The following is a 72,089-nucleotide window of genomic DNA, read 5'->3' on the forward strand; positions in this document are numbered from 1 at the left end:
CCCCCTCGCTGCTCAGCGACTGCAGAAGGGGGAATTCACAGATGAGTTGATTTCACTTCTGGTTCTGTTGAAAATGCAGAGGAGGATGTTTCAGTTTCCTTCTGTGTTTTAGGCTGAGGGGTGTTTGTTTTAGTTGCAGTGTAAGTGTAAGTGTGTGTGTGTGTGTGTGTGTGTGTGTGTGTGTGTGTGTGTGTGTGTGTGTGTGTGTGTGTGTGTGTGTGTGTGTGTGTGTGTGTGTGTGTGTGTGTGTGTGTGTGTGGTGTGTGTGGTGAAGGAATGTGTTTTAGTAGCAGTGTGTGTGTGTGTGTGTGTGTGTGTGTGGGAGGTGGAGGAATGTGTTTTAGTAGCAGTGTGTGTGTGTGTGTGTGTGTGTGTGTGTGTGTGTGTGTGTGTGTGTGTGTGTGTGTGTGTGTGGTGTGTGGTGAAGAAATGTGAGGGGGAGAGGCATTAGGCACTACTACAGTCAGTCACTAAACATCTCTCTATAACCCCTACAGTCAGTCACTAAACATCTCTCTATAACCCCTACAGTCAGTCACTAAACATCTCTCTATAACCCCCTACAGTCAGTCACTAAACATCTCTCTATAACCCCTACAGTCAGTCACTAAACATCTCTCTATAACCCTACAGTCAGTCACTAAACATCTCTCTATAACCCTACAGTCAGTCACTAAACATCTCTCTATAACTTCTGAGTCAGTCACTAAACATCTCTCTATCTCCCCTGGTCAATTACACTTCAAACATCTCTCTATCGCCCCCCTACAGTCAGTCACTAAACATCTCTATCTCCCCCTACAGTCAGTCACTAAACATCTCTCTATAGCCCCTACAGTCAGTCACTAAACATCTCTCTATCGCCCTCTACAGTCAGTCACTAGAAAAACATCTCTCTATCGCCCTCCACAGTCAGTCACCTAAACATCTCTATAACCCTACAGTCAGTCACAAACATCTCTCTATAATCCCCTACAGTCAGTCACTAAACATCTCTCTATCTTCCTACAGTCAGTCACTAAACATCTCTCTATAACCCCTCTACAGTCAGTCACTAAACATCTCTCGCCTCTACAGTCAGTCACTGTTCTCTCTATAACCCCCTACAGTCAGTCACTAAACATCTCTATCTCCCCTACAGTCAGTCACTAAACATCTCTCTCTATAACCCCCCCTACAGTCAGTCACTAAACATCTCAGCCCCCTACAGTCAGTGCTAAACATCTCTAACCCCTACAGTCAGTCACTAAACATCTCTCCCCCTACAGTCAGTCACTAAAGCATCTCTCTATAACCCCTACATTCAGTCACTAAACATCTCTATAGCCCCCTACAGTCAGTCACTAAACATCTCTCTATAACCCCTACAGTCAGTCACTAAACATCTCTCTATGCTTCTACAGTCAGTCACTAAACATCTCTCTATCGCCTCTACAGTCAGTCACTAAACATCTCTCTATCGCCCTCTACAGTCAGTCACTAAACATCTCTCTATAACCCCCTACAGTCAGTCACTAAACATCTCTCTATAACCCCCTACAGTCAGTCACTACAGCTTCAGTCACTAAACATCTCTCTATAACCCCTACAGTCAGTCACTAAACATCTCTCTATATAGCCCCCTACAGTCAGTCACTAAACATCTCTCTATCGCCCTCTACAGTCAGTCACTAAACATCTCTCTATAACCCTACAGTCAGTCACTAAACATCTCTCTATAACCCCTACAGTCAGTCACTAAACATCTCTCTATAGCCCCTACAGTCAGTCACTAAACATCTCTCTATCTCCCCTACAGTCAGTCACTAAACATCTCTCTATAACCCCTACAGTCAGTCACTAAACATCTCTATCTACGGTCAGTCATAAACATCTCTCTTTAACCCCCTACAGTCAGTCACTAAACATCTATCTATAACTCCCCCCTACAGTCAGTCACTAAACATCTCTCTCTATAACCCCTACAGTCAGTCACTAAACATCTCTCTATCGCCCCCTACAGTCAGTCACTAAACATCTCTCTATCTCCCCTACAGTCAGTCACTAAACATCTATCTATAACCCCTACAGTCAGTCACTAAACATCTCTCTATAGCCCCTACACTCAGTCACTAAGCATCTCTCTCTATCTCCCCTACAGTCAGTCACTAAACATCTCTCTCTATAACCCCTACAGTCAGTCACTAAACATCTCTCTCTAACCCTACAGTCAGTGCTAAACATCTATCCTACAGTCAGTCACTAAGCATCTCTCTATAACCCCTACAGTCAGTCACTAAACATCTCTATCGCCCCTACAGTCAGTCTCAAGCATCTCTCCTATAGCCCTCTACAGTCAGTCACTAAACATCTCTCTATAACCCCCCTACAGTCAGTCACTAAACATCTCTCTATCGCCCCCTACAGTCAGTCACTAAACATCTCTCTAGCCCCCCTACAGTGAGTCACTAAACATCTCCTATCGCCCCCCTACATTCAGTCACTAAACATCTCTCTATCGCCCCCTACAGTCAGTCACTAAACATCTCTCTATCGGCCCCTACAGTCAGCCACTAAACATCTCTCTATCGCCCCCTACAGTCAGTCACTAAACATCTCTCTATCGCCCCTCCTTATTGAGTAGACTACATGGTCTCCCAAATGGATTCCTATTCCCTATGTAGTGCACTACTTTAGACCCCTATAGAACCATATTTCCTATCATAGTGCACTACTTTAGACCAGAGTCCTATTCCTATATGGTGCACTACTTTAGACCAGAGCCCTATTCCTTATATAGTGCACTACTTTAGACCAGAGCCCTATTCCCTATATGGTGCACTACTTTAGACCTGGGCCCTATTGACCCTATTCCCTATATAAGTGCACATCTAGTGGTCATCAATAGATATGTCACCCCCTGAACCTGTCACATCACGCTGGACCAGTACTCAACCTATTGGTCACCTATCCATAACAGGCAGTGAGAAACGGAGTTTGTAATAACTAATCATTATGCCTTAACTAATCATTATGCACTTAACTAATCATTATTCCCTTAACTAATCATTTATGCCCTTAACTAATCATTATGCCCTTAACTAATCATTATTCCCTTAATAATCGTATGCCCTTAACTAATCATTATGCCCTTAACTAATCATTATTCCCTTAACTAATCATTATTACCCCTTAACTAATCATTATGCCCTTAACTAATCATTATGCCCTTAACTAATCATTATGCCCTTAACCTAATCATTATTCCCTTAACTAATCATTTATACCCTTAACTAATCATTATGCCCTTAACTAATCATTTAGTACCATAACAACATTATGCTTAACCAATCATTATGCCTTAACTTCAAAACATTACCCTTAGCTAATCATTATGCCTTAACTAAATATTATGCCTTGCTAAACATTATTAATTTAACCAATCATTATTCCCTTGACCAATCATTATGCCCTTAATTATGCCCTTAACTAATAATGCCCTTAACTAAACATTATGCCCTTAACTAATCATTATTCCAATAACTAATCATTATGCCCTTAACTAATCATTATGCCCCTTAACTAAACAATTATGCCCTTAACTAATCATTATGCCCATATGCACAAACATGCCCCTTAACTAATCATTATGCCCTTAACTAATCATTATGCCCTTAACTAATCATTATTAATTTAACTAATCATTATTCCCTTAATCTAATCATTATTCCCTTAACTAATCATTATGCCTTTAACTAATCAATTCACATATTATGCCTTAACTAATCTGATATTATTTCCTTAACTAATCTAATCTTATTATTCCCTTAATCTAATAATTATTCTAATCTTCACCAACTAATTCTTAACTAATCATTGACCCTTAACTATCATTATTCCCTTAACTAAACATTATGCCCTTAACTTAATGCCCTAATAATCATTATTCCCTTAATCTAATCATTATTCCCTTAACTAATCATTATGCCCTTAACTAATCATTATGCCCTTAACTAATCATTTATTCCCTTAACTAATCATTATTCCCTTAACTAATCATTATGCCCTTACACATTTTAACTAATCATTATGCCCTTAACTAATCATTATGCCCTTAACTAATCATTATGCCCTTAACTAATCATTATTCCCTTAACTAAATCTGTTACCCTTATTCAATAATTATATATAACTAATCATTATTCCCTTAACTAATCATTATCTTAACTAATCATTATTCCCTTAACTAATCATTATTCCTTAACTAATCATTATGCCTAACTAATCATTATGCCCTTAACTAATTCATTATTCCCTTAACTTAATTCATAACTAATCATTATTCCTTACTAATCTAATCATTATTCCCTTAACTAATCATTATTCCCTTAACTAAACATTAGTGCCTCTTAACTAATCATTATGCCCTTAACTAATCATTATTCCACCCAACTAATCATTATTCCCTTAACTAATATTATGCCCTTAACTAATTATGCCCTTAACTAATCATTATTCCCTTAATCTAATCATTATTCCCTTAACTAATCATTATTCCTTATGCCCTTAACTGTAGACACTATGAAGAACCTGTCCTAGACTGTAGACACTATGGAGAAACTGTCCTAGACTGTAGACAACTAATAGAAGAACCTGTCCTAGACTGTAGACACTATGGAGAACCTGTCCTAGACTGTAGACACTATAGAGAACCTGTCCTAGACTGTAGACACTATGGAGAACCTGTCCTAGACTGTAGATACAAATGGAGAAACTGTCCTAGACTGAACCTAGACTGTAGACACTATGGAGAACCTGTCCTAGACTGTAGACACTATGGAGAACCTGTCCTAGACTGTAGACACTATGGAGAACCTGTCCTAGACTGTAGACACTATGGAGAACCTGTCCTAGACTGTAGACACTGAGACTGTAGACACTATAGAGAACCTGTCCTAGACTGTCACTATGGAGAACTGTAGAGACACTATGGAGAACCTGTCCTAGACTGTAGACACTATGGAGAACCTGTCCTAGACTGTAGACACTATAGAGAACCTGTCCTAGACTGTAGACACTATGGATAACCTGTCCTAGACTGTAGACACTATGGAGAACCTGTCCTAGACTGTAGACACTATGGAGAACCTGTCCTAGACTGTAGACACTATGGAGAACCTGTCCTAGACTGTAGAATACTATACACTATAGAGAACCTGTCCTAGACTACTAGACACTATGGAGAACCTGTCCTAGACTGTAGACACTATGGAGAACCTGTCCTAGACTGTAGACACTATGGAGAACCTGTCCTAGACTGTAGACACTATGGAGAACCTGTCCTAGACTGTAGACACTATGGAGAACCTGTCCTAGACTGTAGACACTATGGAGAACCTGTCCTAGACTGTAGACACTATGGAGAACCTGTCCTAGACTGTAGACACTATAGAGAACCTGTCCTAGACTGTAGACACTATGGAGAACCTGTCCTAGACTGTAGACACTATGGAGAACCTGTCCTAGACTGTAGACACTATGGAGAACCTGTCCTAGACTGTAGACACTATGGAGAACCTGTCCTAGACTGTAGACACTATGGAGAACCTGTCCTAGACTGTAGACACTATGGAGAACTGTCCTAGACTGTAGACACTAGAGAACTGTAGACACTATGGAGAACCTGTCCTAGACTGTAGACACTATAGAGAACCTGTCCTAGACTGTAGATATATGGAGAACTACTGTAGAGAACCTGTCCTATGGAGACTGTAGACACTATGGAGAACCTGTCCTAGACTGTAGACACTATGGAGAACCTGTCCTAGACTGTAGACACTATGGAGAACCTGTCCTAGACTGTAGACACTATGGAGAAACTGTCCTAGACTGTAGACACTATACACTATGGAGAACCTGTCCTAGACTGTAGACACTTATAGATACTATACACTAGAAACTGTCCTAGACTGTAGACACTATGGAGAAACTCTGATACTATGGAGAACCTCTAGACTCCATCTTCTCTGTAGACACTCTCTAGACTTTCTACACAATGGAGCCCTAGACCCTTTTCCACCAGGAGGTGAAGTTCTACCACTATCTGTCCTCTGGTTGGCTGGGACTGTAGAGACTCTGCTGAGTGGAACGTTAGACTAGACACTTGGTCTGTAGACACTAGAGAAACTGTCCTAGATTGTAGGAGGCTAGACAGTGGTCTTTCACCTAGAAGCACATAACTAGACTGTAGACACTATGGAGAACCTGCTACTTGTATCTCAGACACACACACAAAGAACCTGCACTGTAGACACAGCATGTATTTCTATAAACTCTCCTAGACTGTCCTCTATGGAGAACCTCTCTCTCCCTCTCCTCTCCCTCACCTCTCCTCCACCTCTCCCTCCCCCTGGCTCCTCCCGTTCTCCTCCCCTCCCCCCTCTCCCCCTCCTCTCTCTCCTCTCCTCTCCTCTCCTCTCCTCTCCTCTCCTCTCCTCTCCTCTCCTCTCCTCTCCTCTCCTCTCCCCTCTCCTCCTCCTCTCCTCTCCCCTCCTCCCCTCCTCTGGAGAACCTCTCCTCTCCTCTCCTCTCCTCCACCTCTCCTCTCCCCCTCCTCCTCTCCCCTCTCCTCTCCTCTCCTCCTCCCTCTCCTCCTCTCCCTCTCCTCCCCCCTCCCTCCTCCTCCCTCCTCTCCTCCTCTCCCCTCTCCTCTCCTCTCCTCTCCCCTCCCACCTCTCCCTATCCCCTCCTCCTCTCCTCTCCTCTCACTCCCCTCCTCCTCTAGACTGTAGATCCTCTCCTCTCCTCTCCCTCTCCTCTGTAGATACTCTCCTCTCTCCCCTCCCCACATCTCCTCTCCTCCTCCTCTTCTCTCCTCTCCTCCCCTCCTCCTCTCCTCTCCCTCTCCTCTCCTCTCCTCTCCTCTCCTCTAGATCTCCTCACCTCCTCTCCTCCTCCTCTCCTCTCTCTCCTCTCCTCTATGGAGAACCTCTCCCTCCTCCCCTCCCTCCTCTCATCTCCTCTCCTCTCCTCTCCTCCTCTCCTACTCTCCTCTCTATCTGTTCCTCCATAGAAATTAATTGAATTGAGAGAGACCTCTCCTAGAGAGAGACACAGAGAAGACAGAGAGAGACACAGAGACAGAGAGAGAGACAGAGACACAGAGACACAGAGACCAGAGAGAGACAGAGAAGCCAGACACAGAGAGACAGAGAGAGACACAGAGAGACAGAGAGTCCCTAGAGAGAGACAGATGGAGAGACAGAGACTGAGACACTAGAGAGAGACAGAGACCAGAGAGACAGAGAGAGAGGAGAACCTGTCCAGAGAGAGAGACAGAGAGCGAGACAGAGACAGAGAGACAGAGAGAGAGACACAGAGACAGAGAGAGAGACCTGAGAGACAGAGACAGAGACAGAGAAAGAGACAGAGACACAGAGAGACAGAGAGAGAACACAGAGAGAGAGAGACAGAGAGAGAGACAGAGACACAGAGAGACATGGAGAGAGAGACACAGAGAGACACAGAGAGACAGAAGAGAGACAGAGACTGTAGACACTATGGAGAACAGTCTAGAGACACAGAGACACTAGAGAGAGACACAGAGAGACAGAGAGAGACACAGAGAGACAGAGAGAGAGAGACAGAGAGACACAGAGAGACACAGAGATAAGACAGAGGAGAGACACAGAGAGACAGAGAGAGAGACAGAGACACAGAGAGACAGAGAGAGAGACAGAGACACAGAGAGACATACACACAGAGAGACAGAGAGAGAGACACAGAGAGACAGAGAGAGAGACAGAGACACAGAGACACAGAGACAGAGAGACTATGGAGAACCTGAGACAGAGAGAGAGACAGAGACACAGAGACAGAGAGAGAGAGACAGAGAGACAGAGAGAGAGACAGAGACACAGAGACACAGAGACACAGAGACAGAGAGAGAGAGACACAGAGACAGAGAGAGAGACAGAGACCTAGACAGAGACAGAGACAGAGAGAGAGACAGAGAAGGGCAACCAGTGAAGAACACACACCATTGTAAATACAACCCATCTTTATGCTTATTTATTTTATATTGTGTCCTTTAACCATTTGTACATTGTTAAAACACTGTATATATATAATATGACATTTGTAATGTCTTTATTGTTTTGAAACTTCTGTATGTGTGATGTTTACTGTTAATTTTTATTGTTTATTTCAAATTTTATATATTCACTTTATATATTATCAACCTCTCTTGCTTTGGCAATGTTAACACATGTTTCCCATGCCAATAAAGCCCCTTGAATTGAATTGAATTGAGAGAGACACAGAGAGACAGAGAGACAGAGACACAGAGAGACAGAGACACAGAGAGACAGAGCGAGAGACAGAGAGACAGAGACACAGACACAGACAGACAGACAGACAGACAGACAGACAGACAGACAGACAGACAGACAGACAGACAGACAGACAGACAGACAGTGAGTGTGTGTGTGTGTTTGTGCTATTTGTAACAGTGGAGTGTGTGTGTGTGTGTGTGTGTGTGTGTGTGTGTGTGTGTGTGTGTGTGTGTGTGAGTTGAGAGGAGCTTGTTCTGTTTGGACTCTTTGTTTGTGAAACTGGGCCTTCCTGCCCTCTGATGTGATATGGACATGAATAGAGCTCTGTGTCTCACACACACACACACACACACACACACACACACACACACACACACACACACACACACACACACACACACACACACACACACACACACTGATTTGCGTGGTGCTTATCTGATGATGGTGGTTGAGAGGAGAGCAGGGTGGATACAGAGATTGATTAGATACTGTAGAATAGATAGATACTATAGAATAGATAGATACTGTAGAATAGATAGATACTGTAGAATAGATAGATACTGTAGAATAGATAGATACTGTAGAATAGATAGATAGATACTGTAGAGATAGATAGATACTGTAGAATAGATAGATAGATACTGTAGAGATAGATAGATACTGCAGAATAGATAGATAGATACTGTAGAATAGATAGATACTGTAGAATAGATAGATACTGTAGATAGATAGATACTGTAGAATAGATAGATACTGTAGAATAGATAGATAGATAGAATAGATAGATAGATACTGTAGAATAGATAGATAGATACTAGAATAGATAGATATACTATAGAATAGATAGATACTGTAGAATAGATAGAGAGACTAGATAGACACAGATAGATACTATAGAATAGATAGAATAGAATAGATAGATACTGTAGATAGATAGATAGACTACTAGTAGAATAGATAGATAGATACTGTAGAATAGATAGATACTGTAGAATAGATAGATACTGTAGAGATAGATAGATACTGTAGAATAGATAGATACTGTAGAATAGATAGATACTGTAGAATAGATAGATAGATACTGTAGAGATAGATAGATACTGTAGAATAGATAGATACTATAGAACAGATAGATACTGTAGAATAGATAGATACAGTACATAGAATAGATAGATACTGTAGAATAGATAGATACTGTGACACAGAGAGATAGATACTGTAGAATAGATAGATACTATAGAATAGATAGACACTGTAGAGATAGATAGATACTGTCTTTAGATAGATACAGTTTACTGAGAATAGATAGATACTGTAGAATAGACAGAGACTGCAGAACACTGTACTGCAGAATAGATTTTATAGTTTAGAGAGATACTGTAGAATAGATAGATACTGCAGAACAGATAGAATAGATAGATAGATATCAGAATAGATAGATACTGTAGAATAGATAGATTGCAGGCAATAGAACAGATAGACAGAGAGAGACAGAACACAGAGATAGATAGAGACACAGAACAGATAGCACAATAGACAGCAGAACAGACAGGGCACAGCTACAGATAGAACAGAGGGATAGATACTGAGACACAGAGATAGACACAGAACAGAGATGAGAACAGAGAGACAGAGAGATAGATAGACACAGAGACAGATAGACACAGAGATAGACAGAATAGAGACAGATAGAGAACAGACAGATAAGATACAGAGACAGATAGATAGATACTGTAGACACAACAGACAGATACTGCAGACAGACAGAGACCCAGAATAGATAGATAGATACAGCAGAACAGATAGATACTGTAGAACAGATAGATACAGAATAGATAGTTTGTGAACAGATAGACAGATACTGTAGAACAGATAGATACTATGAACAGATAGATAGATATTGTATAGATAGTAGATACTGTAGAATTTGTACATGCAGTTAGATACTGTAGAATAGATAGATGTGCAGTAATGTCTGCAGAATAGATAGATAGACTTCTGTAGAATAGATAGATACTGTTAGATTTTTACTGTAGAATTTCACTTTAGATATTCACTTTAGAACAGATAGATACCTGCAGAACAGATAGATACTGTAGAACAGATAGATATTCCTGCCAGATAGATAGATACTAGAATAGATAGATATGTAGAACAGATAGAACACAGCAGAGACAGACAGACAGACTGCAGAACAGATCACAGCAGAACAGATAGAGACACAGAACAGATAGACAGAACAGATAGACACAGAACAGATAGACACTGACAGAATAGATAGATATGCAGACAGACAGACAGACAGACAGAATAGACAGACAGAGACTGCAGAACAGATAGATACTGCAGAACAACAGATAGATTGAATAATAGATAGATACTGTAGAATAGATAGATACTGTAGAATAGATAGATACTGTGTGAATCAACCGCAGAATAGATAGATACTGCAGAATAGATAGATAGCAGACAGATAGTGCAGAACTGTAGAATAGATAGATACTGCAGAACAGATAGATAGATACTGCAGAACTCTTAGATTTGCAGAATAATAGATAGATACTGCCTCTGATGTGATAGACAGATAGATACTGTGTCACAACAGATAGACACTGCAGAACAATAGATAGATACTGTAGAATAGATAGATACTGCAGAATAGATAGATGGTTGAGAATAGATAGATAGATATAGAATAGATAGATACTGTAGAATAGATAGATACTATAGAATAGATAGATACTGTAGAATAGATAGATACTGTAGAATAGATAGATAGATACTGTAGAATAGATAGATACTGTAGAATAGATAGAACTGTAGAATAGATAGATATGCTGATAGAATAGAATAGATAGATACTGTAGAATAGATAGATAGATACTGTAGAATAGATAGATAGATACTGTAGAATAGATAGATACTGTAGAATAGATAGATACTGTAGAGATAGATAGATACTGTAGAATAGATAGATAGAATAGATAGATACTGTAGAATAGATAGATACTGTAGAATAGATAGATACTAGAATAGATAGATAGAGAAGAGATAGATAGATATGTAGAATAGATAGATACTGTAGAATAGATAGATAGATACTGTAGAATAGATAGATACTGTAGAATAGATAGATAGATACTGTAGAATAGATAGATACTGTAGAATAGATAGATAGATACTGTAGAATAGATAGATACTGTAGAATAGATAGATAGATACTGTAGAATAGATAGATAGATACTGTAGAATAGATGTATACTGAATAGATAGATACTGTAGAGATAGATAGATACTGTAGAATAGATATATACTGTAGAATAGATACATAGATACTGTAGAATAGATAGATACTGTAGAATAGATAGATAGATACTGTAGAATAGATAGATAGATACTGTAGAATAGATAGATACTGTAGAGAGGAGAGGAGAGGAGAGGAGAGGAGAGAGGAGAGGAGAGGAGAGGAGAGGAGAGGAAAAAGGCCACTAGCCTATACGGTTGAGATGTATCCTGAGTTCTATCCAGAGAGGAGAGGAGAGGAGAGGGAGAGGAGAGGAGAGGAGAGGAGAGGAGAGGAGAGGAGAGGAGAGGAGAGGAGAGGAGAGGAGAGGAGAGGAGAGGAGAGAGAAAAGGCCACTAGCCTAATACGGTTGAGATGCATCCGGAGTTCTATCCAGATGGGGGAGTGACCTGAGGTCTGTCGTCACCAATCACTATAAATACTGCAGCTGGGGCGCGGAGCGCATGCTGTGGCCGAGCACAGAGAAACTGCGCGCTCTCATACCGACACACCGTATTCTCCCTTTTTCCTCCTCCTCCTCTCAGACACTTCCCAAACAAAGAGAAACACGCGAGGCGGAGGAACAGAGTGCATCCGTCGGGAACCACCGAATCCTCGTTGATCAGAAAACACACACCGATACACTCTGACCCGAACCGGTTGGAACCGAGAGGAGATTGATTGATCATGTGTAGTAACGGAGCAAGTAACGGGACAAGCGATATGCTTCAGATCCAGTTCGGTTTGATCAACTGTGGGAATAAATACCTAACCGCAGAAACGTTCGGTTTTAAAATCAACGCGTCGGCCACGAGCTTGAAGAAGAAGCAGATTTGGACTCTGGAGCAGAGCGGGGAAGAGGCGACCGGTAATGTGTTCTGTCTCAAGTCGCATCTGGGTCGGTACATAGCGGCGGATAAAGACGGGAACGTTACCGGGGATAGTGAGAGTTCTGGACCCGAGACCCGGTTCATCATCACGGCTCACGACGATGGGAGATGGTCTCTGCAGGTAGGATGAGGGAGGATGTTTGGGTGTGAATGAAAAGCACGAGAGAGAGACTTGCCTTTGTATTGTCACCCCACGATAGTATCTTCTCACTGGTGGTGTTTAAGAGCCCGGACGCTTTCTCTAAACGTTTAAAAAATGTAACCTCTTATTTAACTAGGTAAGTCAGTTAAAACAAATTCTTATTTACATTGATGGCTTTCATCGGTTAAAAAACCCGAACGACCGCTGGGACAATTGTGCGCCGCCCTATGGGACTCCCAAACACCGCCGTTTTTTATGTGATACAGCCGAAGAATCGAACCAGGATGTTTGTAGTGACGCCTCAAGCCCCGAAGATGCCTTAGACCGCTGCGCCACTCGGGAGCCCGTTACTTTACATGAACACGGATCGGTTGCGGTATTGTTTGAGGAACATAAGGAATGTATCTTTCATATCAGCAAGAAATATTGATTCATTAATAAACGGTAGCCTGCATTTCTCGACGCCTTTTTTAAAATGGGTTTAGGACATTTATTTTTATTTAACCTTTTATTTAACTAGGCAAGTCAGTTAAGAACAAATTCCTATTTACTATGACGGCCTACCGGGAACATTGGGTTAACTGCCTTGTTCAGGGGCAGAACAACAGATTTTTACCTTGTCAGCTCGGGATTCAATCTTTAAACCTTTTGGTTACTTGTCCAAAGCTCTAACCACTAGGCTACCTGCTGGTTACTAGTCCAACGCTCTAACCACTAGGCTACCTGCTGGTTACTAGGCCAACGCTCTAACCACTAGGCTACCTGCTGGTTACTGGCCCAATGCTCTAACCACTAGGCTACCTGCTGGTTACTAGTCCAACGCTCTAACCACTAGGCTACCTGCTGGTTACTAGTCCAAAACTCTAACCACTAGGCTACCTGCTGGTTACTAGTCCAACGCTCTAACCACTAGGCTACCTGCTGGTTACTTGTCCAATGCTCTAACCACTAGGCTACCAGCTGGTTACTAGTCCAACGCTCTAACCACCAGGCTACCTGCTCTAACCACTAGGCTACCTGCTGGTTACTAGTCCAACGCTCTAACCACTAGGCTACCTGCTGGTTACTAGTCCAACGCTCTAACCACTAGGCTACCTGCTGGTTACTAGTCCAACGCTCTAACCACTAGGCTACCTGCTGGTTACTAGTCCAACGCTCTAACCACTAGGCTACCTGCTGGTTACTAGTCCAACGCTCTAACCACTAGGCTACCGCTGGTTACTAGTCCAACGCGCTAACCACAGGCTACCTGCTGGTTACTAGTCCAACGCTCTAACCACTAGGCTACCTGCTGGTTACTAGTCCAACGTCTAAACCAGGCTACCTGCTGGTTACTAGTCCAACTAACCACTAGGCTACCTGCTGGTTACTAGTCCAACGCTCTAATCACTAGGCTACCTGCTGGTTACTAGTCCAACGCTCTAACCACTAGGCTACCTGCTGGCTCTAACCACTAGGCTACCTGCTGGTTACTAGTCCAACGCTCTAACCACTCAGGCTACCTGCTGGTTACTAGTCCAACGCTCTAACCACTAGGCTACCTGCTGGTTACTAGTCCAACGCTCTAACCACTAGGCTACCTGCTGGTTACTAGTCCAACGCTCTAACCACTAGGCTACCTGCTGGTTACTAGTCCAACGCTCTAACCACTAGGCTACCTGCTGGTTACTAGTCCAACGCTCTAACCACTAGGCTACCTGCTGGTTACTAGTCCAACGCTCTAACCACTAGGCTACCTGCTGGTTACTAGTCCAACGCTAACCACTAACCACTGTCCAACGCCCAACCACTAGGCTACCTGCTGGTTTAGTCCAACGCTCTAACCACTAGGCTACCTGCTGGTTACTAGTCCAACGCTCTAACCACTAGGCTACCTGCTGGTTACTAGTCCAACGCTCTAACCACTAGGCTACCTGCTGGTTACTAGTCCAACGCTCTAACCACTAAGGCTACCTGCTGGTACCTGCTAGTCCAAATGCTCTAACCAAGGTCAGTCCAACGCTCTAACCACTAGGCTACCTGCTGGTTACTAGTCCAATGCTCTAACCACTAGGCTACCTGCTGGTTACTAGTCCAACGCTCTAACCACTAGTCTACCTGCTGGTTACTAGTCCAACTCTCTAACCACTAGGCTACCTGCTGGTTACTAGTCCAACGCTCTAACCACTAGTCTACCTGCTGGTTACTAGTCCAACTCTCTAACCACTAGGCTACCTGCTGGTTACTAGTCCAACGCTCTAACCACTAGTCTACCTGCTGGTTACTAGTCCAACGCTCTAACCACTAGACTACCTACTGTGTGTGTGTGTGTGGTAGGTATTGTTTGTCAGGAGGGTTGTAGGCTAAGGTGTGAATGTGTGTGTGTGTGTGTGTGTGTGTGTGGAGGGTATTGTTTGTCAGGAGGGTTGTAGGCTAAGGTGTGTGTGTGTGTGGAGGGTATTGTCTGTCAGGAGGGTTGTAGGCTAAGGTGTGAGTGTGTGTGTGGAGGGTATTGTCTGTCAGGAGTGTTGTAGTGTGATGTGTGTGTGTGTGTGTGTGTGGAGGGTATTGTCTGTCAGGAGGGTTGTAGGCTAAGGTGTGTGATGTATGTATGTGTGTGTGTGGAGGGTATTGTCTGTCAGGAGTGTTGTAGTGTGTGTGTGTGTGTGTGGAGGGTATTGTCTGTCAGGAGGGTTGTAGTGTGTGTGTGTGTGTGTGTGTGGAGGGTATTGTCTGTCAGGAGGGTTGTAGTGTGTGTGTGTGTGGAGGGTATTGTCTGTCAGGAGGGTTGTAGTGTGTGTGATGTATATTCTACTGTGTTTCTCTGCAGTCAGAGGTCCATGGCAGATACCTGGGAGGCACAGAGGACAGGATCAGCTGCTTTGCCCAGGTAGGTGCGTTTTAAACTCCATGATGAGCTGATGAATATTCATCAACTGGCTTTCTCTAGATGTTAAATAACATTTGTTTATAATAACACGTAACGTGTGTGGACTGTAGTGTGTGTGTGGACTGTAGTGTGTGTGTGTGTGGACTGTAGCGTGTGTGTGTGTGTGGACTGTAGCGTGTGTGTGTGTGTGTGTGTGTGTGTGTGGACTGTAGTGTGTGTGTGTGTGTGTGTGGACTGTAGTGTGTGTGTGTGTGGACTGTAGTGTGTGTGTGTGTGTGGACTGTAGCGTGTGTGTGTGTGTGGACTGTAGTGTGTGTGGACTGTAGCGTGTGTGTGTGTGTGGACTGTAGCGTGTGTGTGGACTGTAGCGTGTGTGTGTGTGGACTGTAGCGTGTGTGTGTGTGGACTGTAGCGTGTGTGTGTGTGGACTGTAGCGTGTGTGTGTGTGGACTGTAGCGTGTGTGTGTGTGGACTGTAGCGTGTGTGTGGACTGTAGCGTGTGTGTGTGTGGACTGTAGCGTGACGTGTGTGTGTGGACTGTAGCGTGTGTGTGTGGACTGTAGCGACTGTGTGTGTGTGGACTGTAGCGTGTGTGTGTGTGTGGACTGTAGCGTGTGGACTGTAGCGTGTGTGTGGACTGTAGCGTGTGTGTGGACTGTAGCGTGTGTGTGGACTGTAGCGTGTGTGTGGACTGTAGCGTGTGTGGACTGTAGCGTGTGTGTGGACTGTAGCGTGTGTGTGGACTGTAGCGTGTGGACTGTAGCGTGTGTGTGGACTGTAGCGTGTGTGTGGACTGTAGCGTGTGTGTGTGGACTGTGGACTGTAGCGTGTGTGTGTGGACTGTAGCGTGTGTGTGTGGACTGTAGCGTGTGTGTGTGGACTGTAGCGTGTGTGTGTGGACTGTAGCGTGTGTGTGTGGACTGTAGCGTGTGTGTGTGGACTGTAGCGTGTGTGTGTGGACTGTAGCGTGTGTGTGTGGACTGTAGCGTGTGTGTGTGGACTGTAGCGTGTGTGTGGACTGTAGCGTGTGTGTGTGGACTGTAGCGTGTGTGTGGACTGTAGCGTGTGTGGACTGTACGTGTGTAGCTGTGTGTGTGTGGACTGTAGCGTGTGTGTGTGGACTGTAGCGTGTGTGTGTGGACTGTAGCGTGTGTGTGGACTGTAGCGTGTATGTGGACTGTAGCGTGTGTGTGGACTGTAGCGTGTGTGTGTGTGGACTGTAGCGTGTGTGTGTGGACTGTAGCGTGTGTGTGTGGACTGTGTGTGTGTGGACTGTAGCGTGTGTGTGGACTGTGTGTGTGTGTGGACTGTGGTGTGTGTGTGTGTGTGTGGACTGTAGCGTGTGTGTGTGTGTGTGACTGTAGCGTGTGTGTGACTGTAGCGTGTGTGTGGACTGTAGCGTGTGTGTGTGTGTGGACTGTAGCGTGTGTGTGTGTGTGACTGTGTGTGGACTGTAGCGTGTGTGTGGACTGTAGCGTGTGTGTGGACTGTAGCGTGTGTGTGTGTGGACTGTAGCGTGTGTGTGTGTGGACTGTAGCGTGTGTGTGTGGACTGTAGCGTGTGTGTGTGGACTGTAGCGTGTGTGTGTGGACTGTAGCGTGTGTGTGTGGACTGTAGCGTGTGTGTGTGTGGACTGTAGCGTGTGTGTGTGTGTGGACTGTAGCGTGTAGTGTGTGTGTGTGGACTGTAGCGTGTGTGTGGACTGTAGCGTGTGTGTGTGTGGACTGTAGCGTGTGTGTGTGTGTGTAGCGTGTGTGTGTGTGGACTGTAGCGTGTGTGTGTGTGTGGACTGTAGCGTGTGTGTGACTGTGTGTGTGTGGACTGTAGCGTGTGTGGACTGTAGCGTGTGTGGACTGTAGCGTGTGTGGACTGTAGCGTGTGTGGACTGTGTGTGGACTGTAGCGTGTGTGGACTGTAGCGTGTGTGGACTGTAGCGTGTGTGGACTGTAGCGTGTGTGGACTGTAGCGTGTGTGGACTGTAGCGTGTGTGTGTGGACTGTAGCGTGTGTGGACTGTAGCGTGTGTGGTAGACTGTAGCGTGTGTGTGTGGACGGACTGTAGCGTGTGTGTGTGTGTGGACTGTAGCGTGTGTGTGTGTGGACTGTAGCGTGTGTGTGTGTGGACTGTAGCGTGTGTGTGTGTGGACTGTAGCGTGTGTGTGTGTGGACTGTAGCGTGTGTGTGTGTGTGGACTGAGCGTGTGTGTGTGTGGACTGTAGTGTGTGTGTGTGTGGACTGTAGTGTGTGTGGACTAATGTCTGGTTTCTCTCCCAGACTGCATCAGTGGCTGAAAAATGGAGTGTTCACATTGCCATGCATCCTCAGGTAACACACCTACACCCCCCTATAACACCTGACCTCTAACCTCTCCTCTAAATGGGGCATTCACATTGCCATGCATCCTCAGGTAACACCCCCCTAACACCTGACCTCTCACCTCTCCTCTAAATGGGGCATTCACATTGCCATGCATCCTCAGGTAACACACCTACACCCCCCCTATAACACCTGACCTCTGACCTCTCCTCTAAATGGGGCATTCACATTGCCATGCATCCTCAGGTAACACCCCCCAACACCTGACCTCTAACCTCTCCTCTAAATGGGGCATTCACATTGCCATGCACCCTCAGGTAACACACCTACACCCCCCTAACACCTGACCTCTAACCTCTCCTCTAAATGGGGCATTCACATTGCCATGCACCCTCAGGTAACACACCTACACCCCCCCCCTAACACCTGACCTCTAACCTCTCCTCTAAATGGGGCATTCACATTGCCATGCATCCTCAGGTAACACCCCCCAACACCTGACCTCTAACCTCTCCTCTAAATGGGGCATTCACATTGCCATGCACCCTCAGGTAACACACCTACACCCCCCTAACACCTGACCTCTAACCTCTCCTCTAAATGGGGCATTCACATTGCCATGCACCCTCAGGTAACACACCTACACCCCCTATAACACCTGACCTCTAACCTCTCCTCTAAATGGGGCATTCACATTGCCATGCATCCTCAGGTAACACACCTACACCCCCCCCAACACCTGACCTCTAACCTCTCCTCTAAATGGGGCATTCACATTGCCATGCACCCTCAGGTAACACACCTACACCCCCCCTATAACACCTGACCTCTAACCTCTCCTCTAAATGGGGCATTCACATTGCCATGCATCCTCAGGTAACACACCTACACCCCCCTATAACACCTGACCTCTAACCTCTCCTCTAAATGGGCATTCACATTGCCATGCATCCTCAGGTAACACACCTACACCCCCCTATAACACCTGACCTCTCCTCTAAATGGGGCATTCACATTGCCATGCATCCTCAGGTAACACCCCCATAACACCTGACCTCTAACCTCTCCTCTAAATGGGACATTCACATTGCCATGCATCCTCAGGTAACACACCTACACCCCCCATCACATGACCTCTAACCTCTCCTCTAAATGGAGCATTCACATTGCCATGCATCCTCAGGTAACACCCCCTAACACCTGACCTCTAACCTCTCCTCTAAATGGGGCATTCACATTGCCATGCATCCTCAGGTAACACCCCCCTAACACCTGACCTCTGACCTCTCCCCTTCCAGGTGAACATCTTCAGTGTGACCAGGAAGCGTTACGCCCACCTGTCCTCCAAGGTGGACGAGGTCTCTATCGACCGCGACGTCCCGTGGGGTGTGGACTCCCTGATCACCCTGGTGTTCAGAGACCAACGCTACCACCTGCAGACGTCTGACAACCGCTTCCTGAAGAATGACGGCAGCCTGGAGGCGGAGCCGGACAAGACCACCGGATACACGCTGGAGTTCCGCTCCGGCAAGGTGGCGTTCAGGGATTGTTCCGGGCGCTACCTGGCGCCGTCGGGCCCGAGCGGGACCATGAAGAGCGGGAAGACGAGCCGCGTGGGGAAGGACGAGATGTTCTCTCTGGAGCAGAGTCACCCTCAGGTGGTTCTCACCGCCGGCAACGAGAGGAACGTCTCCACCAGGCAAGGTAGGACCTTCTAGAACAGGACTAGAACCTAACCAGGCGAGGTAGGACCAACACAACCTTCTAGAACCTAACCAGGCAAGGTAGGACCAACACAACCTTCTAGAACAGTACTAGAACCTAACCAGGCGAGGTAGGACCAACACAACCTTCTAGAACCTAACCAGGCAAGGTAGGACCAACACAACCTTCTAGAACCTAACCAGGCAAGGTAGGACCAACACAACCTTCTAGAACAGTACTAGAACCTAACCAGGCAAGGTAGGACCAACACAACCTTCTAGAACAGGACTAGAACCTAACCAGGCGAGGTAGGACCAACACAACCTTCTAGAACCTAACCAGGCAAGGTAGGACCAACACAACCTTCTAGAACAGGACTAGAACCTAACCAGGCAAGGTAGGACCAACACAACCTTCTAGAACAGGACTAGAACCTAACCAGGCAATGTAGGACCAACACAACCTTCTAGAACAGGACTAGAACCTAACCAGGCGAGGTAGGACCAACACAACCTTCTAGAACAGTACTAGAACCTAACCAGGCGAGGTAGGAACAACACAACCTTCTAGAACAGTACTAGAACCTAACCAGGCAAGGTAGGACCAACACAACCTTCTAGAACAGGACTAGAACCTAACCAGGCAAGATAGGACCAACACAACCTTCTAGAACCTAAACAGGCAAGGTAGGACCAACACAACCTTCTAGAACCTAAACAGGCAAGGTAGGACCAACACAACCTTCTAGAACCTAAACAGGCAAGGTAGGACCAACACAACCTTCTAGAACAGGACTAGAACCTAACCAGGCAATGTAGGACCAACACAACCTTCTAGAACAGGACTAGAACCTAACCAGGCAATGTAGGACCAACACAACCTTCTAGAACAGGACTAGAACCGAACCAGGTGAGGTAGGAACAACACAATCTTCTAGAACAGGACTAGAACCTACCCAGGCAAGGTAGACCAACACAACCTTCTAGAACAGGACTTGAACCTAACCAGGCAAGGTAGGACCAACACAACCTTCTAGATCCTAACCAGGCAAGGTAGGACCAACACAACCTTCTAGATCCTAACCATGCAAGGTAGGACAAACACAACCTTCTAGATCCTAACCATGCAAGGTAGGACAAACACAACCTTCTAGATCCTAACCATGCAAGGTAGGACAAACACAACCTTCTAGATCCTAACCAGGCAAGGTAGGACAAACACAACCTTCTCAGGCAAGGTAGGACCAACACATCCTTCTAGAACAGGACTAGAACCTAACCAGGCAAGGTAGGACCAACACAACCTTCTAGAACCTAACCAGGCAAGGTAGGACCAACACAACATTCTAGAACAGGACTAGAACCTAACCAGGCAAGGTAGGACCAACACAACCTTCTAGAACCTAACCAGGCAAGGTAGGACCAACACATCCTTCTAGAACAGGACTAGAACCTAACCAGGCAAGGTAGGACCAACACAACCTTCTAGAACCTAACCAGGCAAGGTAGGATCAACACAACCTTCTAGAACAGGACTAGAACCTAACCAGGCAAGGTAGGACCAACACAACCTTCTAGAACCTAACCAGGCAAGGTAGGATCAACACAACCTTCTAGAACAGGACTAAATGGAGGGAGAGATGGGGAGGAGGGAGAGCCTGAGAGAGGAGGAGAGGCTCCATTTTGTGTCTGGCTGAGAAACCGCTCTGACACCCTGCCTGCCTGTTGTGTGTTATTCCGTAGCTATTCTGCCCCAGTGATCCTTGCAGTAGTTTGCTGATGATGCCTCCCACACACTCACTCTCAACACACACACTGTCTTTGGGCCGGGCTGTTGGGGAGGGGCCGGGGTCGGGGTGGGGGGGCTGCTGCAGATTCCTCTCGTGTGTAGCAGCTGCAGTGCTGGTGTTTGTCTGGATTCATGCTGAGGGAGGGACTGCAACACACTGGACGCTGTCTGGTCGTGACTACATCTCTGGTGTGTGTGTGTGGTGTGTGTGTGTGTGTGATCCAGAGAGGGAACCAGGACGCTGTCTGGTCGTGACTACATCTCTGGTGTGTGGTGTGTGGTGTGTGTGTGTGTGTGTGGTGTGTGATCCAGAGAGGGAACCAGGACGCTGTCTGGTCGTGACTACATCTCTGGTGTGTGTGTGTGGTGTGTGTGTGTGTGTGATCCAGAGAGGGAACCAGGACGCTGTCTGGTCGTGACTACATCTCTGGTGTGTGGTGTGTGTGTGTGGTGTGTGATCCAGAGAGGGAACCAGGACGCTGTCTGGTCGTGACTACATCTCTGGTGTGTGTGTGGTGTGTGTGTGTGTGGTGTGTGATCCAGAGAGGGAACCTGGACGCTGTCTGGTCGTGACTACATCTCTTTGTGTGTGTGTGTGTGTGATCCAGAGAGGGAACCAGGACGCTGTCTGGTCGTGACTACATCTCTGGTGTGTGTGTGTGTGTGTGTGTGTGTGTGTGTGTGTGTGTGTGTGTGTGTGTGTGTGTGTGTGTGTGTGTGTGTGTGTGTGTGTGTGTGTGTGTGTGTGTGTGTGTGTGTGTGTGTGTGTGAGAGATCCAGAGAGGGAACCAGGACGCTGTCTGGTTGTGACTACATATCGTGTGTGTGATCCAGAGAGGGAACCAGGACGCTGTCTGGTCGTGACTACATATCGTGTGTGTGATCCAGAGAGGGAACCAGGACGCTGTCTGGTCGTGACTACATATCTGGTGTGTGTGTGATCCAGAGAGGGAACCAGGACGCTGTCTGGTCGTGACTACATCTCTGGTGTGTGTGTGATCCAGAGAGGGAACCAGGACGCTGTCTGGTCGTGACTACATCTCTGGTGTGTGTGTGATCCAGAGAGGGAACCAGGACGCTGTCTGGTCGTGACTACATCTCTGGTGTGTGTGTGATCCAGAGAGGGAACCAGGACGCTGTCTGGTTGTGACTACATCTCTGGTGTGTGTGTGTGTGATCCAGAGAGGGAACCAGGACGCTGTCTGGTCGTGACTACATCTCTGGTGTGTGTGTGTGTGGTGTGTGTGATCCAGAGAGGGAACCAGGACGCTGTCTGGTCTGACTACATCTCTGGTGTGTGTGTGATCCAGAGGGAACCAGGACGCTGTCTGGTTGTGACTACATCTCTGGTGTGTGTGTGTGTGTGTGTGTGTGTGTGTGTGTGTGTGTGTGTGTGTGTGTGTGTGTGATCCAGAGAGGGAACCAGGACGCTGTCTGGTCGTGACTACATCTCTGGTGTGAACACAACACATGTCTTGCTTGTCTTCTTCATGGATCTCAGTCAGGAAGTTGTTTTAGGAGCCCATGTTGTCTACCTCAGTCAGGAAGTTGTTTTAGGAGCCCATGTTGTCTACCTCACAGTCAGGAAGTTGTTTTAGGAGCCCATGTTGTCTACCTCAGTCAGGACGTTGTTTTAGGAGCCCATGTTGTCTACCTCAGTCAGGACGTTGTTTTAGGAGCCCATGTTGTCTACCTCACAGTCAGGAAGTTGTTTTAGGAGCCCATGTTGTCTACCTCAGTCAGGACGTTGTTTTAGGAGCCCATGTTGTCTACCTCAGTCAGGACGTTGTTTTAGGAGCCCATGTTGTCTACCTCACAGTCAGGAAGTTGTTTTAGGAGCCCATGTTGTCTACCTCACAGTCAGGAAGTTGTTTTAGGAGCCCATGTTGTCTACCTCACAGTCAGGAAGTTGTTTTAGGAGCCCATGTTGTCTACCTCACAGTCAGGAAGTTGTTTTAGGAGCCCATGTTGTCTACCTCTCAGTCAGGAAGTTGTTTTAGGAGCCCATGTTGTCTACCTCAGTCAGGAGTTGTTTAGGAGCCCATGTTGTCTACCTCACAGTCAGGAAGTTGTTTTAGGAGCCCATGTTGTCTACCCCAGTTGTTTTGAGCCCATGTTGTCACAGTCAGGAAGTTGTTTTAGGAGCCCATGTTGTCTACCTCACAGTCAGGAAGTTGTTTTAGGAGCCCATGTTGTCTACCTCAGTCAGGAAGTTGTTTTAGGAGCCCATGTTGTCTACCTCACAGTCAGGAAGTTGTTTTAGGAGCCCATGTTGTCTACCTCACAGTCAGGAAGTTGTTTTAGGAGCCCATGTTGTCTACCTCACAGTCAGGAAGTTGTTTTAGGAGCCCATGTTGTCTACCTCAGTCAGGAAGTTGTTTTAGGAGCCCATGTTGTCTACCTCAGTCAGGAAGTTGTTTTAGGAGCCCATGTTGTCTACCTCAGTCAGGAAGTTGTTTTAGGAGCCCATGTTGTCTACCTCAGTCAGGAAGTTGTTTTAGGAGCCCATGTTGTCTACCTCACAGTCAGGAAGTTGTTTTAGGAGCCCATGTTGTCTACCTCACAGTCAGGACGTTGTTTTAGGAGCCCATGTTGTCTACCAGTCAGGACGTTGTTTTCAGTCAGTCAGGAAGTTGTTTTAGGAGCCCATGTTGTCTACCTCAGTCAGGACGTTGTTTTAGGAGCCCATGTTGTCTACCTCAGTCAGGACGTTGTTTTAGGAGCCCATGTTGTCTACCTCACAGTCAGGACGTTGTTTTAGGAGCCCATGTTGTCTACCTCACAGTCAGGACGTTGTTTTAGGAGCCCATGTTGTCTACCTCACAGTCAGGAAGTTGTATTTTTTGTGTTTTAATCACATCCACTATATATACAGAGCATGTCTGATGCTTTAAGGACACGGTTTGATTTAAATAATTAAGACAAACACATGACTAGAGAGTCTAACTACAGTTCATGTTGGGTCAGTGCTGTGCTAAAAATACAAGACAAACGCATGACTGTTTGACTAGCGCACCGTCTCGCTCCGTCATCAGGGCAGGGTACTGGGTGATAGCTGGTTAGTGACGGTGACTAAGTTCAGAGCAGGGTACTACTGGGTGATAGCTGGTTAGTGACGGTGACTCAGGAAGTTCAGAGCAGGGTACTGGGTGATAGCTGGTTAGAGACGGTGACTAAGTTCAGAGCAGGGTACTGGGTGATAGCTGGTTAGTGACGGTGACTAAGTTCAGAGCAGGGTACTGGGTGATAGCTGGTTAGTGACGGTGACTAAGTTCAGAGCAGGGTACTGGGTGATAGCTGGTTAGTGACGGTGACTAAGTTCAGAGCAGGGTACTGGGTGATAGCTGGTTAGTGACGGTGACTAAGTTCAGAGCAGGGTACTGGGTGATAGCTGGTTAGTGACGGTGACTAAGTTCAGAGCAGGGTACTGGGTGGAGGTCGGCTATTTAACAGTCTGATGGCTTTGAGATAGAAGCTGTTTTTCAGTCTCTCGGTCCCAGCTTTGATGCACCTGTACTGACCTCGCCTTCTGGATGATAGCGGGGTGAACAGGCAGTGGTTCAGGGGGTTGTTGTCCTTGATGGGCTCTCTGTCGCTCGGACGGGGCGGACCGGGCTCTGTTTCGGTCTTTCAGTCCTCTGGCTGTGTCCTCCTAACTGCTTTATCACCCATAATTCCATGGGGGATTAAACCCTGGCAGGGGTCTGGCTGTAGCCTGGCAGCTGTGTGTTTAGATGTGTATGCACAGCTGTAGGACATACTCTAATCCCAACTCTGATGCTGAACCTGACCAGACAGTATGTGGCGGGCTGTAGTGTGGCGGGCTGTAGTGTGGCGGGCTGTAGTGTGGCGGGCTGTAGTGTGGCGGGCTGTAGTGTTGCGGGGTTGGAGTCAACATTTGGGAAACTTTCGACACCTTGTAGAGTTCATGCCCCGACTAATTAGGGCAGTTCTGAGGGCCAAAGGGGGCTGCAACTCAATATCAGGGAGGTGTTTAATGTTTTGTTCAAATCTGTAGTGCGTTTCTGCTCGTTCCTGACCCTCTGTCAGTCTCTAACCCTGCTCTCCTCTTGGCCCCGCCCAGGCATGGACCTGTCAGCCAATCAGGACGAGGAGGAGACCAGGAAGTGTTCCAGGTGGAGATGAGTCGTGAGAACAGGAAGTGTGCTTTCCGGACCGCCGCCGGGAAGTACTGGACCCTCACCTCTTCTGGAGGACTACAGTGTACCGCCTCCACTAAGTAATAACACACACACACACACACACACACACTGTTATGCTGTTAGCCGTCGGCTAGCTGCGGCGTGTCGGCTGTTAGCCGTCGGCTAGCTGCGGCGTGTCGGCTGTTAGCCGTCGGCTAGCTGCGGCGTGTCGGCTGTTAGCCGTCGGCTAGCTGCGGCGTGTCGGCTGTTAGCCGTCGGCTAGCTGCGGCGTGTCGGCTAGCTGCGGCGTGTCGGCTGTTAGCCGTCGGCTTCACTGCTCCATAAAGGGGTGGCTCCAATAATAGATGTTATTACAATGTTCTACCCTGTTGAGAATTATATTTGTGTGTGTGTGTGTGTGCAGGACTGCCAACTGTTACTTTGACATGGAGTACTGTGGTAAGAAGCTGACTCTCCGTGCCGCCAACGGGAAATACGTCGCAGCCAAGAAGAACGGCCAGCTAGCCGCTACCATCGACGTTGCCGGTCAGTGTGAAAACAGCCTTTGGGTTGTAAAGAGCAACTCAACAGGGTGTTCCAGATGCAGATGACTTGGTTCAAGGGTCATACCAACTCCTAGTCAGTCCCTCCCTGTTCCAGATGACTTGGTTCAAGGGTCACACCAACTCCTAGTCTCTCCCTGTTCCAGATGACTTGGTTCAAGGGTCATACCAACTCCTAGTCAGTCCCTGTTCCAGATGACTTGGTTCAAGGGTCACACCAACTCCTTGTCTCTCCCTGTTCCAGATGACTTGGTTCAAGAGTCATACCAACTCCTAGTCAGTCTCTCCCTGTTCCAGATGACTTGGTTCAAGGGTCATACCAACTCCTAGTCAGTCCCTCCCTGTTCCAGATGACTTGGTTCAAGGGTCATACCAACTCCTAGTCAGTCCCTCCCTGTTCCCGATGACTTGGTTCAAGGGTCATACCAACTCCTAGTCAGTCCCTCCCTGTTCCAGATGACTTGGTTCAAGGGTCATACCAACTCCTAGTCTCTCCCTGTTCCAGATGACTTGGTTCAAGGGTCATACCAACTCCTAGTCAGTCCCTCTCTGTTCCAGATGACTTGGTTCAAGGGTCACACCAACACCTCGTCAGTCCCTGTTCCAGATGACTTGGTTCAAGGGTCACACCAACTCCTCGTCAGTCCCTCCCTGTTCCAGATGACTTGGTTCAAGTGTCACACCAACTCCTAGTCAGTCCCTCCCTGTTCCAGATGACTTGGTTCACGGGTCATACCAACTCCTAGTCATTCCCTCCCTGTTCCAGATGACTTGGTTCACGGGTCATACCAACTCCTAGTCAGTCCCTGTTCCAGATGACTTGGTTCAAGGGTCATACCAACTCCTAGTCTCTCCCTGTTCCAGATGACTTGGTTCAAGGGTCATACCAACTCCTAGTCAGTCTCTCCCTGTTCCAGATGACTTGGTTCAAGGGTCATACCAACTCCTAGTCAGTCCCTCCCTGTTCCAGATGACTTGGTTCAAGGGTCATACCAACTCCTAGTCTCTCCCTGTTCCAGATGACTTGGTTCAAGGGTCATACCAACTCCTAGTCTCTCCCTGTTCCAGATGACTTGGTTCAAGGGTCACACCAACTCCTAGTCAGTCTCTCCCTGTTCCAGATGACTTGGTTCAAGGGTCATACCAACTCCTAGTCAGTCCCTGTTCCAGATGACTTGGTTCAAGAGTCACACCAACTCCTAGTCTCTCCCTGTTCCAGATGACTTGGTTCAAGGGTCATACCAACTCCTAGTCCCTCCCTGTTCCAGATGACTTGGTTCAAGGGTCATACCAACTCCTAGTCCCTCCCTGTTCCAGATGACTTGGTTCAAGAGTCACACCAACTCCTAGTCAGTCCCTCCCTGTTCCAGATGACTTGGTTCAAGAGTCACACCAACTCCTAGTCAGTCTCTCCCTGTTCCAGATGACTTGGTTCAAGGGTCATACCAACTCCTAGTCAGTCCCTCCCTGTTCCAGATGACTTGGTTCAAGGGTCACACCAACTCCTAGTCTCTCCCTGTTCCAGATGACTTGGTTCACGGGTCATACCAACTCCTAGTCTCTCCCTGTTCCAGATGACTTGGTTCAAGGGTCATACCAACTCCTCGTCAGTCCCTCCCTGTTCCAGATGACTTGGTTCACGGGTCATACCAACTCCTAGTCTCTCCCTGTTCCAGATGACTTGGTTCACGGGTCATACCAACTCCTAGTCTCTCCCTGTTCCAGATGACTTGGTTCAAGGGTCATACCAACTCCTAGTCAGTCCCTGTTCCAGATGACTTGGTTCAAGGGTCATACCAACTCCTAGTCTCTCCCTGTTCCAGATGACTTGGTTCAAGGGTCATACCAACTCCTAGTCAGTCTCTCCCTGTTCCAGATGACTTGGTTCAAGGGTCATACCAACTCCTAGTCAGTCCCTCCCTGTTCCAGATGACTTGGTTCAAGGGTCATTACAACTATTTTCTTTTTAATTAGTCCTTTTTGGAAGTTTTTCTTGCTAAGCCCTTTACAACACGTGGAACCTCCCAAATAAATATTTTGGAGTGTCAGGCTCAGGGTGTCCCCAGCCTATGAGGGTATAACCTTTGACCTTTTATGTAAGGCTTTCTTTGGTCTTTGGCGACATGGGTAATATGTGTGTTTGTCCCTCCAGGTGAGTCGGAGGAGTTCCTGATGAAGCTGATTAACCGTCCAATCATTGTCCTCCGTGGGGAACACGGTTTCATCGGGTGTCGTAAGGTCACAGGAACCCTGGACTCCAACCGTTCCTCCTACGACTACTTTACCCTGACCTTCAGAGAGGGGACGTACAGTTTACAGGGTTAGTACACACACACACACTACTTTACCCTGACCTTCAGAGAGGGGATGTACAGTTTACAGGGTTAGTGAACACACTCCTCGTGTAGATTCTGACAGCTCAGATGAACTAGAGGAGCCTCCTCATGACAACGAGCAGTTAACCTGCCCTTTCAGATGAACTAGAGGAGCCTCCTCATGACAACGAGCAGTTAACCTGCCCTTTCAGATGAACTAGAGGAGCCTCCTCATGACAACGAGCAGTTAACCTGCCCTTTCCAGGGGACGGTGTAGTCTGTCAGATCAGATGAACTAGAGGAGCCTCCTCATGCCAACGAGCAGTTAACCTGCCCTTTCAGATGAACTAGAGGAGCCTCATGACAACGAGCAGTTAATCTGCCCTTTCCAGGGGAAAGATCTCCTCAGACATATCATCATGGTTGACCCTGTTGTAAACACCCCCCTCCTCAGACATATCATCATGGTTGACCCTGTTGTAAACGCCCCCCTCTCCTCAGACATATCATCATGGTTGACCCTGTTGTAAACGCCCCCCTCTCCTCAGACATATCATCATGGTTGAACCTGTTGTAAACGCCCCCCCTCTCCTCAGACATATCATCATGGTTGACCCTGTTGTAAACGCCCCCCCTCTCCTCAGACATATCATCATGGTTGAACCTGCTGCTCCCCCCTCCTCAGACATATCATCATGGTTGACCCTGTTGCCCCCCTCTCCTCAGACATATCATCATGGTTGACCCTGTTGCCCCCCCTCTCCTCAGACATATCATCATGGTTGACCCTGTTGCCCCCCCCCCCTCTCCTCAGACTCGACGGGGAAGTTCTGGATGGTGGGCAGCGAGGCGTCGGTGGTGAGCAGCAGTGACGACCCCGTCGACTTCCTGTTAGAGTTCTGCGACTACAACAAGGTCGCTATCCGCTCCGTCGCCGACGGGAAGTATCTCCACGGCGACCACGCCGGCGTCTTGAAGGCCAACGCCGACGACCTGGAGACCGCCACGCTCTGGGAGTACTGACCCCCTTCCTCGAGACCCCGTTACTACGACAACGAAGCGGCAGCAGCATCCCCTAACTCCTCCCTCTATCTATCCATCCATCCTTCTCTCAACTCTGTCCTAACCCGACGACCTGGAGACCGCCACGCTCTGGGAGTACTGACCCCCTTCCTCGAGACCCCGTTACTACGACAACGAAGCGGCAGCAGCATCCCCTAACTCCTCCCTCTATCTATCCATCCATCCTTCTCTCAACTCTGTCCTAACCCCCTCCTAGACCAGGGCTGTGTTCAGTGGGGTGAAATGTTCACGATATCGTAGATGGGGGGGGGAATGTAAGACCTAGAGCTGACCCCATTCTGTTTTCACTTGATAATGAATAATCTAATCTACATCATACGTTTCTATGTGACATTCCATCGCTCTGAACAGAACCTTTTTTTTGTGTGAACTGGACAAAGGAGGGAGAGAAAGAGCTGGGGGAGGTTATGTCCTAATGTAAAGGCTTTCTTCACATCTCTCTGCCTTTTCCTCCCTTTTCTCTCTACCTTTCCCTCCCTTTTCTCTCTCTGCCTTCCCCTCCCCTTTTCTCTCTCTGCCTTTCCCTCCCCTTTCTCTCTCTGCCTTCCCCTCCCCTTTTCTCTCTCTCTGCCTTTCCCTCCCCTTTTCTCTCTCTGCCTTTCCCTCCCCTTTTCTCTCTCTGCCTTTCCCTCCCCTTTTCTCTCTCTGCCTTTCCCTCCCCTTTTCTCTCTCTGCCTTTCCCTCCCCTTTTCTCTCTCTCTGCCTTTCCCTCCCCTTTTCTCTCTCTGCCTTTCCCTCCCTTTTCTCTCTCTCCCTTTCCCTCCCCTTTTCTCTCTCTGCCTTTCCCTCCCCTTTTCTCTCTCTGCCTTTCCCTCCCCTTTTCTCTCTCTGCCTTTCCCTCCCCTTTTCTCTCTCTGCCTTTCCCTCCCCTTTTCTCTCTCTGCCTTTCCCTCCCCTTTTCTCTCTCTGCCTTTCCCTCCCCTTTTCTCTCTCTGCCTTCCCCTCCCCTTTTCTCTCTCTCTGCCTTTCCCTCCCCTTTTCTCTCTCTGCCTTTCCCTCCCCTTTTCTCTCTCTGCCTTTCCCTCCCTTTTCTCTCTCTGCCTTTCCCTCCCCTTTTCTCTCTCTGCCTTTCCCTCCCCTTTTCTCTCTCTCTGCCTTTCCCTCCCCTTTTCTCTCTCTGCCTTCCCCTCCCCTTTTCTCTCTCTGCCTTCCCCTCCCCTTTCTCTCTGCCTTCCCCTCCCCTTTCTCTCTGCCTTTCCCTCCCTTTTCTCTCTCTGCCTTTCCCTCCCCTTTTCTCTCTCTGCCTTTCCCTCCCCATTTCTCTCTCTGCCTTCCCCTCCCCATTTCTCTCTCTGCCTTCCCCTCCCCTTTTCTCTCTCTGCCTTCCCCTCCCCTTTTCTCTCTCTGCCTTCCCCTCCCCTTTTCTCTCTCTGCCTTCCCCTCCCCTTTTCTCTCTCTGCCTTCCCCTCCCCTCTTCTCTCTCTGCCTTCCCCTCCCCTTTTCTCTCTCTGCCTTCCCCTCCCCTCTTCTCTCTCTGCCTTCCCCTCCCCTCTTCTCTCTGCCTTCCCCTCCCCTTTCTCTCTGCCTTCCCCTCCCCTTTTCTCTCTCTGCCTTCCCCTCCCCTCTTCTCTCTCTGCCTTCCCCTCCCCTCTTCTCTCTCTGCCTTCCCCTCCCCTTTTCTCTCTCTGCCTTCCCCTCCCCTTTTCTCTCTCTGCCTTCCCCTCCCCTCTTCTCTCTCTGCCTTCCCCTCCCCTTTTCCCTCCCCTTTTCTCTCTCTGCCTTTTCTCTCTCTACCTTTCCCTCCCCTTTTCTCTCTCTGCCTTTCCCTCCCCTTTTCTCTCTGCCTTTCCCTCCCCTTTCCCTCCCCTTTTCCCTCCCCTTTTCTCTCTCTGCCTTTCCCTCCCCCTTTTCTCTCTCTGCCTTTCCCTCCCCTTTTCTCTCTCTGCCTTTCCCTCCCCCTTTTCTCTCTCTGCCTTTCCCTCCCCCTTTTCTCTCTCTGCCTTTCCCTCCCCTTTTCTCTCTCTGCCTTTCCCTCCCCCTTTTCTCTCTCTGCCTTCCCTCCCCCTTTTCTCTCTCTGCCTTCCCCTCCCCCTTTTCTCTCTCTCTGCCTTTCCCTCCCTTTTCTCTCTCTGCCTTCCCCTCCCCTTTTCTCTCTCTGCCTTCCCCTCCCCTTTTCTCTCTCTGCCTTCCCCTCCCCTTTTCTCTCTCTGCCTTCCCCTCCCCTTTTTTCTCTCTCTGCCTTCCCCTCCCCTTTTCTCTCACTCTGCCTTTTCCTCTCACAGTTCCATTCTGCAGTACCCGACTGTATTTGATGCCAAAGTTATTGGGGCTGTACACTATTCCCCCCCGTCCAATAGCAACATGGCTCGATGTGTCACTCAGTCCTAGATGTATGATTGGCCCACTCTCAAACAGCTGACCCCCCCACAGAGCAGAGCTTTGTTAAACCCCCCCCCCCAACTAAACACTTCTTCAACTGAACTCTATCTATTTCTCTATTTGTATCCAGGTGTCTGTCCCTGTGATCTCTGTATACAACAACACATGCTGGGTCAGACAGTATTTATCATGTAGGACCTGATTTTTGGCCAGGATTCAATCCCACAATGCAATATTTCACGGTTAAACGCTGCATGTGTCGGTTTATTCTGAAATGACCTTTTTTTATTTTTCAAACGTCTAAATGCAGGGATGGTATTGACTCTTAAATAGAACCGGGTTCTGTCTGCAACTAGAGGCTGGTCTCTGAGCATTGGGTAAAAACTGGAATGGATTCTCACGGTGTTCTGGAATGGGTTTAGTCCCTCGTCTCATTTAAATATTGTATCACAGGAAACGTTCCAATGTAACCTAGAGGAAATGATGTCATCCTCTAGCTGAGAGCTCATTGGTGGAGATTTTGATCTCCCAGACAGGAAATAACCTGTTTTTATGTTGTTTTTTCGTGAAGGAAGTGTGTGTGTGTGTCCCTACAGCTGTCCAGAGCTCTGATCTGGTGGGACGTTAACCTCTGACTGGAAGAATTTCTTTATATTTTCTCTCAGCCGAGAGACTCTGAGCATTGGGTAAAAACTGGAATGGATTCTCACGGTGTTCTGGAATGGGTTTAGTCCCTCGTCTCATTTAAATATTGTATCACAGGAAACGTTCCAATGTAACCTAGAGGAAATGATGTCATCCTCTAGCTGAGAGCTCATTGGTGGAGATTTTGATCTCCCAGACAGGAAATAACCTGTTTTTATGTTGTTTTTTCGTGAAGGAAGTGTGTGTGTGTGTCCCTACAGCTGTCCAGAGCTCTGATCTGGTGGGACGTTAACCTCTGACTGGAAGAATTTCTTTATATTTTCTCTCAGCCGAGAGACTCTGAGCATTGGGTAAAAACTGGAATGGATTCTCACGGTGTTCTGGAATGGGTTTAGTCCCTCATCTCATTTAAATATTGTATCACAGGAAACGTTCCAATGTAACCTAGAGGAAATGATGTCATCCTCATGGAGAATGATCTGTTGATACAAACACCGTCTCACATGACTTCCTGGTCTCTCACATGACTTCCTGGTCTCTCACATGACTTCCTGGTCTCTCACATGACTTCCTGGTCTCTCACATGACTTCCTGGTCTCTCACATGACTTCCTGGTCTCTCACATCACTTCCTGGTCTCTCACATGACTTCCTGGTCTCTCACATGACTTCCTGGTCTCTCACTCCTCCTCACGACTGGAATCTGGTGCTTAATCTCATCATTATCATGTAAATGTGATCTAGCCAGAGGTCAACGATGTGGTGTAGTGGATGGATGGATGGATGGATGGATGGATGGAAAGGTGTGTGTGTGTGTGACTGTTGGTTCACACAGGTGAGAGGTTAGACCGCCATTGTAGTTCTGATAATGCCTGTGTCTGACTCAAGTGTTTCTGGGTAATTTACTAAATGTAACTATATAAAATAATATTCCAAACCTTTTTTTTTTTTACTTTGAGAAACTGGAACTTTCCTTTCTGTTGTATTTTTTTTGGTGATTAATCTGTTGTGCCATTGGTTCACCTGGATGCCAACAACCAATTAAAAAACGGGGATTTTGAACACTACTTCCTGTCTGTTCTCTGTTTTTAACTGGACCACTTCCTGTTCAACTACAACACTTTGTGATTGGTGAGTCTACGTCGTCCTGTCAAATCATAATGTCGAGGATTTTCTTAGCTCCTCCCTCTAAAACATGGCTTCAGGGGCCCAGTTTTTCTCAGAAAAATAATCTGGAGTTCGCCAACAGGACCAGGACATTGAATAGAACGGGGAGTCCCCATTCGAAGTCGGGGATTCGTACGTTCCATTCATTCTATTTCTAAACACATAATCCGATCAGTAACTTTAGGATCACTGGGCCCTGGAGAGGTTGGAGCTTTAACTTACATTTACCAGCAGAGGTCCTGACAGACGACCACGGCTCCATGTGTTGGTCAACTCCTTTAGATCTTATTGGGAGCCCATTAGCAGACCCCCTCTGTCATTCTGCCCCTGAACAAGGCAGGTAACCCACTGTTTCCCAGTAGGCCGTCGTCCTGCCCCTGAACAAGGCAGTTGTTCCCCGGTAGGCCGTCGTCCTGCCCCTGAACAAGGCAGTTAACCCACTGTTCCCCGGTCGGCTGTCGTCCTGCCCCTGAACAAGGCAGTTAACCCACTGTTCCCCGGTAGGCCGTCGTCCTGCCCCTGAACAAGGCAGGTAACCCACTGTTCCCCGGTAGGCCGTCGTCCTGCCCCTGAACAAGGCAGTTAACCCCCTGTTCCCCGGTAGGCTGTCGTCCTGCCCCTGAACAAGGCAGGTAACCCACTGTTCCCCGGTAGGCCGTCGTCCTGCCCCTGAACAAGGCAGGTAACCCACTGTTCCCCGGTAGGCCGTCGTCCTGCCCCTGAACAAGGCAGGTAACCCACTGTTCCTAGACCAGTTAACTCGCTAGACCGTCATTGTAAATAAGAATTTGTTCCTAACCGACTTGCCTGGTTAAAGGTAAAATTTTAAAAAACAACTCAGCTAATTCTGCTTTAGTCATTTGAGATGGGAGTTCTGTATGTTGCCTTGAATTCGTTCTGGATTTGGGGACTGAAGAAACCCCGATGGCTTTAAAAAAAAAATGTAATCTTTATTTAACTAGACAAGTCAGTTGGGAACAAATTCTTGTTTTCAATGACGGCCCACCGGGAACAGTGGGTTAACTGCCTGTTCAAGGGCAGAACGACAGATTTTGTAACTTCTCAGCTCGGGGTTTGAACTTGCAACCTTTCGGTTACTTGCCCAACTCTCTAACCACTAGGCTACCCTGCTGCCCAAGCCTTTATATAAGTTACCACAATTTTAAACATGTCAACTATTTCTCTCTCAAACAATTGATGCAGTTAATCTACCAGGAAAGCCTGGCATGTTTTAAGTTCTGTGTGTGCAGTTAAATTTAGGTTTATTACTTACATATCACATTAGCTCTACTGTCCCGTGCGGGGCGGGGACACCGATCCTGTGATCATCTGCATATGTAAAGGCCCAAGGCAAGTGCCCTGAGGTACGCCACACTTTTACATATGTTCGACAAGGTTCTATTGGATAAGTAACTCTTCCATGTGATGTCATACGTAGAATGTATGCACACATGACTGTAAGTCGCTTTGGATAAAAGCGTCTGCTAAATGGCATATATTATTATTATTATTATTATCATAAGTGAGTTTTTTTTTAAATCAACATAAAAGGTCTGAAGTCTAACGCAGCTCCAACCATCATATTTTTTATCAATTTATTTTAGCCAATCACCTGAGTCAGTGCAGTACAAGTTTGAGTGCCCTTCACCTATACACATGCTGAAAGTCGGTAGTCTTTTTTTATTTTTTAAAGAGCATTGTATTTGTTCAATGCTCCCGATCCAATAAAACCAGGGTTTGCAGGACCTGGTCTTCTGAGAGGGTGGCAGAACAACACCTTATCATGGACAGACCAATCACCTCTTCCCATTTTAGCAACCATTGAGTCTATATGTTTCGAAGAGCTTGCTATCTCAGGTTACACCCAGCAGTTTTAGTCTCATACATTTTTTTTTCTGGAGAAATGTCCTCCGGTCTGATGAAACAAAAATCGAACCGTTTGGCCATAAAGACCATCGTTATGCTTGGAGGAAAAATGGGGACGCTTGCAAGCCGAAGAACACCATCCCAGCCGTGAAGCACGGGGTGGCAGCACCATGTTGTGGGGGTGCTTTGCTGCAGGAGGGACTGGTGCACTTCACAAAATAGATGGCAGGAATGAGGAGGGAAAATGATGTAGATACAGTGGGGCAGAAAAGTATTTAGTCAGCCACCAATTGTGCAAGTTCTCCCACTTAAAAAGACGAGAGTCCTGTAATTTTCATCATAGGTACACTTCAACTATGACAGACAAAATTACAAAAAAAAAAATCTAGAAAATCACACTGCAGGATTTTTAATTAATTTATTTGCAAATTATGGTGGAAAATAAGTATTTGGTCACCTACAAACAAGCAAGATTTCTGGCTCTCACAGACCTGTAACTTCTTTAAGAGGCTCCTCTGTCCTCCACTCGTTACCTGTATTAATGGCACCTGTTTGAACTAATCAGTATAAAAGACACCTGTCCACAACCTCAAACAGTCACACTCCAAACTACACTATGGCCAAGACCAAAGAGCTGTCAAAGGACACCAGAAACAAAATTGTAGGAATTGTGAAAAACTGAGTTTAAAAGTATTTGGCTAAGGTGTATGTAAACTTCCGACTTCAACTAGGTGGTGTCAGACAAAGGCCCCAAAAATTGTTGAAGACTCCAGCCAACCTAGTCATAGACTGTTTTCTGTGGTGCCGGAGCGCCAAGTCTAAGACCAAAAGGCACTTTAACAGCCTCTACCCCCAAGCCATAAGACTGCTGAACAATGAATCAAAATGGCCACCCGGACAAGCAGGCTGTCATGTGCCTTTTACTGAGGAGTGGCTTCTGTCTGGCCACTCTATCGTAAAGGCCTGATTGGTGGAGTACTGCAGAGATGGGAGAACCTTCCAGAAGGACAACCATCTCCACAGAGGAACTCTGGAGCTCTCTCAGAGTGACCATCAGGTTCTTGCTCACCTCCTTGACCAAGGCCCTTCTCCACCGATTGCTCAGTTTGGCCGGGCGGCCAGCTCTAGGAAGAGTCTTGGTGGTTCTAAACTTCCTCTGTTTCAGAATGATGGAGGCCACTGTGTTCTTGGGGACCTTCAATGCTGCAGAAATGTTTTGGTACCCTTCCCCTGATCTGTATCTCAACACAATCCTGTCTCGGAGCTCTATGGACAATCCCTTCAGCCTCATGGCTTGGTTTTTGCTCTGACATGCTCTGATATTGTGTTGTCATTATGGGTATTGTGATGTCATTATGGGGTATTGTGATGTCATTATGGGGTATGGGGTATTGTGATGTCATTATGGGGTATTGTGATGTCATTATGGGGTATGGGGTATTGTGATGTCATTATGGGGTATTGTGATGTCATTATGGGGTATGGGGTATTGTGATGTCATTATGGGGTATTGTGATGTCATTATGGGGTATTGTGATGTCATTATGGGGTATTGTGATGTCATTATGGGGTATTGTGATGTCATTATGGGGTATGGGGTATTGTGATGTCATTATGGGGTATTGTGATGTCATTATGGGGTATGGGGTATTGTGATGTCATTATGGGGTATTGTGATGTCATTATTATGGGGTATTGTGATGTCATTATGGGGTATTGTGTTTAGATTGATGAGGACTTTTTATTTAATCCATTTTAGAATGAGGCTGTAACGAAATGTGTTAAAAGGGAAAGGGGTCTGAATACTTTGAGAATGCCCCGTGTCTGGTATTGATATGTAGGCTCTGTGTGTATTGTGTTGATATGTAGGCTCTGTGTGTATTGTGTTGATATGTAGGCTCTGTGTGTATTGTGTTGATATGTAGGCTCTGTGTGTATTGTGTTGATATGTAGGCTCTGTGTGTATTGTGTTGATATGTAGGCTCTGTGTGTATTAGACCTCGGTAGTGTTGATATGTAGGCTCTGTGTGTATTAGACCTCGGTATTGTTGATATGTAGGCTCTGTGTGTATTAGACCTCGGTATTGTTGATATGTAGGCTCTGTGTGTATTAGACCTCGGTATTGTTGATATGTAGGCTCTGTGTGTATTAGACCTCGGTATTGTTGATATGTAGGCTCTGTGTGTATTGTGTTGATATGTAGGCTCTGTGTGTATTGTGTTGATATGTAGGCTCTGTGTGTATTGTGTATTAGACCTCGGCATTGTGTTGATATGTAGGCTCTGTGTGTATTAGACCTAGGTATTGTTGATATGTAGGCTCTGTGTGTATTGTGTTGATATGTAGGCTCTGTGTGTATTGTGTTGATATGTAGGCTCTGTGTGTATTAGACCTCGGTATTGTTGATATGTAGGCTCTGTGTGTATTGTGTATTAGACCAAGGTATGGTTGATATGTAGGCTCTGTGTGTATTGTGTATTAGACCTAGGTATGGTTGATATGTAGGCTCTGTGTGTATTGTGTATTAGACCTAGGTATGGTTGATATGTAGGCTCTGTGTGTATTGTGTATTAGACCTAGGTATTGTTGATATGTAGGCTCTGTGTGTATTGTGTATTAGACCCGGTATGGTTGATATGTAGGCTCTGTGTGTATTGTGTATTAGACCTAGGTATTGTTGATATGTAGGCTCTGTGTGTATTGTGTATTAGACCTCGGTATGGTTGATATGTAGGCTCTGTGTGTATTGTGTATTAGACCTAGGCTCTGTGTGTATTGTGTTGATATGTAGGCTCTGTGTGTATTGTGTTGATATGTAGGCTCTGTGTGTATTGTGTATTAGACCTAGGTATTGTTGATATGTAGGCTCTGTGTATTGTGTATTTCGGTGGTTGATATGTAGGCTCTGTGTGTATTGTGTTGATATGTAGGCTCTGTGTGTATTGTGTATTAGACCTAGGTATTGTTGATATGTAGGCTCTGTGTGTATTGTGTATTAGACCTAGGTATGGTTGATATGTAGGCTCTGTGTGTATTGTGTTGATATGTAGGCTCTGTGTGTATTGTGTATTAGACCTAGGTATTGTTGATATGTAGGCTCTGTGTGTATTTGTTGATATGAAGGCTCTGTGTGTATTGTGTTGATATGTAGGCTCTGTGTGTATTGTGTTGATATGTAGGCTCTGTGTGTATTGTGTTGATATGAAGGCTCTGTGTGTATTGTGTTGATATGTAGGCTCTGTGTGTATTGTGTATTAGACCTAGGTATTGTTGATATGTAGGCTCTGTGTGTGTGTATTAGACCTCGGTATGGTTGATATGTAGGCTCTGTGTGTATTGTGTTGTTATGTAGGCTCTGTGTGTATTGTGTTGATATGTAGGCTCTGTGTGTATTAGACCTAGGTATTGTGATATGTAGGCTCTGTGTGTATTGTGTTATGTAGGCTCTGTGTGTATTGTGTTGATATGTAGGCTCTGTGTGTATTGTGTTGATATGTAGGCTCTGTGTGTATTGTGTTGATATGTAGGCTCTGTGTGTATTGTGTTGATATGTAGGCTCTGTGTGTATTAGACCTAGGTATTGTTGATATGTAGGCTCTGTGTGTATTGTGTTGATATGTAGGCTCTGTGTGTATTGTGTAGGTATTGTTGATATGTAGGCTCTGTGTGTATGTGTATTAGACCTCGGTATGTTGATATGTAGGCTCTGTGTGTATTGTGTATTAGACCAAGGTATTGTTGATATGTAGGCTCTGTGTGTATTGTGTTGATATGTAGGCTCTGTGTGTATTGTCTATTAGACCTCGGTATGGTTGATATGTAGGCTCTGTGTGTATTGTGTTGATATGTAGGCTCTGTGTGTATTGTGTTGATATGTAGGCTCTGTGTGTATTAGACCTCGGTATTGTTGATATGTAGGCTCTGTGTGTGTATTAGACCTAGGTATTGTTGATATGTAGGCTCTGTATTGTGTATTAGACCTCGGTATTGTTGATATGTAGGCTCTGTGTGTATTAGACCTAGGTATTGTTGATATGTAGGCTCTGTGTGTATTGTGTGTGTATATGTGTGTATAAGGAGTATGCTTTGTAAGTCGCTCTGTCTGCTAAATGACTTAAATGTAAATGTAAATGTATTGTCTATTAGACCTCGGTATTGTTGATATGTAGGCTCTGTGTGTATTGTGTTGATATGTAGGCTCTGTGTGTATTGTGTTGATATGTAGGCTCTGTGTGTATTGTGTATTAGACCTAGGTTGTTGATATGTAGGCTCTGTGTGTATTGTGTTGATATGTAGGCTCTGTGTGTATTGTGTTGATATGTAGGCTCTGTGTGTATTGTGTTGATATGTAGGCTCTGTAGGTGTGTATTGTGTTGATATGTAGGCTCTGTGTGTATTGTGTTGATATGTAGGCTCTATTGTGTTGATATGTAGGCTTGTGTATTAGATATTGTTGATATGTAGGCTCTGTGTGTATTAGACCTAGGTATTGTTGATATGTAGGCTCTGTGTGTATTAGACCTCGGTATTGTTGATATGTAGGCTCTGTGTGTATTGTGTATTAGAGGCCTGTGGTATTGTTGATATGTAGGCTCTGTGTGTATTGTGTTGATATGTAGGCTCTGTGTGTATTGTGTTGATATGTAGGCTCTGTGTGTATTGTGTATTAGACCTAGGTATTTGTTGATATGTAGGCTCTGTGTGTATTAGACCTAGGTATTGTTGATATGTAGGCTCTGTGTGTATTGTGTTGATATGTAGGCTCTGTGTATTGTGTGTATTAGACCTAGGTATTGTTGATATGTAGGCTCTGTGTGTATTGTGTATTAGACCTCGGTATGGTTGATATGTAGGCTCTGTGTGTATTGTGTATTAGACCAAGGTATTGCTGATATGTAGGCTCTGTGTGTATTGTGTTGATATGTAGGCTCTGTGTGTATTGTCTATTAGACCCTAGGTATGGTTGATATGTAGGCTCTGTGTGTATTGTGTTGATATGTAGGCTCTGTGTGTATTGTGTTGATATGTAGGCTCTGTGTGTATTAGACCTAGGTATTGTTGATATGTAGGCTCTGTGTGTATTGTGTATTAGACCTAGGTATTGTTGATATGTAGGCTCTGTGTGTATTGTGTATTAGACCTCGGTATTGTTGATATGTAGGCTCTGTGTGTATTAGACCTAGGTATTGTTGATATGTAGGCTCTGTGTGTATTGTGTGTGTATATGTGTGTATATGAGTATGCACTAATTTGTAAGTCGTCTGGATAAGATATGTAAATGCTTAAATGTAAATGTAAATGTATTGTCTATTAGACCTCGGTATTGTTGATATGTAGGCTCTGTGTGTATTGTGTTGATATGTAGGCTCTGTGTGTATTGTGTTGATATGTAGGCTCTGTGTGTATTGTGTATTAGACCTAGGTATTGTTGATATGTAGGCTCTGTGTGTATTGTGTTGATATGTAGGCTCTGTGTGTATTGTGTTGATATGTAGGCTCTGTGTGTATTGTGTTGATATGTAGGCTCTGTGTGTATTGTGTTGATATGTAGGCTCTGTGTATTGTGTTGATATGTAGGCTCTGTGTGTATTGTGATATTAGGCTCTGTGTGTATTGTGTTGATATGTAGGCTCTGTGTGTATTAGACTCTGGTATTGTTGATATGTAGGCTCTGTGTGTATTAGACCTCGGTATTGTTGATATGTAGGCTCTGTGTGTATTAGACCTCGGTATTGTTGATATGTAGGCTCTGTGTGTATTGTGTATTAGACCTCGGTATTGTTGATATGTAGGCTGTGTGTATTGTGTTGATATGTAGGCTCTGTGTGTATTGTGTTGATATGTAGGCTCTGTGTGTATTGTGTATTAGACCTCGGCATTGTGTTGATATGTAGGCTCTGTGTGTATTAGACCTAGGTATTGTTGATATGTAGGCTCTGTGTGTATTGTGTTGATATGTAGGCTCTGTGTGTATTGTGTTGATATGTAGGCTCTGTGTATTGTGTTGATATGTAGGCTCTGTGTGTATTAGACCTCGGTATTGTTGATATGTAGGCTCTGTGTGTATTGTGTATTAGACCAAGGTATGGTTGATATGTAGGCTCTGTGTGTATTGTGTATTAGACCTAGGTATGGTTGATATGTAGGCTCTGTGTGTATTGTGTATTAGACCTAGGTATGGTTGATATGTAGGCTCTGTGTGTATTGTGTATTAGACCTAGGTATTGTTGATATGTAGGCTCTGTGTGTATTGTGTATTAGACCTCGGTATGGTTGATATGTAGGCTCTGTGTGTATTGTGTATTAGACCTAGGTATTGTTGATATGTAGGCTCTGTGTGTATTGTGTATTAGACCTCGGTATGGTTGATATGTAGGCTCTGTGTGTATTGTGTATTAGACCAAGGTATTGTTGATATGTAGGCTCTGTGTGTATTGTGTTGATATGTAGGCTCTGTGTGTATTGTGTTGATATGTAGGCTCTGTGTGTATTGTGTATTAGACCTAGGTATTGTTGATATGTAGGCTCTGTGTGTATTGTGTATTAGACCTCGGTATGGTTGATATGTAGGCTCTGTGTGTATTGTGTTGATATGTAGGCTCTGTGTGTATTGTGTATTAGACCTAGGTATTGTTGATATGTAGGCTCTGTGTGTATTGTGTATTAGACCTAGGTATGGTTGATATGTAGGCTCTGTGTGTATTGTGTTGATATGTAGGCTCTGTGTGTATTGTGTATTAGACCTAGGTATGGTTGATATGTAGGCTCTGTGTGTATTGTGTATTAGACCTCGGTATTGTTGATATGTAGGCTCTGTGTGTATTGTGTTGATATGTAGGCTCTGTGTGTATTGTGTTGATATGTAGGCTCTGTGTGTATTAGACCTAGGTATTGTTGATATGTAGGCTCTGTGTGTATTGTGTTGATATGTAGGCTCTGTGTGTATTGTGTTGATATGTAGGCTCTGTGTGTATTAGACCTAGGTATTGTTGATATGTAGGCTCTGTGTGTATTAGACCTCGGTATTGTTGATATGTAGGCTCTGTGTGTATTGTGTTGATATGTAGGCTCTGTGTGTATTGTGTTGATATGTAGGCTCTGTGTGTATTGTGTTGATATGTAGGCTCTGTGTGTATTAGACCTAGGTATTGTTGATATGTAGGCTCTGTGTGTATTGTGTTGATATGTAGGCTCTGTGTGTATTGTGTATTAGACCTAGGTATTGTTGATATGTAGGCTCTGTGTGTATTGTGTATTAGACCTCGGTATGGTTGATATGTAGGCTCTGTGTGTATTGTGTATTAGACCAAGGTATTGTTGATATGTAGGCTCTGTGTGTATTGTGTTGATATGTAGGCTCTGTGTGTATTGTCTATTAGACCTCGGTATGGTTGATATGTAGGCTCTGTGTGTATTGTGTTGATATGTAGGCTCTGTGTGTATTGTGTTGATATGTAGGCTCTGTGTGTATTAGACCTCGGTATTGTTGATATGTAGGCTCTGTGTGTATTGTGTATTAGACCTAGGTATTGTTGATATGTAGGCTCTGTGTGTATTGTGTATTAGACCTAGGTATTGTTGATATGTAGGCTCTGTGTGTATTGTGTATTAGACCTAGGTATTGTTGATATGTAGGCTCTGTGTGTATTGTGTATTAGACCTCGGTATTGTTGATATGTAGGCTCTGTGTGTATTAGACCTAGGTATTGTTGATATGTAGGCTCTGTGTGTATTGTGTGTGTATATGTGTGTATAAGGTGTATGCACCAATTTGTAAGTCGCTCTGGATAAGAGCGTCTGCTAAATGACTTAAATGTAAATGTAAATGTATTGTCTATTAGACCTCGGTATTGTTGATATGTAGGCTCTGTGTGTATTGTGTTGATATGTAGGCTCTGTGTGTATTGTGTTGATATGTAGGCTCTGTGTGTATTGTGTATTAGACCTAGGTATTGTTGATATGTAGGCTCTGTGTGTATTGTGTTGATATGTAGGCTCTGTGTGTATTGTGTTGATATGTAGGCTCTGTGTGTATTGTGTTGATATGTAGGCTCTGTGTGTATTGTGTTGATATGTAGGCTCTGTGTGTATTGTGTATTAGACCTAGGTATGGTTGATATGTAGGCTCTGTGTGTATTGTCTATTAGACCTCGGTATTGTTGATATGTAGGCTCTGTGTGTATTGTGTATTAGACCTAGGTATTGTTGATATGTAGGCTCTGTGTGTATTGTGTTGATATGTAGGCTCTGTGTGTATTGTGTTGATATGTAGGCTCTGTGTGTATTGTGTTGATATGTAGGCTCTGTGTGTATTGTGTATTAGACCTAGGTATTGTTGATATGTAGGCTCTGTGTGTATTGTGTATTAGACCTAGGTATTGTTGATATGTAGGCTCTGTGTGTATTGTGTATTAGACCTAGGTATTGTTGATATGTAGGCTCTGTGTGTATTGTCTATTAGACCTAGGTATTGTTGATATGTAGGCTCTTTGTGTATTGTGTATTAGACCTAGGTATGGTTGATATGTAGGCTCTGTGTGTATTGTGTATTAGACCTCGGTATGGTTGATATGTAGGCTCTGTGTGTATTGTGTTGATATGTAGGCTCTGTGTGTATTGTGTTGATATGTAGGCTCTGTGTGTATTAGACCTAGGTATTGTTGATATGTAGGCTCTGTGTGTATTGTGTTGATATGTAGGCTCTGTGTGTATTGTGTATTAGACCTAGGTATTGTTGATATGTGGGCTCTGTGTGTATTAGACCTAGGTATTGTGTTGATATGTAGGCTCTGTGTGTATTGTGTATTAGACCTCGGTATTGTTGATATGTAGGCTCTGTGTGTATTGTGTTGATATGTAGGCTCTGTGTGTATTGTGTTGATATGTAGGCTCTGTGTGTATTGTGTTGATATGTAGGCTCTGTGTGTATTAGACCTAGGTATTGTTGATATGTAGGCTCTGTGTGTATTGTGTTGATATGTAGGCTCTGTGTGTATTGTGTATTAGACCTAGGTATTGTTGATATGTAGGCTCTGTGTGTATTGTGTATTAGACCTCGGTATGGTTGATATGTAGGCTCTGTGTGTATTGTGTATTAGACCAAGGTATTGTTGATATGTAGGCTCTGTGTGTATTGTGTTGATATGTAGGCTCTGTGTGTATTGTCTATTAGACCTCGGTATGGTTGATATGTAGGCTCTGTGTGTATTGTGTTGATATGTAGGCTCTGTGTGTATTGTGTTGATATGTAGGCTCTGTGTGTATTAGACCTGTATTGTTGATATGTAGGCTCTGTGTGTATTGTGTATTAGACCTAGGTATTGTTGATATGTAGGCTCTGTGTGTATTGTGTATTAGACCTAGGTATTGTTGATATGTAGGCTCTGTGTGTATTGTGTATTAGACCTAGGTATTGTTGATATGTAGGCTCTGTGTGTATTGTGTATTAGACCTCGGTATTGTTTATATGTAGGCTCTGTGTGTATTAGACCTAGGTATTGTTGATATGTAGGCTCTGTGTGTATTGTGTGTGTATATGTGTGTATAAGGTGTATGCACCAATTTGTAAGTCGCTCTGGATAAGAGCGTCTGCTAAATGACTTAAATGTAAATGTAAATGTATTGTCTATTAGACCTCGGTATTGTTGATATGTAGGCTCTGTGTGTATTGTGTTGATATGTAGGCTCTGTGTGTATTGTGTTGATATGTAGGCTCTGTGTGTATTGTGTATTAGACCTAGGTATTGTTGATATGTAGGCTCTGTGTGTATTGTGTTGATATGTAGGCTCTGTGTGTATTGTGTTGATATGTAGGCTCTGTGTGTATTGTGTTGATATGTAGGCTCTGTGTGTATTGTGTTGATATGAGGCTCTGTGGTATTGTGTATTAGACCTAGGTATTGTTGATATGTAGGCTCTGTGTGTATTGTGTATTAGACCTAGGTATTGTTGATATGTAGGCTCTGTGTGTATTGTGTATTAGACCTAGGTATTGTTGATATGTAGGCTCTGTGTGTATTGTGTTGATATGTAGGCTCTGTGTGTATTGTGTTGATATGTAGGCTCTGTGTGTATTGTGTTGATATGTAGGCTCTGTGTGTATTGTGTATAGACCTAGGTATTGTTGATATGTAGGCTCTGTGTGTATTGTGTATTAGACCTAGGTATTGTTGATATGTAGGCTCTGTGTGTATTGTGTATTAGACCTAGGTATTGTTGATATGTAGGCTCTGTGTGTATTGTCTATTAGACCTAGGTATTGTTGATATGTAGGCTCTGTATTGTGTATTAGACCTAGGTATGGTTGATATGTAGGCTCTGTGTGTATTGTGTATTAGACCTCGGTATGGTTGATATGTAGGCTCTGTGTGTATTGTGTTGATATGTAGGCTCTGTGTGTATTGTGTTGATATGTAGGCTCTGTGTGTATTAGACCTAGGTATTGTTGATATGTAGGCTCTGTGTGTATTGTGTTGATATTAGGCTCTGTGTGTATTGTCTATTAGACCTAGGTATTGTTGATATGTGGGCTCTGTGTGTATTAGACCTAGGTATTGTGTTGATATGTAGGCTCTGTGTGTATTGTGTATTAGACCTCGGTATTGTTGATATGTAGGCTCTGTGTGTATTGTGTTGATATGTAGGCTCTGTGTGTATTGTGTTGATATGTAGGCTCTGTGTGTATTGTGTTGATATGTAGGCTCTGTGTGTATTAGACCTAGGTATTGTTGATATGTAGGCTCTGTGTGTATTGTGTTGATATGTAGGCTCTGTGTGTATTGTGTATTAGACCTAGGTATTGTTGATATGTAGGCTCTGTGTGTATTGTGTATTAGACCTCGGTATGGTTGATATGTAGGCTCTGTGTGTATTGTGTATTAGACCAAGGTATTGTTGATATGTAGGCTCTGTGTGTATTGTGTTGATATGTAGGCTCTGTGTATTGTCTATTAGACCTCGGTATGGTTGATATGTAGGCTCTGTGTGTATTGTGTTGATATGTAGGCTCTGTGTGTATTGTGTTGATATGTAGGCTCTGTGTGTATTAGACCTCGGTATTGTTGATATGTAGGCTCTGTGTGTATTGTGTATTAGACCTAGGTATTGTTGATATGTAGGCTCTGTGTGTATTGTGTATTAGACCTAGGTATTGTTGATATGTAGGCTCTGTGTGTATTGTGTATTAGACCTCGGTATTGTTGATATGTAGGCTCTGTGTGTATTGTGTGTGTATATGTGTGCTATAAGGTGTATGCACCAATTTGTAAGTCGCTCTGGATAAGGCGTCTGTGTGTATTAAATGTAAATGTAAATGTAGTCTCTAGACCTGTGTATTGTTGATATGTAGGCTCTGTGTGTATGTGTTGATATGTAGGCTCTGTGTGTATTGTGTATTAGACCTAGGTATTGTTGATATGTAGGCTCTGTGTGTATTGTGTTGATATGTAGGCTCTGTGTGTATTGTTGATATGTAGGCTCTGTGTGTATTGTGTTGATATGTAGGCTCTGTGTGTATTGTGTTGATATGTAGGCTCTGTATTGTGATATTAGACCTGTATTGTTGATATGTAGGCTCTGTGTGTATTGTGTATTAGACCTAGGTATTGTTGATATGTAGGCTCTGTGTGTATTGTGTATTAGACCTAGGTATTGTTGATATGTAGGCTCTGTTGTGTATTGTGTATTAGACCTAGGTATTGTTGATATGAGGCTCTAGGTATGTAGGCTCTTGTTGATATGTAGGCTCTGTGTGTATTGTGTATTAGACCTAGGTATTGTTGATATGTAGGCTCTGTGTGTATTGTCTATTAGACCTAGGTATTGTTGATATGTAGGCTCTGTGTGTATTGTCTATTAGACCTAGGTATTGTTGATATGTAGGCTCTTGTGTATTAGACCTAGGTATTGTTGATATGTAGGCTCTGTGTGTATTGGTATTTGATATGTAGGCTCTGTGTGTTGTAGACCTAGGTATATGTAGGCTCTCTATTAGACCTAGGTATTGTTGATATGTAGGCTCTGTGTGTATTAGACCTAGGTATTGTTGATATGTAGGCTCTGTAGTAGGTATTGTTGATATGTAGGCTCTGTGTGTATTGTGTATTAGACCTCCTTCTCTTTCATTTGTATTAGATAGTCAATACAAAAAAATATGATGGTTCAGTTATCATTTCATTTCTGTTTGTCCACTTTACCAGTGTAATAGTCATTATGTAATATAATATAATATGTTGTTAAGTTAATATAATATTATGTTGTTAAGTTAATATAATATTATGTTGTTAAGTTAATATAATATTATGTTGTTAAGTTAATATAATATTATGTTGTTAAGTTAATATAATGTTGTTAAGTTAATTTAATATTATGTTGTTAAGTTGCGTCACAAAATGTCTCCATTGACAGACAAGTTTTTCAACCAATCAGCTGAGCAGCCTGACCTCTTGAGTATAATTTCTATGAACCATAACATCTATCAATTCATCATCGATCCAGAGGGCTTTAACAGTTATCACGTCTTCACACACACACACACACACACACACACACACACACACACACACACACACACACACACACACACACACACACACACACACACACACACACACACACACACACACCCCAGCAGGTCTCCAATCCAGTCTGTTAGAGAGGCAGCCTGGGAAACAGAGATCCCCAGAGCCCCTCCCTGGGTCGGAATGAATGATTTAGCTGAAAAGATGAGTCACACTAATATGACCCAGATCCCTGCAACTCACACAGAGCAGAGGGTTATGGGTAAAGAGTTGCGCTGCGGGCTGGTCCCTGGTCTCCCCCTCTCCTCGCTTTCTCTCTGTGTCAGTCTCTCTCCATTTTGCCTCCCTCCCCTCTGTGTCAGTCAGTCTCCCTCCCTCCCTCCCTCTCTCTCTCTCTCTCTCTCTCTCCCTCCTCTCCCTCCCCTCTCCCTCCCTCTCTCCCTCCCTCCCTCCCTCCCTCCCTCCCTCCCTCCCTCCCTCCCTCCCTCCCTCCCTCCCTCCCTCCCTCCCTCCCTCCCTCTCCCTCCCCTCCCTCCCTCCCTCCCTCTCCCTCCCTCCCTCCCTCCCTCCCTCCCTCCCTCCCTCTCCCTCTCTCCCTCCCTCTCTCCCTCCCCTCCCCTTCCCTCCCTCCCTCCCCTCTCTCCCTCCCTTCCCTCCCTCCCTCTCTCTCTCTCTCCCTCTCTCCCTCCCTCCCCCTCCCTCCTCCCTCCCTCCCTCCCTCCCTCCCTCCCCTCCCCCTCCCTCCCTCCCTCCCTCTCTCCCTCCCTCCCTCCCTCCCTCCCTCCCTCCCTCCCTCCCTCTCTCCCTCCCTCCCCCTCTCCCTCTCTCCCTCCTCCCTCCCTCCCTCCCTCCCTCTCTCCCTCTCTCCCTCTCTCCCTCCCTCCCTCCCTCCCTCCCTCCGTCTGTGTCAGTCTCTCTCTTCTCTCAGAATCTCTCTCTATATTTTCTCCTCTCTCCAGTAGTGGTAATGGGGGGATGGAAGACCGTGTCAAATGGCTGCTGCTTCCAACCACATCTGAAACCTCTGTTGCCATGGCAACACCAGCTGCAGCACAGAGCCAGCCACTTCCCCCCACCAACCCACCCATCGGTCTGGAGGGGGATCAGAGTGTGTGTGTTGAGGCATGTCATTGACATAGACAGCCTACTTGTGAGAGACTGGGTACAGGGGCAGGCGTAATGAGAGGTGAGGGGGCAGGGGACAGGAGGTGAGGGGCAGGGGACAGGAGGGGTGAGGGGGCAGGGATGGGGGTAAGGAGGGGTGAGGGGGCAGGGGACTGGGGTAACGAGGGGCAGGGGAAAGGAGGGGACGGGGGTAAGGAGGGGGCAGGGGGGTAAGGAGGGACGGGGGGAAGGAGGGGTGAGGGGGCAGGGGAGGAGGGGACGGGGGTAAGGAGGGGGCAGGGGTAAGGAGGGGACGGGGTAAGGAGGGGCAGGGGCAAGGAGGGGTGGGGGCAAGGAGGGGGCAGGGTAAGGAGGGGGCAGGGACGGGGTAAGGAGGGGCAGGGACGGGGTAAGGAGGGGCAGGGGACGGGGTAAGGAGGGGGCAGGGGGACGGGGTAAGGAGGGGACAGGAGGGGATGGGGGCAAGGAGGGGGCAGGGGAAAGGAGGGGACGGGGGTAAGGAGGGGGCAGGGGATGGGGTAAGGAGGGGGCAGGGGACGGGGTAAGGAGGGGACAGGAGGGGATGGGGGGTAAGGAGGGGGCAGGGGACGGGGGTAAGGAGGGGGCAGGGGACGGGGGAAGGAGGGGGCAGGGGACGGGGTAAGGAGGGGGGTAGGGGACGGGGTAAGGAGGGGACAGGAGGGGATGGGGGTAAGGAGGGGGCAGGGGACAGGAGGGGATGGGGTAAGGAGGGGCAGGGGGACGGGGTAAGGAGGGGGTAGAGGACGGGGCAAGGAGGGGACAGGAGGGGATGGGGGTAAGGAGGGGGCAGGGAACGGGGTAAGGAGGGGGCAGGGGACGGGGAAAGGAGGGGCAGGGGACGGGGTAAGGAGGGGATGGGGGTAAGGAGGGGCAGGGGACGGGGTAAGGAGGGGGCAGGGACTGGGGTAAGGAGGGGGCAGGGGACAGGAGGGGTGAGGGGGCAGGGGACGGGGGGTAAGGAGGGGTGAGGGGGCAGGGGAAAGGAGGGGTGAGGGGGCAGGGGGACAGGAGGGGTGAGGGGACAGGGGACAGGAGGGGTGAGGGGGCAGGGGATGGGGGTAAGGAGGGGTGAGGGGCAGGGGACTGGGGTAACGAGGGGGCAGGGGAAAGGAGGGGACGGGGGTAAGGAGGGGGCAGGGGTAAGGAGGGGACGGGGGTAAGGAGGGGTGAGGGGGCAGGGGTAAGGAGGGGACGGGGGTAAGGAGGGGGCAGGGGTAAGGAGGGGACGGGGTAAGGAGGGGGCAGGGTAAGGAGGGGACGGGGGTAAGGAGGGGGCAGGGGGCAAGGAGGGGTCGGGGGTAAGGAGGGGGCAGGGGTAAGGAGGGGGCAGGGGACGGGGGTAAGGAGGGGGCAGGGGACGGGGTAAGGAGGGGGCAGGGGATGGGGTAAGGAGGGGGCAGGGGACGGGGTAAGGAGGGGACAGGAGGGGATGGGGGTAAGGAGGGGGCAGGGGAAAGGAGGGGACGGGGGGTAAGGAGGGGGCAGGGGATGGGGTAAGGAGGGGGCAGGGGACGGGGTAAGGAGGGGACAGGAGGGGATGGGGGTAAGGAGGGGCAGGGGACGGGGTAAGGAGGGGGCAGGGGACGGGGGGAAGGAGGGGGCAGGGGACGGGGTAAGGAGGGGGGTAGGGGACGGGGTAAAGGGAGGGGACAGGAGGGATGGGGGTAAGGAGGGGGCAGGGGACAGGAGGGGATGGGGTAAGGAGGGGGCAGGGGACGGGGTAAGGAGGGGGTAGGGGACGGGGTAAGGAGGGGACAGGAGGGGATGGGGGTAAGGAGGGGGCAGGGGGACGGGGTAAGGAGGGGCAGGGGACGGGGGAAGGAGGGGCAGGGGACAGGAGGGGTGAGGGGGCAGGGGATGGGGGTAAGGAGGGTGAGGGGGCAGGGGACTGGGGTAACGAGGGGGCAGGGGAAAGGAGGGGACGGGGGTAAGGAGGGGGCAGGGGGTAAGGAGGGGACGGGGGTAAGGAGGGTGAGGGGGCAGGGGTAAGGAGGGGACGGGGGTAAGGAGGGGGCAGGGGTAAGGAGGGGACGGGGGGTAAGGAGGGGCAGGGGGCAAGGAGGGGTCGGGGGGGTAAGGAGGGGGCAGGGGTAAGGAGGGGGCAGGGGACGGGGTAAGGAGGGGGCAGGGGACGGGGTAAGGAGGGGGCAGGGGACGGGGTAAGGAGGGGGCAGGGGGGACGGGGTAAGGAGGGGACAGGAGGGGATGGGGGTAAGGAGGGGGCAGGGGAAAGGAGGGGACGGGGTAAGGAGGGGGCAGGGGATGGGGTAAGGAGGGGGCAGGGGACGGGGTAAGGAGGGGACAGGAGGGGATGGGGGTAAGGAGGGGGCAGGGGACGGGGTAAGGAGGGGGCAGGGGACGGGGGAAGGAGGGGGCAGGGGACGGGGTAAGGAGGGGTAGGGGACGGGGTAAGGAGGGGACAGGAGGGGATGGGGGTAAGGAGGGGGCAGGGGACAGGAGGGGATGGGGTAAGGAGGGGCAGGGGGACGGGGTAAGGAGGGGGTAGAGGACGGGGTAAGGAGGGGACAGGAGGGGATGGGGGTAAGGAGGGGGCAGGGAACGGGGTAAGGAGGGGGCAGGGGACGGGGGGAAGGAGGGGGCAGGGGACGGGGTAAGGAGGGGATGGGGGTAAGGGGAGGGGCAGGGGACGGGGTAAGGAGGGGGGGGGACAGGGGGTAAGGAGGGGGCAGGGGACAGGAGGGGTGAGGGGGCAGGGGACGGGGGTAAGGAGGGGTGAGGGGGCAGGGGAAGGAGGGGTGAGGGGGCAGGGGACAGGAGGGGTGGGGGACAGGGACAGGAGGGGTGAGGGGGCAGGGGATGGGGTAAGGAGGGGTGAGGGGGCAGGGGACTGGGGTAACGAGGGGGCAGGGGAAAGGAGGGGACGGGGGGGTAAGGAGGGGGCAGGGGGTAAGGAGGGACGGGGGTAAGGAGGGGTGAGGGGGCAGGGGTAAGGAGGGGACGGGGGTAAGGAGGGGGCAGGGGTAAGGAGGGGACGGGGGGTAAGGAGGGGGCAGGGGTAAGGAGGGACGGGGGTAAGGAGGGGGCAGGGGGCAAGGAGGGGTCGGGGTAAGGAGGGGCAGGGGTAAGGAGGGGGCAGGGGACGGGGTAAGGAGGGGGCAGGGGACGGGGTAAGGAGGGGGCAGGGGGATGGGGTAGGAGGGGGCAGGGGACGGGGTAAGGAGGGGACAGGAGGGATGGGGGTAAGGAGGGGGCAGGGGAAAGGAGGGGACGGGGGTAAGGAGGGGGCAGGGGATGGGGTAAGGAGGGGCAGGGACGGGGTAAGGAGGGGACAGGAGGGGATGGGGGTAAGGAGGGGGCAGGGGACGGGGTAAGGAGGGGGCAGGGGACGGTAAGGGGGGAAGGAGGGGGCAGGGGACGGGGTAAGGAGGGGTAGGGGACGGGGTAAGGGAGGGGACAGGAGGGGGATGGGGGTAAGGAGGGGGCAGGGGACAGGAGGGGATGGGGTAAGGAGGGGGCAGGGGACGGGGTAAGGAGGGGGTAGGGGACGGGGTAAGGAGGGACAGGAGGGGATGGGGGTAAGGAGGGGGCAGGGGACGGGGTAAGGAGGGGATGGGGGTAAGGAGGGGGCAGGGACGGGGTAAGGAGGGGATGGGGGTAAGGAGGGGGCAGGGGACGGGGTAAGGAGGGGGCAGGGGACGGGGTAAGGAGGGGGCAGGGGACAGGAGGGTGAGGGGGCAGGGGACGGGGGGTAAGGAGGGGTGAGGGGGCAGGGAAAGGAGGGGTGAGGGGGCAGGGGACAGGAGGGGTGAGGGGACGGGGGAAAGGAGGGGGCAGGGGAAAGGAGGGGGCAGGGAAAGGAGGGGTGAGGGGTCGGGGGTAAGGAGGGGTGAGGGGGCAGGGGATGGGGGTAAGGAGGGGTGAGGGGGCAGGGGATGGGGGTAAGGAGGGGTGAGGGGCAGGGGACAGGGGGGTAAGGAGGGGTGAGGGGGCAGGGGGGGGGGTAAGGGAGGGGTGAGGGGGCAGGGGACGGGGGTAAGGAGGGGTGAGGGAGGAGGGGTGAGGGGGCAGGGGACAGGAGGGGTGAGGGGGCAGGGAACAGGAGGGGTGAGGGGGCAGGGGACAGGAGGGGTGAGGGGCAGGGAACAGGAGGGGTGAGGGGGCAGGAGGGTGAGGGGCAGGGGACAGGAGGGTGAGGGGGCAGGGAACAGGAGGGGTGAGGGGGCAGGGGACAGGAGGGGTGAGGGGGCAGGGGATAGGAGGGGTGAGGGGGCAGGGGACAGGAGGGGTGAGGGGACAGGGGACAGGAGGGGTGAGGGGGCAGGAGGGGTGAGGGGGCAGGGGACAGGAGGGGTGAGGGGGCAGGGGACAGGAGGGTGAGGGGGCAGGGGACAGGAGGGGTGAGGGGACAGGAGGGGTGAGGGGGCAGGAACAGGAGGGGTGAGGGGGCAGGGGACAGGAGGGTGAGGGGGCAGGGGACAGGAGGGGTGAGGGGGCAGGGAACAGGAGGGGTGAGGAGGGGCAGGGGACAGGAGGGTGAGGGGCAGGGGACAGGAGGGGTGAGGGGCAGGGGACAGGAGGGCAGGGGACAGGAGGGGTGAGGGGGCAGGAGGGGTGAGGGGGCAGGGGACAGGAGGGGTGAGGGGGCAGGGGACAGGAGGGGTGAGGGGGCAGGGGAAAGGAGGGGTGAGGGGCAGGGGACAGGAGGGGTGAGGGGCAGGGGACAGGAGGGTGAGTGGGCAGGGGACAGGAGGGGTGAGGGGGCAGGGGACAGGAGGGTGAGGGGCAGGGGACAGGAGGGTGAGGGGCAGGGAAAGGAGGGTGAGGGGGCAGGGGACAGGAGGGTGAGGGGGCAGGGGACAGGAGGGGTGAGGGGGCAGGGGACAGGAGGGGTGAGGGGGCAGGGGACAGGAGGGGTGAGGGGGCAGGGGACAGTAGGGGTGAGGGGGCAGGGGACAGGAGGGGTGAGGGGCAGGGAACAGGAGGGGTGAGGGGACAGGAGGGGTGAGGGGGCAGGGGACAGGAGGGGTGAGGGGACAGGAGGGGTGAGGGGACAGGAGGGGTGAGGGGGCAGGGGACAGGAGGGGTGAGGGGGCAGGGAAAGGAGGGTGAGGGGCAGGGGGACAGGAGGGGCAGGGGAAAGGAGGGGTGAGGGGGCAGGGACAGGAGGGGTGAGGGGGCAGGGGACGGGGGGTAAGGAGGGGTGAGGAGGAGGGTGAGGGGGCAGGGGACAGGAGGGGGCAGGGGATGGGGTAAGGAGGGGCAGGGAGCGGGGTAAGGAGGGGCAGGGGAAAGGAGGGGTGAGGGGGCAGGGGACAGGAGGGGGCAGGGGATGGGGTAAGGAGGGGCAGGGAGCGGGGTAAGGAGGGGCAGGGGGAAAGGAGGGGTGAGGGGGCAGGGGACAGGAGGGTGAGGGGGCAGGGGACAGGGTAAGGAGGGGCAGGGGACAGGAGGGGTAAGGAGGGGCAGGGGACAGGAGGGGCAGGGGACAGGAGGGGCAGGGGACAGGAGGGGCAGGGGACAGGAGGGGTGAGGGGGCAGGGGACAGGAGGGGCAGGGGACAGGAGGGGCAGGGGACAGGAGGGGTGAGGGGGCAGGGGACAGGAGGGGCAGGGGACAGGAGGGGCAGGGGAAAGGAGGGGGCAGGAGGGGTGAGGGGCAGGGGACAGGAGGGGCAGGGGACAGGAGGGGGCAGGGGACAGGAGGGGCAGGGGACAGGAGGGGTGAGGGGGACAGGAGGGGCAGGGGACAGGGGAGGGGCAGGGGACGGGGGTAAGGAGGGGCAGGGGACAGGAGGGTGAGGGGCAGGGGACAGGAGGGGCAGGGGAAAGGAGGGGGCAGGAGGGGTGAGGGGGCAGGGGGGGAGGGGCAGGGGACGGGGTAAGGAGGGGCAGGGGGAAAGGAGGGGTGAGAGGGCTGCAGGGGGTAAGGAGGGTGAGAGGGCTGCAGGGGAGGAGGGTGAGAGGGCTATGTGGGGTGGGTGTGTCTGGTGGTCTGGCTTTGATCATATGAGCTGTAATCATTGAGGAAGACTGAGAAAACTGATGAATACTCTGGTCTGAACAGCCTGATAGAACAGAATGATATACTGCTCTGGTCTGAACAGAATGATAGAACAGAATGATATACTGCTCTAGTCTGAACAGAATGATATACTGCTCTAGTCTTAACAGAATGATATACTGCTCTAGTCTTAACAGAATGATATACTGCTCTAGTCTGAACAGAATGATATACTGCTCTAGTCTTAACAGAATGATATACTGCTCTAGTCTTAACAGAATGATATACTGCTCTGGTCTGAACAGAATGATATACTGCTCTGGTCTGAACAGAATGATATACTGCTCTGGTCTGAACAGAATGATATACTGCTCTAGTCTGAACAGAATGATATACTGCTCTGGTCTGAACAGAATGATATACTGCTCTAGTCTGAACAGAATGATATACTGCTCTAGTCTGAACAGAATGATATACTGCTCTGAACAGAATGATATACTGCTCTAGTCTGAACAGAATGATATACTGCTCTGGTCTGAACAGAATGATATACTGCTCTGAACAGAATGATATACTGCTCTGGTCTGAACAGAATGATATACTGCTCTAGTCTGAACAGAATGATATACTGCTCTAGTCTGAACAGAATGATATACTGCTCTGGTCTGAACAGAATGATATACTGCTCTAGTCTGAACAGAATGATAGAACAGAATGATATACTGCTCTAGTCTGAACAGAATGATAGAACAGAATGATATACTGCTCTAGTCTGAACAGAATGATATACTGCTCTAGTCTGAACAGAATGATATACTGCTCTAGTCTTAACAGAATGATATACTGCTCTGGTCTGAACAGAATGATATACTGCTCTAGTCTTAACAGAATGATATACTGCTCTAGTCTGAACAGAATGATATACTGCTCTAGTCTGAACAGAATGATATACTGCTCTAGTCTGAACAGAATGATATACTGCTCTAGTCTGAACAGAATGATATACTGCTCTAGTCTGAACAGAATGATATACTGCTCTAGTCTCAACAGAATGATATACTGCTCTAGTCTGAACAGAATGATATACTGCTCTGAACAGAATGATAGAACAGAATGATATACTGCTCTGGTCTGAACAGAATGATATACTGCTCTAGTCTGAACAGAATGATATACTGCTCTGGTCTGAACAGAATGATATACTGCTCTGGTCTGAACAGAATGATATACTGCTCTGGTCTGAACAGAATGATATACTGCTCTGAACAGAATGATATACTGCTCTGGTCTGAACAGAATGATATACTGCTCTAGTCTGAACAGAATGATATACTGCTCTGGTCTGAACAGAATGATATACTGCTCTGGTCTGAACAGAATGATATACTGCTCTGAACAGAATGATATACTGCTCTAGTCTGAACAGAATGATTTACTGCTCTAGTCTGAACAGAATGATATACTGCTCTAGTCTGAACAGAATGATATACTGCTCTAGTCTGAACAGAATGATATACTGCTCTGAACAGAATGATATACTGCTCTGGTCTGAACAGAATGATATACTGCTCTGGTCTGAACAGAATGATAGAACAGAATGATATACTGCTCTAGTCTGAACAGAATGATATACTGCTCTGGTCTGAACAGAATGATATACTGCTCTAGTCTTAACAGAATGATATACTGCTCTAGTCTGAACAGAATGATATACTGCTCTGAACAGAATGATATACTGCTCTGAACAGAATGATATACTGCTCTAGTCTTAACAGAATGATATACTGCTCTAGTCTGAACAGAATGATATACTGCTCTGGTCTGAACAGAATTATATACTGCTCTAGTCTGAACAGAATGATATACTGCTCTGGTCTGAACAGAATGATATACTGCTCTGGTCTGAACAGAATGATATACTGCTCTAGTCTGAACAGAATGATATACTGCTCTGGTCTGAACAGAATGATATACTGCTCTGGTCTGAACAGAATGATATACTGCTCTAGTCTGAACAGAATGATATACTGCTCTGGTCTGAACAGAATGATATACTGCTCTGGTCTGAACAGAATGATATCCTGCTCTGAACAGAATGATATACTGCTCTGAACAGAATGATATACTGCTCTGGTCTGAACAGAATTATATACTGCTCTGGTCTGAACAGAATGATATACTGCTCTGAACAGAATGATATACTGCTCTGAACAGAATGATATACTGCTCTGGTCTGAACAGAATTATATACTGCTCTGAACAGAATGATATACTGCTCTGGTCTGAACAGAATGATATACTGCTCTAGTCTGAACAGAATGATATACTGCTCTAGTCTGAACAGAATGATATACTGCTCTAGTCTTAACAGAATGATATACTGCTCTGGTCTGAACAGAATGATATACTGCTCTGGTCTGAACAGAATTATATACTGCTCTAGTCTTAACAGAATGATATACTGCTCTAGTCTGAACAGAATGATATACTGCTCTGGTCTGAACAGAATGATATACTGCTCTGGTCTGAACAGAATGATATACTGCTCTGCTCTGAACAGAATGATATACTGCTCTGGTCTGAACAGAATGATATACTGCTCTGAACAGAATGATATACTGCTCTGGTCTGAACAGAATGATATACTGCTCTGGTCTGAACAGAATGATATACTGCTCTAGTCTGAACAGAATGATATACTGCTCTAGTCTTAACAGAATGATATACTGCTCTGAACAGAATGATAGAACAGAATGATATACTGCTCTGGTCTGAACAGAATGATATACTGCTCTGCTCTGAACAGAATGATATACTGCTCTAGTCTGAACAGAATGATAGAACAGAATGATATACTGCTCCGGTCTGAACAGAATGATATACTGCTCTGCTCTGAACAGAATGATATACTGCTCTGGTCTGAACAGAATGATAGAACAGAATGATATACTGCTCTGGTCTGAACAGAATGATATACTGCTCTGCTCTGAACAGAATGATATACTGCTCTGCTCTGAACAGAATGATATACTGCTCTGAACAGAATGATATACTGCTCTAGTCTGAACAGAATGATATACTGCTCTAGTCTGAACAGAATGATATACTGCTCTGGTCTGAACAGAATGATATACTGCTCTGCTCTGAACAGAATGATATACTGCTCTGAACAGAATGATATACTGCTCTGAACAGAATGATATACTGCTCTGAACAGAATGATATACTGCTCTGAACAGAATGATATACTGCTCTGAACAGAATGATATACTGCTCTGAACAGAATGATATACTGCTCTGAACAGAATGATATACTGCTCTGAACATAATGATATACTGCTCTGAACATAATGATATACTGCTCTGCTCTGAACAGAATGATATACTGCTCTGAACAGAATGATATACTGCTCTGAACAGAATGATATACTGCTCTGGTCTGAACAGAATGATATACTGCTCTGGTCTGAACAGAATGATATACTGCTCTGGTCTGAACAGAATGATATACTGCTCTGGTCTGAACAGAATGATATACTGCTCTGGTCTGAACAGAATGATATACTGCTCTGGTCTGAACAGAATGATAGAACAGAATGATATACTGCTCTGGTCTGAACAGAATGATATACTGCTCTAGTCTGAACAGAATGATATACTGCTCTGCTCTGAACAGAATGATATACTGCTCTGCTCTGAACAGAATGATATACTGCTCTGAACAGAATGATATACTGCTCTAGTCTGAACAGAATGATATACTGCTCTGAACAGAATGATATACTGCTCTGGTCTGAACAGAATGATATACTGCTCTGGTCTGAACAGAATGATATACTGCTCTGGTCTGAACAGAATGATATACTGCTCTGGTCTGAACAGAATGATATACTGCTCTGGTCTGAACAGAATGATATACTGCTCTGGTCTGAACAGAATGATATACTGCTCTGGTCTGAACAGAATGATATACTGCTCTGGTCTGAACAGAATGATAGAACAGAATGATATACTGCTCTGAACAGAATGATATACTGCTCTAGTCTGAACAGAATGATATACTGCTCTAGTCTGAACAGAATGATATACTGCTCTAGTCTGAACAGAATGATATACTGCTCTGAACAGAATGATATACTGCTCTGGTCTGAACAGAATGATATACTGCTCTGCTCTGAACAGAATGATATACTGCTCTAGTCTGAACAGAATGATATACTGCTCTGCTCTGAACAGAATGATATACTGCTCTAGTCTGAACAGAATGATATACTGCTCTAGTCTTAACAGAATGATATACTGCTCTAGTCTGAACAGAATGATATACTGCTCTAGTCTTAACAGAATGATATACTGCTCTGAACAGAATGATATACTGCTCTAGTCTGAACAGAATGATATACTGCTCTAGTCTGAACAGAATGATATACTGCTCTGAACAGAATGATAGAACAGAATGATATACTGCTCTGGTCTGAACAGAATGATATACTGCTCTAGTCTGAACAGAATGATATACTGCTCTGAACAGAATGATAGAACAGAATGATATACTGCTCTGGTCTGAACAGAATGATATACTGCTCTAGTCTGAACAGAATGATATACTGCTCTGGTCTGAACAGAATGATATACTGCTCTAGTCTTAACAGAATGATATACTGCTCTGGTCTTAACAGAATGATATACTGCTCTAGTCTGAACAGAATGATATACTGCTCTGGTCTGAACAGAATGATAGAACAGAATGATATACTGCTCTGGTCTGAACAGAATGATATACTGCTCTGGTCTGAACAGAATGATATACTGCTCTAGTCTGAACAGAATGATAGAACAGAATGATATACTGCTCTGGTCTGAACAGAATGATATACTGCTCTAGTCTGAACAGAATGATATACTGCTCTGGTCTGAACAGAATGATATACTGCTCTGGTCTGAACAGAATGATATACTGCTCTGGTCTGAACAGAATGATGATATACTGCTCTAGTCTGAACAGAATGATATACTGCTCTGGTCTGAACAGAATGATATACTGCTCTAGTCTGAACAGAATGATATACTGCTCTGGTCTGAACAGAATGATAGAACAGAATGATATACTGCTCTGGTCTGAACAGAATGATATACTGCTCTGGTCTGAACAGAATGATATACTGCTCTAGTCTGAACAGAATGATAGAACAGAATGATATACTGCTCTGGTCTGAACAGAATGATATACTGCTCTAGTCTGAACAGAATGATATACTGCTCTGGTCTGAACAGAATGATATACTGCTCTGGTCTGAACAGAATGATATACTGCTCTGAACAGAATGATATACTGCTCTAGTCTGAACAGAATGATATACTGCTCTGGTCTGAACAGAATGATATACTGCTCTGGTCTGAACAGAATGATATACTGCTCTGGTCTGAACAGAATGATATACTGCTCTGAACAGAATGATATACTGCTCTGGTCTGAACAGAATGATATACTGCTCTAGTCTGAACAGAATGATATACTGCTCTGGTCTGAACAGAATGATATACTGCTCTGGTCTGAACAGAATGATATACTGCTCTGAACAGAATGATATACTGCTCTGGTCTGAACAGAATGATATACTGCTCTAGTCTGAACAGAATGATATACTGCTCTAGTCTGAACAGAATGATATACTGCTCTGGTCTGAACAGAATGATATACTGCTCTAGTCTGAACAGAATGATATACTGCTCTGGTCTGAACAGAATGATATACTGCTCTGGTCTGAACAGAATGATATACTGCTCTAGTCTGAACAGAACGATATACTGCTCTGGTCTGAACAGAATGATATACTGCTCTGGTCTGAACAGAATGATATACTGCTCTGAACAGAATGATATACTGCTCTGGTCTGAACAGAATGATATACTGCTCTGGTCTGAACAGAATGATAGAACAGAATGATATACTGCTCTAGTCTGAACAGAATGATATACTGCTCTGGTCTGAACAGAATGATATACTGCTCTAGTCTTAACAGAATGATATACTGCTCTAGTCTGAACAGAATGATATACTGCTCTGAACAGAATGATATACTGCTCTGAACAGAATGATATACTGCTCTAGTCTTAACAGAATGATATACTGCTCTAGTCTGAACAGAATGATATACTGCTCTGGTCTGAACAGAATTATATACTGCTCTAGTCTGAACAGAATGATATACTGCTCTGGTCTGAACAGAATGATATACTGCTCTGGTCTGAACAGAATGATATACTGCTCTAGTCTGAACAGAATGATATACTGCTCTGGTCTGAACAGAATGATATACTGCTCTGGTCTGAACAGAATGATATACTGCTCTAGTCTGAACAGAACGATATACTGCTCTGGTCTGAACAGAATGATATACTGCTCTGGTCTGAACAGAATGATATACTGCTCTGAACCGAATGATATACTGCTCTGAACAGAATGATATACTGCTCTGGTCTGAACAGAATTATATACTGCTCTGGTCTGAACAGAATGATATACTGCTCTGGTCTGAACAGAATGATATACTGCTCTGGTCTGAACAGAATGATAGAACAGAATGATATACTGCTCTGGTCTGAACAGAATGATATACTGCTCTAGTCTGAACAGAATGATATACTGCTCTGGTCTGAACAGAATGATATACTGCTCTGAACAGAATGATATACTGCTCTGGTCTGAACAGAATGATATACTGCTCTAGTCTGAACAGAATGATATACTGCTCTGGTCTGAACAGAATGATATACTGCTCTGGTCTGAACAGAATGATATACTGCTCTGAACAGAATGATATACTGCTCTGGTCTGAACAGAATGATATACTGCACTAGTCTGAACAGAATGATATACTGCTCTAGTCTGAACAGAATGATATACTGCTCTAGTCTGAACAGAATGATATACTGCTCTGAACAGAATGATATACTGCTCTGGTCTGAACAGAATGATATACTGCTCTGGTCTGAACAGAATGATAGAACAGAATGATATACTGCTCTAGTCTGAACAGAATGATATACTGCTCTGGTCTGAACAGAATGATATACTGCTCTAGTCTGAACAGAATGATATACTGCTCTAGTCTGAACAGAATGATATACTGCTCTGGTCTGAACAGAATGATATACTGCTCTGGTCTGAACAGAATGATATACTGCTCTAGTCTGAACAGAATGATATACTGCTCTGGTCTGAACAGAATGATATACTGCTCTGGTCTGAACAGAATGATATACTGCTCTGAACAGAATGATATACTGCTCTGGTCTGAACAGAATGATATACTGCTCTGGTCTGAACAGAATGATAGAACAGAATGATATACTGCTCTAGTCTGAACAGAATGATATACTGCTCTGGTCTGAACAGAATGATATACTGCTCTAGTCTTAACAGAATGATATACTGCTCTAGTCTGAACAGAATGATATACTGCTCTGAACAGAATGATATACTGCTCTGAACAGAATGATATACTGCTCTAGTCTTAACAGAATGATATACTGCTCTAGTCTGAACAGAATGATATACTGCTCTGGTCTGAACAGAATTATATACTGCTCTAGTCTGAACAGAATGATATACTGCTCTGGTCTGAACAGAATGATATACTGCTCTGGTCTGAACAGAATGATATACTGCTCTAGTCTGAACAGAATGATATACTGCTCTGGTCTGAACAGAATGATATACTGCTCTGGTCTGAACAGAATGATATACTGCTCTAGTCTGAACAGAACGATATACTGCTCTGGTCTGAACAGAATGATATACTGCTCTGGTCTGAACAGAATGATATACTGCTCTGAACCGAATGATATACTGCTCTGAACAGAATGATATACTGCTCTGGTCTGAACAGAATTATATACTGCTCTGGTCTGAACAGAATGATATACTGCTCTGGTCTGAACAGAATGATATACTGCTCTGGTCTGAACAGAATGATATACTGCTCTAGTCTGAACAGAATGATATACTGCTCTGAACAGAATGATATACTGCTCTGGTCTGAACAGAATGATATACTGCTCTAGTCTGAACAGAATGATATACTGCTCTAGTCTTAACAGAATGATATACTGCTCTAGTCTGAACAGAATGATATACTGCTCTGGTCTGAACAGAATGATATACTGCTCTGGTCTGAACAGAATGATATACTGCTCTGGTCTGAACAGAATTATATACTGCTCTAGTCTTAACAGAATGATATACTGCTCTAGTCTGAACAGAATGATATACTGCTCTGGTCTGAACAGAATGATATACTGCTCTGGTCTGAACAGAATGATATACTGCTCTGCTCTGAACAGAATGATATACTGCTCTGGTCTGAACAGAATGATATACTGCTCTGAACAGAATGATATACTGCTCTGAACAGAATGATAGAACAGAATGATATACTGCTCTGGTCTGAACAGAATTATATACTGCTCTGGTCTGAACAGAATGATATACTGCTCTGGTCTGAACAGAATGATAGAACAGAATGATATACTGCTCTGGTCTGAACAGAATGATATACTGCTCTGGTCTGAACAGAATGATATACTGCTCTGGTCTGAACAGAATGATATACTGCTCTGGTCTGAACAGAATGATAGAACAGAATGATATACTGCTCTGGTCTGAACAGAATGATATACTGCTCTAGTCTGAACAGAATGATATACTGCTCTGGTCTGAACAGAATGATATACTGCTCTGAACAGAATGATATACTGCTCTGGTCTGAACAGAATGATATACTGCTCTAGTCTGAACAGAATGATATACTGCTCTGGTCTGAACAGAATGATATACTGCTCTGGTCTGAACAGAATGATATACTGCTCTGAACAGAATGATATACTGCTCTGGTCTGAACAGAATGATATACTGCTCTAGTCTGAACAGAATGATATACTGCTCTAGTCTGAACAGAATGATATACTGCTCTAGTCTGAACAGAATGATATACTGCTCTGAACAGAATGATATACTGCTCTGGTCTGAACAGAATGATATACTGCTCTGGTCTGAACAGAATGATAGAACAGAATGATATACTGCTCTAGTCTGAACAGAATGATATACTGCTCTAGTCTTAACAGAATGATATACTGCTCTAGTCTTAACAGAATGATATACTGCTCTAGTCTGAACAGAATGATATACTGCTCTGAACAGAATGATATACTGCTCTGAACAGAATGATATACTGCTCTAGTCTTAACAGAATGATATACTGCTCTAGTCTGAACAGAATGATATACTGCTCTGGTCTGAACAGAATTATATACTGCTCTAGTCTGAACAGAATGATATACTGCTCTGGTCTGAACAGAATGATATACTGCTCTGGTCTGAACAGAATGATATACTGCTCTAGTCTGAACAGAATGATATACTGCTCTGGTCTGAACAGAATGATATACTGCTCTGGTCTGAACAGAATGATATACTGCTCTAGTCTGAACAGAATGATATACTGCTCTGGTCTGAACAGAATGATATACTGCTCTGGTCTGAACAGAATGATATACTGCTCTGAACCGAATGATATACTGCTCTGAACAGAATGATATACTGCTCTGGTCTGAACAGAATTATATACTGCTCTGGTCTGAACAGAATGATATACTGCTCTGGTCTGAACAGAATGATATACTGCTCTGGTCTGAACAGAATGATATACTGCTCTAGTCTGAACAGAATGATATACTGCTCTGAACAGAATGATATACTGCTCTGGTCTGAACAGAATGATATACTGCTCTAGTCTGAACAGAATGATATACTGCTCTAGTCTTAACAGAATGATATACTGCTCTAGTCTGAACAGAATGATATACTGCTCTGGTCTGAACAGAATGATATACTGCTCTGGTCTGAACAGAATGATATACTGCTCTGGTCTGAACAGAATTATATACTGCTCTAGTCTTAACAGAATGATATACTGCTCTAGTCTGAACAGAATGATATACTGCTCTGGTCTGAACAGAATGATATACTGCTCTGGTCTGAACAGAATGATATACTGCTCTGCTCTGAACAGAATGATATACTGCTCTGGTCTGAACAGAATGATATACTGCTCTGAACAGAATGATATACTGCTCTGAACAGAATGATAGAACAGAATGATATACTGCTCTGGTCTGAACAGAATGATATACTGCTCTGGTCTGAACAGAATGATATACTGCTCTGGTCTGAACAGAATGATAGAACAGAATGATATACTGCTCTGGTCTGAACAGAATGATATACTGCTCTGGTCTGAACAGAATGATATACTGCTCTGGTCTGAACAGAATGATATACTGCTCTGGTCTGAACAGAATGATAGAACAGAATGATATACTGCTCTGGTCTGAACATGATATATGAACAGAATGATATACTGCTCTGCTCTGAACAGAATGATATACTGCTCTGAACAGAATGATATACTGCTCTAGTCTGAACAGAATGATATACTGCTCTAGTCTGAACAGAATGATATACTGCTCTGGTCTGAACAGAATGATATACTGCTCTGCTCTGAACAGAATGATATACTGCTCTGAACAGAATGATATACTGCTCTGAACAGAATGATATACTGCTCTGAACAGAATGATATACTGCTCTGAACAGAATGATATACTGCTCTGAACAGAATGATATACTGCTCTGAACAGAATGATATACTGCTCTGAATAGAAAGATATACTGCTCTGAACAGAATGATATACTGCTCTGCTCTGAACAGAATGATATACTGCTCTGAACAGAATGATATACTGCTCTGAACAGAATGATATACTGCTCTGGTCTGAACAGAATGATATACTGCTCTGGTCTGAACAGAATGATATACTGCTCTGGTCTGAACAGAATGATATACTGCTCTGGTCTGAACAGAATGATATACTGCTCTGGTCTGAACAGAATGATATACTGCTCTGGTCTGAACAGAATGATAGAACAGAATGATATACTGCTCTGGTCTGAACAGAATGATATACTGCTCTAGTCTGAACAGAATGATATACTATACTGCTCTGAACAGAATGATATACTGCTCTGCTCTGAACAGAATGATATACTGCTCTGAACAGAATGATATACTGCTCTAGTCTGAACAGAATGATATACTGCTCTGAACAGAATGATATACTGCTCTGGTCTGAACAGAATGATATACTGCTCTGGTCTGAACAGAATGATATACTGCTCTGGTCTGAATAGAATGATATACTGCTCTGGTCTGAACAGAATGATATACTGCTCTGGTCTGAACAGAATGATAGAACAGAATGATATACTGCTCTGAACAGAATGATATACTGCTCTGAACAGAATGATATACTGCTCTAGTCTGAACAGAATGATATACTGCTCTAGTCTGAACAGAATGATATACTGCTCTAGTCTGAACAGAATGATATACTGCTCTGAACAGAATGATATACTGCTCTGGTCTGAACAGAATGATATACTGCTCTGGTCTGAACAGAATGATATACTGCTCTGCTCTGAACAGAATGATATACTGCTCTAGTCTGAACAGAATGATATACTGCTCTGCTCTGAACAGAATGATATACTGCTCTAGTCTGAACAGAATGATATACTGTTCTAGTCTTAACAGAATGATATACTGCTCTAGTCTGAACAGAATGATATACTGCTCTAGTCTTAACAGAATGATATACTGCTCTGAACAGAATGATATACTGCTCTGGTCTGAACAGAATGATATACTGCTCTAGTCTGAACAGAATGATATACTGCTCTGTCTTAACAGAATGATATACTGCTCTAGTCTGAACAGAATGATATACTGCTCTGGTCTGAACAGAATGATATACTGCTCTGGTCTGAACAGAATGATATACTGCTCTGGTCTGAACAGAATTATATACTGCTCTAGTCTTAACAGAATGATATACTGCTCTAGTCTGAACAGAATGATATACTGCTCTGGTCTGAACAGAATGATATACTGCTCTGGTCTGAACAGAATGATATACTGCTCTGCTCTGAACAGAATGATATACTGCTCTGGTCTGAACAGAATGATATACTGCTCTGAACAGAATGATATACTGCTCTGGTCTGAACAGAATGATATACTGCTCTAGTCTGAACAGAATGATATACTGCTCTGGTCTGAACAGAATGATATACTGCTCTAGTCTGAACAGAATGATATACTGCTCTGGTCTTAACAGAATGATATACTGCTCTGGTCTGAACAGAATGATATACTGCTCTGGTCTGAACAGAATGATATACTGCTCTGAACAGAATGATAGAACAGAATGATATACTGCTCTAGTCTGAACAGAATGATATACTGCTCTAGTCTGAACAGAATGATATACTGCTCTGGTCTGAACAGAATGATATACTGCTCTGCTCTGAACAGAATGATATACTGCTCTGAACAGAATGATATACTGCTCTGAACAGAATGATATACTGTCTGAACAGAATGATATACTCTGAACAGAATGATATACTGCTCTGAACAGAATGATATACTGCTCTGAACAGAATGATATACTGCTCTGAACAGAATGATATACTGCTAGAATGATATACTGCTCTGAACAGAATGATATACTGCTCTGCTCTGAACAGAATGATATACTGCTCTGAACAGAATGATATACTGCTCTGAACAGAATGATATACTGCTCTGGTCTGAACAGAATGATATACTGCTCTGGTCTGAACAGAATGATATACTGCTCTGGTCTGAACAGAATGATATACTGCTCTGGTCTGAACAGAATGATATACTGCTCTGGTCTGAACAGAATGATATACTGCTCTGGTCTGAACAGAATGATAGAACAGAATGATATACTGCTCTGGTCTGAACAGAATGATATACTGCTCTAGTCTGAACAGAATGATATACTGCTCTGCTCTGAACAGAATGATATACTGCTCTGCTCTGAACAGAATGATATACTGCTCTGAACAGAATGATATACTGCTCTAGTCTGAACAGAATGATATACTGCTCTGAACAGAATGATATACTGCTCTGGTCTGAACAGAATGATATACTGCTCTGGTCTGAACAGAATGATATACTGCTCTGGTCTGAATAGAATGATATACTGCTCTGGTCTGAACAGAATGATAGAACAGAATGATATACTGCTCTGAACAGAATGATATACTGCTCTGAACAGAATGATATACTGCTCTAGTCTGAACAGAATGATATACTGCTCTAGTCTGAACAGAATGATATACTGCTCTAGTCTGAACAGAATGATATACTGCTCTGAACAGAATGATATACTGCTCTGGTCTGAACAGAATGATATACTGCTCTGGTCTGAACAGAATGATATACTGCTCTGCTCTGAACAGAATGATATACTGCTCTAGTCTGAACAGAATGATATACTGCTCTGCTCTGAACAGAATGATATACTGCTCTAGTCTGAACAGAATGATATACTGCTCTAGTCTTAACAGAATGATATACTGCTCTAGTCTGAACAGAATGATATACTGCTCTAGTCTTAACAGAATGATATACTGCTCTGAACAGAATGATATACTGCTCTGGTCTGAACAGAATGATATACTGCTCTAGTCTGAACAGAATTATATACTGCTCTAGTCTTAACAGAATGATATACTGCTCTAGTCTGAACAGAATGATATACTGCTCTGGTCTGAACAGAATGATATACTGCTCTGGTCTGAACAGAATGATATACTGCTCTGGTCTGAACAGAATTATATACTGCTCTAGTCTTAACAGAATGATATACTGCTCTAGTCTGAACAGAATGATATACTGCTCTGGTCTGAACAGAATGATATACTGCTCTGGTCTGAACAGAATGATATACTGCTCTGCTCTGAACAGAATGATATACTGCTCTGGTCTGAACAGAATGATATACTGCTCTGAACAGAATGATATACTGCTCTGGTCTGAACAGAATGATATACTGCTCTAGTCTGAACAGAATGATATACTGCTCTGGTCTGAACAGAATGATATACTGCTCTAGTCTGAACAGAATGATATACTGCTCTGGTCTTAACAGAATGATATACTGCTCTGGTCTGAACAGAATGATATACTGCTCTGGTCTGAACAGAATGATATACTGCTCTGGTCTGAACAGAATGATATACTGCTCTAGTCTGAACAGAATGATATACTGCTCTGGTCTGAACAGAATGATATACTGCTCTAGTCTGAACAGAATGATATACTGCTCTGAACAGAATGATAGAACAGAATGATATACTGCTCTGGTCTGAACAGAATTATATACTGCTCTGGTCTGAACAGAATGATATACTGCTCTGGTCTGAACAGAATGATAGAACAGAATGATATACTGCTCTGGTCTGAACAGAATGATATACTGCTCTGGTCTGAACAGAATGATATACTGCTCTGGTCTGAACAGAATGATATACTGCTCTGGTCTGAACAGAATGATAGAACAGAATGATATACTGCTCTGGTCTGAACAGAATGATATACTGCTCTGGTCTGAACAGAATGATATACTGCTCTGCTCTGAACAGAATGATATACTGCTCTGAACAGAATGATATACTGCTCTAGTCTGAACAGAATGATATACTGCTCTAGTCTGAACAGAATGATATACTGCTCTGGTCTGAACAGAATGATATACTGCTCTGCTCTGAACAGAATGATATACTGCTCTGAACAGAATGATATACTGCTCTGAACAGAATGATATACTGCTCTGAACAGAATGATATACTGCTCTGAACAGAATGATATACTGCTCTGAACAGAATGATATACTGCTCTGAACAGAATGATATACTGCTCTGAATAGAATGATATACTGCTCTGAACAGAATGATATACTGCTCTGCTCTGAACAGAATGATATACTGCTCTGAACAGAATGATATACTGCTCTGAACAGAATGATATACTGCTCTGGTCTGAACAGAATGATATACTGCTCTGGTCTGAACAGAATGATATACTGCTCTGGTCTGAACAGAATGATATACTGCTCTGGTCTGAACAGAATGATATACTGCTCTGGTCTGAACAGAATGATATACTGCTCTGGTCTGACCAGAATGATAGAACAGAATGATATACTGCTCTGGTCTGAACAGAATGATATACTGCTCTAGTCTGAACAGAATGATATACTGCTCTGCTCTGAACAGAATGATATACTGCTCTGCTCTGAACAGAATGATATACTGCTCTGAACAGAATGATATACTGCTCTAGTCTGAACAGAATGATATACTGCTCTGAACAGAATGATATACTGCTCTGGTCTGAACAGAATGATATACTGCTCTGGTCTGAACAGAATGATATACTGCTCTGGTCTGAACAGAATGATATACTGCTCTGGTCTGAACAGAATGATATACTGCTCTGGTCTGAACAGAATGATAGAACAGAATGATATACTGCTCTGAACAGAATGATATACTGCTCTGAACAGAATGATATACTGCTCTAGTCTTAACAGAATGATATACTGCTCTAGTCTGAACAGAATGATATACTGCTCTAGTCTGAACAGAATGATATACTGCTCTGAACAGAATGATATACTGCTCTGGTCTGAACAGAATGATATACTGCTCTGGTCTGAACAGAATGATATACTGCTCTGCTCTGAACAGAATGATATACTGCTCTAGTCTGAACAGAATGATATACTGCTCTAGTCTGAACAGAATGATATACTGCTCTAGTCTTAACAGAATGATATACTGCTCTAGTCTGAACAGAATGATATACTGCTCTGCTCTGAACAGAATGATATACTGCTCTAGTCTTAACAGAATGATATACTGCTCTGAACAGAATGATATACTGCTCTAGTCTGAACAGAATGATATACTGCTCTAGTCTGAACAGAATGATATACTGCTCTGAACAGAATGATAGAACAGAATGATATACTGCTCTGGTCTGAACAGAATGATATACTGCTCTAGTCTGAACAGAATGATATACTGCTCTGAACAGAATGATAGAACAGAATGATATACTGCTCTGGTCTGAACAGAATGATATACTGCTCTAGTCTGAACAGAATGATATACTGCTCTGGTCTGAACAGAATGATATACTGCTCTAGTCTTAACAGAATGATATACTGCTCTGGTCTGAACAGAATGATATACTGCTCTAGTCTGAACAGAATGATATACTGCTCTGGTCTGAACAGAATGATAGAACAGAATGATATACTGCTCTGGTCTGAACAGAATGATATACTGCTCTGGTCTGAACAGAATGATATACTGCTCTAGTCTGAACAGAATGATAGAACAGAATGATATACTGCTCTGGTCTGAACAGAATGATATACTGCTCTAGTCTGAACAGAATGATATACTGCTCTGGTCTGAACAGAATGATATACTGCTCTGGTCTGAACAGAATGATATACTGCTCTGGTCTGAACAGAATGATGATATACTGCTCTAGTCTGAACAGAATGATATACTGCTCTGGTCTGAACAGAATGATATACTGCTCTAGTCTTAACAGAATGATATACTGCTCTGGTCTGAACAGAATGATATACTGCTCTAGTCTGAACAGAATGATATACTGCTCTGGTCTGAACAGAATGATAGAACAGAATGATATACTGCTCTGGTCTGAACAGAATGATATACTGCTCTGGTCTGAACAGAATGATATACTGCTCTAGTCTGAACAGAATGATATACTGCTCTGGTCTGAACAGAATGATATACTGCTCTAGTCTGAACAGAATGATATACTGCTCTGGTCTGAACAGAATGATATACTGCTCTGGTCTGAACAGAATGATATACTGCTCTGAACAGAATGATATACTGCTCTAGTCTGAACAGAATGATATACTGCTCTGGTCTGAACAGAATGATATACTGCTCTGGTCTGAACAGAATGATATACTGCTCTGCTCTGAACAGAATGATATACTGCTCTGGTCTGAACAGAATGATATACTGCTCTGAACAGAATGATATACTGCTCTGGTCTGAACAG

General features: G+C 45.8%; 1 protein-coding gene and 2 long non-coding RNA genes across 9 annotated transcripts; 1 reads left to right on the forward strand and 2 right to left on the reverse strand.

The window, feature by feature from the left end:
* The first annotated feature begins 12,053 nt into the window (after nt 1–12,053).
* On the forward strand, nt 12,054–30,430 carry fscn1a (fascin actin-bundling protein 1a). Its single transcript, XM_052510135.1, is given in 9 exon segments — nt 12,054–12,609; nt 15,440–15,499; nt 17,773–17,823; nt 19,113–19,518; nt 25,391–25,420; nt 25,423–25,546; nt 25,873–25,994; nt 28,164–28,331; nt 29,141–30,430. Coding segments are annotated over 9 exon segments (1,494 nt in total). The 5' UTR covers nt 12,054–12,285; the 3' UTR covers nt 29,350–30,430.
* Nucleotides 13,304–14,570, reverse strand: LOC127925266 (uncharacterized). 2 transcript variants are annotated; one of them, XR_008120239.1, is made up of 3 exons: nt 14,466–14,570; nt 14,133–14,366; nt 13,304–13,803 (listed from the first exon to the last, which is right to left on the reverse strand). It is a non-coding gene; the product is annotated as an uncharacterized LOC127925266 (long non-coding RNA). The 2 variants fall into 2 exon arrangements; XR_008120241.1 differs by lacking the exon at nt 13,304–13,803 and adding an exon at nt 13,986–14,067.
* Nucleotides 22,649–24,402, reverse strand: LOC127925265 (uncharacterized). 6 transcript variants are annotated; one of them, XR_008120237.1, is made up of 4 exons: nt 24,044–24,402; nt 23,708–23,865; nt 23,466–23,627; nt 22,649–23,282 (listed from the first exon to the last, which is right to left on the reverse strand). It is a non-coding gene; the product is annotated as an uncharacterized LOC127925265 (long non-coding RNA). The 6 variants fall into 6 exon arrangements; XR_008120234.1 differs by having other exon boundaries at nt 22,649–23,241; nt 23,466–23,865; XR_008120233.1 differs by having other exon boundaries at nt 23,466–23,865.
* Nucleotides 30,431–72,089: the final 41,659 nt, after the last annotated feature.

This window comes from Oncorhynchus keta, unplaced genomic scaffold, assembly GCF_023373465.1.
Source record: "Oncorhynchus keta strain PuntledgeMale-10-30-2019 unplaced genomic scaffold, Oket_V2 Un_contig_5395_pilon_pilon, whole genome shotgun sequence".
Lineage (NCBI taxonomy): Eukaryota > Metazoa > Chordata > Actinopteri > Salmoniformes > Salmonidae > Oncorhynchus > Oncorhynchus keta.